Source organism: Cibotium barometz, chromosome 20 (assembly GCF_041138505.1).
Source record: "Cibotium barometz isolate CiBa-2024 chromosome 20, ASM4113850v1, whole genome shotgun sequence".
NCBI classification, from domain to species: domain Eukaryota; kingdom Viridiplantae; phylum Streptophyta; class Polypodiopsida; order Cyatheales; family Cibotiaceae; genus Cibotium; species Cibotium barometz.
This window is the reverse complement of record NC_141065.1, coordinates 28038743-28110831: the sequence shown is the minus strand read 5'-3', so window position 1 is coordinate 28110831 and position 72089 is coordinate 28038743. Positions and strand designations below refer to the sequence as shown.

General features: G+C 42.4%; 1 protein-coding gene across 1 annotated transcript; it reads left to right on the top strand.

The window, feature by feature from the left end:
• The first annotated feature begins 15678 nt into the window (after positions 1 to 15678).
• LOC147627744 (uncharacterized) lies at positions 15679 to 41343 on the top strand. Its single transcript, XM_086814689.1, has 6 exons — positions 15679 to 16341; positions 39445 to 39513; positions 39630 to 39698; positions 40553 to 40639; positions 40832 to 40899; positions 40992 to 41343. Exons 1-6 carry the CDS (start codon positions 15778 to 15780, stop codon positions 41116 to 41118), a joined length of 984 nt encoding a protein of 327 aa, XP_086670815.1. The 5' UTR covers positions 15679 to 15777; the 3' UTR covers positions 41119 to 41343.
• Positions 41344 to 72089: the final 30746 nt, after the last annotated feature.

Sequence of the window (72089 nt, the reverse complement as noted above, 5' to 3'; positions counted from 1 at the left end):
TGAATGTATAAATGATCTTTGTGTGTTTAATATTTGTGTGGGCACACTGCTTCGGTTTATTAGAGAGAGAGAGAGAGAGAGAGAGAGAGATAGATAGAGAGAGAGAGAGAGAGAGAGTGTAAGTGTGTTCTAATCTCTCTCTCTCTCTCTCTCTAGAATGTGTAAGTGTGTGTGAGAGATATAGAGATAGAATGTGTAAAAGTGTGTGTGTGTGTGTGTGTGTGAGAGAGAGAGAGAGAGAGAGAGAGAGAGAGAGAGAGAGAGAGTGTGAGAGAGTGATATAGAGATAGAATGTGGGAGAGAGAGAGAGGGAGAACACGTTGAGAGAGAGAGAGAGAGAGTGAGAGAGAGAGAACACATTGAGAGAGAGAGAGAGAGAAAGAGAGAGAGAGAGAGAACACATTGAGAGAGAGAGAGAGAGAACACATGTGGAACAAAGACTCTCTCTTTGTTCCACATGTGTTCTCTCTCTCTCTCTCTCTCTCTCTCTCAATGTGTTCTCTCTCTCTCTCTCTCTCTCCCTCTCTCTCTCTCTCTCTCTCTCATGTGTGTGTGTGTGTGTGTGTGTGTCTGTGTGAGGGAGAGGGAACAGAACACACTTACACATTCTCTCTCATATGAGAGAGAGAGAGAGAGAGAGAGAGAGAGAGAGAGAACATAACACACTTACACATTCTATCTCTCTCTCTCTCTCTCTCTCTCTCTGTGTGTGTCTCTCTCTTATTGAAATAATTGTGTAGTTTGGTATGATTGTTATATGTTACTTTAGTGTGCACACATAAACAGAGTTTATTATAGTGATATGTAAGGCTAGCTAAGAGAGAGAGAGATCTTAAAGAGAGAGTGAGATAGAGTATAGAACACACTCAAATCACTCTCTCTCTCTCTCTCTCTCTCATTGAAATAAATTATGTAAGTTGAGAACACACTCAAATAACTCTCTCTCTCTCTCTCTCTCTCTCTCTCTCTCTCTCTCTCATTGAAATAAATTATGTAAGTTGAGAACTGTCACAATAAATTTTTTAGCATATGTTCTACTTGATTCTCAATGGAATATCATGTACCTAATTTATACATGTATCCTTGAGATAGTAGTGAAATATGTTTAAAAAAGCAAGAAACTTTTTATTTATTAAACCAGTGTTTGACTACAAAGAGAGATTTTAGAGAGAGAATATCGTGGGCTTAAGAGAATCTACATACATTAAATTGTTTGAGTACTTTTACTTAGACTATATTAGCCTTAAAACAATAGAAAAATATGCTTAAAAAGTAATTATGGTTGCTAATACTAGACTTTTAGAGAGACGAATATATGGCACGTTAAGAGAATATTTTTTTCCTCTTTGCAACTAAGAAGATATCTACATGTAAATAGTGTTAGGATATAGTTGGGTTATTAGGGTTATGTTATATGTTGACTAAGATTTTAAGAGATTTTTGGAGAGCCTTAAGATATTCATTTTGGATTTCAGTAATGGAGATCCAGAATAATAACAATGGCTCAGTTTCCATATAGTAGCTACGTGTGGAGCTTCCAATTCTGATGTAGCTTTGTCTACCCCGCCTAAGCTGATCAATATTCGAGTTGCAAAACTCCTTGCTCAGTCAAGGTCTCCATCAGGACAATCAAGCTCTAAATGTCTACATATACTATTACATACTGAGAAAAAATCAAGTTGCTTGCAAAGAGTACTTAAATGCCCTTTGGGATGAAATCTGTGGAAGTGGCACCCAAAGAGGAGATATACTTAGAGAAGAGTTAATACATCACCTTCATTGCGTTCTTGATAGTAGTGGTCGCATGGAAGCCAACCAAGTAGACATGATTTCTACAATGAAAAATTTCCATGTTGAAATTGGGGAACTTCTAGGTGGATGTACTAGGGAATGTAAAGAACAAGTAGATTCTTTAAAATAGCAATTACATATTCTAGGTTCGGAGGTATTGAGTCTAGAGATATCTATTAATCGACTCAATGCTATTATGAAAAAGATGAGCCATATGTTGGAAACCAAGGTAGTCGCCTATAGATTTCATGAGAGTAATGACGTTTTGTTTGTAGCTTCAAAATTGATGTATTTATTCAAGGCAAAAATCTTATTACAAATTTTCAGCTTACCTTCATTGTGGTGATATTTTTGAATTCTCCATTGTCTCATTCTCCATTGTCTCATTATGTTTATCTCTCTTTCTATCTACATTCTCTTGCTCTCTCTTCGTTGTGGTGATATTTATGAATTCTCCATTGTCTCATTCTGTTTATCTCTCTTTCTATCTACATTCTCTTGCTCTCTCTTAGCATGTTTTATAGTTCTATGTTTTATTCTCTCTCTCTCTCTCTCTCTCTCTCTCTCTCTCTCTCTCTCTCTCTCTCTCTTTGGAGTAATGCCTTTGTTAGTAAAGAAAGGTGAGGAACGGAGAGCGGTCATCACTTATTAGTATCATACATAGAAATTAGAGATATAAATGGATATAAATTAGTTAGATCTACTAAACATCTTTTTTAGCAAGACATGGTTTTCTATTTAAAATTTCTTTAATAATTACATCATGTGAGCTACTGTGTGGATTCTATCCCTAAGATTAGGGTCACACGTTGAGATATAGTCCTATAGGATTATTCGCGAGGATAACGTGGACATAAAAGATTAGTTTTGAGTGGTTATGTCAATGGTGGGTCTAAAACATCTTCTCAGTTATTTGCAAAAACTTTGTTTTGCAAAATGATTTTTTAAAGATAGAATAAATGTAATAAGATAATATTTTATCATGAGTTTGAAGTTAAGAATGTTTATAAAAGCAAAGTAAGAAATTTAGTATATGTTTTTTTATTTTTCGAAGGAAGTTGAAGATGGTTAGGACCTATATATATCTAAGTTTGAACCGAGTTCGTCACCTTCAAATTTTGGATGCAACATGTGTATCTTGCCCTAATTGTTTGCAAACAAGGGCTTGCACTCAAAAATAAATTTATGCTAACTTAAAGGAGTACTTTAATGTACAAGAAGAATATACGCTCTTGTAACAATGCTTTAGGATTCATTTCATTGGGTGCTCATTTGGATAATCAGTTCACTAGGGGGTGTATTTAATTTTCGAATACATGGTACACATATCATCGTGTTGGCTCTATAATATCTGATGGAATACGAGATACGACTCCTCAATTTGCCCAATTATATATTTATGATACAGAGCATGAATTGGAGAATAGATTTAAGGGAATGTTTTCTTTAAATCACAATGAGCTTGAAAGGTTACAACAAATAATGATGTATGAACACAACCCGTATGCATGTGCATTTTGTACAATGAGAGGAATGTTATAGTCCATTCCACATGTAGGTTTGAGAATGGTCATCACACTGAAGCTTGATCAACCTCAAGGAAATACTTAGCTCCTACAGGTAGTGAGGTAGCTGCTATCATGCCGAGTCAAGGGAATGATTATTATGTAGGTCATAGAGATATCCAAATAATGTCTTGCATAGGCACTATTAAAAGAATATCTAACTTACATCGTTCATATATGCCTCTACTATACATTCTTTTGTTTCCTCAAGGAGAGGATGGTTAGCATGTTGGAATTCCTCTCTATGGTAGAAAAAGACAAGGATCAAATGAGGAGACAAAGACAATAACTCAATGGAAATATTATGGATATAGATTACAAATAAGGGAAGATACAAATGCGTGCCTTCTACGTGGTCGACTCGTGCAACAGTACATTGTTGATACGTATAGCAGCATGGAAGAATCAAGATTAGTATGGATTTGTAATAATCAAGATTAGTATGGATCCATAATAGTCAAAAAGCGTTGTATATGAAAGTATATCAAGGGCTTGTGGCTATAGTTAATATAAGCAATGGGGTTAATAGAGTCTCTAGTGGAATTGTTGGGCGTAGGATAGTTCTATACTATCTACATATACTAGGGAGCTTCGATATCATGATTCAATAGCAATCATTGGGAAGATGGGTAAACTTGACCTCTTTATTACCTTTACTTACAATCCTAAGTGGGATGAAATAAGCAATTCTTTACTACGTGGTTAAGTTACCCAAGATCGACATGACTTGACTGCAAGGGTCTTCTATGAGAAACATAAGGATATAAGGCACTTATTGGTGAAAAAGCATTATTTGGGAGGGTAGTGGGATTTGTTTCCGTTATTGAATTTCAAAAAAGGGGCTTGCCACATACATATATATTATTGATATTTGGAAATGGATGTAAACCGATTGATATTGCTCACTATGATAAGTTGGTATGTGCTGAACTAAGTGATAAGGTGATGAACATTTCCTGAGTTGCATAACATAATTAGTCATTGCAATGTCCATGGACCATGTGGGGAACCAAATATGTGCTCTCCTTTCATGGTTAATGGGAGTTGCAAACATCGTTATCCTCAAAAGTTTTCTCATACCACTATCGTTGATCCAATGGGTATCCAACTTACGTGCGGCGAGACGATGGTAATTTCATACAAGTAAAGGATCATAGGATGGATTGTTTCATATAAACCTTTTCTCTCTATGAGATATAAATCCCATATTAACATAGAAGTATGCTCTATCTTTATAGTTATGAAATATTTATATAAGTATGTATACAAAGGACATATGATAGAGCTACTATATAGTTACAAGTATATAGTTACAAGATACAAATGGGGTTATTGATTAGGTTAGTCAATATCTTGATGCATGGTACGCATTTGTGTCAGAGGCATATTGGCGCTTATACCAATATGATTTGCATGATGAAAAGTCAAATATACAAAGCTTGCATGTTCATCTTCTGATGTAAAAACATGTTATATTCAATGACCATAATGATTTGCGTGATGCAATTAGTTGATAGAAACCAAAGAACTACTCTCACTTGAATGGTGTAGAGTTAATCAATTGCACGTGGATGCAAATCACTTGCTAGATCCTGATTTTCCTTGTAAAAGTGGGTGTGGAATATAGCTTCTCAATCATGCTTCCGATGTGAAATCATGTTATATTCAATGACCATGATGATTTGCGTGATGTAACAAGCTGTGTGACAGAAACCAAAGAACTACTCTCACTGAATAGTTTAGAGCTAATCAATTGCAAGCAAATAGGTTGCTATATGTTGATTTCCCTTGCAAGTGGGTGTGGAATATAGCTTCTTGATCATGGACTAAAAGAAAAAGGGGGAATGTTATTGGACATATGTATAATGTTAGCCCGAGTGCATGTGAGCAATACTACTTACGCATGTTACAATGTGTAAAGGCTACAAATCTTTTGAAGATGGAATTTATCCGAACAACTAGGCCTAAAGAAAGATTTTAAGGATGCATGTGAAGCTAAAGGAATGTTAGAGAGTGATGAGGAATGGTATATGTGTCTTCAAGAAGTTGCATTGCAAAAAATAGGATTTCAACTGCGTCAACTTTTTGTCATTATTCTAGTTTTTTATGAGCCTATATCTTCCGGATAGCTCTAGAATAAATTCTATACCAAACTTTCAGATGATTTTTTTCATAGATTGCAGAGAAGGTATGTTGATGTTACTGTTTGTCATTCTATAGCTAAGAATCAAGCTTTGTTACACATGTAAGACCTCTTACAACAATATGAAAAACATCTACATGATTTTGAAGGGTTGTGTCTTTCTGATAGATCAAGTGTTGCTACAGTCAACAATCGTTTGTTGATGGAAGAGATAATGTTTGATTCTATTAAACAGGCTGATTTGGCTCTTTCAATGAAAAGGAGTCTTAATTATTGTCAATTAAGAGCATTTGATATACAGGCCGTTTATTTGAACAATGGTGGTGTTTTTTTCCCTTGATATACCAAGTGGATCAGGTAAAACTTATCTTTATAATGCCTTGCTATCTCAATTACGTGGAGAGAATCAAGTTGCTTTGGTATGTGCATTTTCTAGAATAGCTACATTGTTACTTTCAAATGGATATACTGCACACTTACGTTTCAAAATCCACCAAGTGGATCAAGTAAGACATATCTTTATAATGCCTTGCTATCTCGATTACATGGAGAGAATCAAGTTGCATTGGCATGTGCATTTTCTAGAATAGCTACATTGTTACTTTCAAATGAATGTACTGTTGCACGCACACTTACGTTTCAAAATCCCACTAGTTCTCAATGGTTCTAGCACATGTAGTATTAAAGTCAATAGCCCATTGACCGAGGCATTGAAACTTGCGAGATTGATCATTTGGGATGAGGCTCCAATGATGCATTGGTATGCATATGAAGCATTGGACAAGACATTAAAAAATTAATACAAAGTGATAGAGTGTTTGGAGGGAAAATTATGGCGGTGACTTTAGGCAAATCTTACATGTTGTGGCAAAGAGATGACGTGAGGATATTGTTGATGCAACGTGCCGGTCATATATTTAGAGATAAGTGAATGTAAAAACATATGAGTCATTCAGAGTGGTTATGATGGTACAAAATAGGAATTTAAAAAATTGGACATGGCCCTATAGAAAGTCCAAATAATCAAGGTAGAGTGGTAATTCCCGAGCGAATGTTGATCCATGGAAACTCCCTACAGAGTTTGGTAGAATGGGTGTACAAAGATCTTCAAAGAGTGGAGGAGAATGCATGCTTCTTCAGAGAGCGTGCTATTCTTGCACTACGAAATCAAGAGGTCTATGAGATCAATGAACTAGCCTTGAGTGCATTACCTGGTCTTGAAAAAGAATACCTCAGTGCGGATTTGGTTGTTTCTTCTGCACATGATATAATATTGTATGCAATTGAGTATTTTAATAGTTTGAATTTAGGTGGTTGGTTACCCTCCTCAATTGCTTGCTTCTAAAGATGAATACTCCTAGCATTTTGCTCTGCAATTTGGACCCTTGGCGGGGACTTTGTAATGGTACCAGATTGATATGCAAGTAATTTCATTCAAAAGTAATAGAAGCAAAAATTATTACAGGTACAAACATTGGAGATAGGGTCTTTATTCCTACGATTATGTTCATACCATCTATGTTTCAATTGCCTTTTGGCATGAGAAGGAGACAATTCCCTGGTTGGTAAGTCAATAATTGCCTTTTGACATGAAAAGGAGACAATTTCCTGTGAGGCTAGCTTTTGGTAAGTCAATAATGTTGAAATTGGTGGTGTCATTGAGGGCAAGGTATGAGTAGAGGAGTAGGATCATGGGAATGAAGCCACGTCACACTTGGACATTATCCCATATGATCATATTTGTAAGAGGTGTACCCTCTTCATATAAAAAGGGTCATTTCCAAGCAATGAAAACAAGCAGCTCTCAAGCCTCTCTACAAGTAAAAGTTTTTATCTTGTAACCTAAGTGTACTTGAGTCAAGCTTGATTAAGTCATTAGGATTTTCATTATGTTGTTAATTAGGCTACACCCACCATAGGATTAGGTTTCTTAATCACCATAACTAAGCACGTCATTAGGCAGCTGGTCTTTTATACCATTCTCTGCGTAGACTTAAAATTGGCCCAAGCCCTCTTCGGGCAAGCTTAGGCATAGCTTAAGCTACCCAAAACTCAAATCTGAGCTCAAACTTGTCAAAGTGGTTGAGCCATAGTCAGCGCGAATAACTAGTTGTTGCAAATCACTTTGTTGCGCCAATTTGAGCCATCATTGAAGTGGTTTGTGAGCTTGGGGACTATCAATATACCAAGGACAACAAGCTTATGCAAAAATGCCCAATTAATTTTCCCTCCACAATCTCAACTGAAGCCTCCAAAATCAAAGCTTTCTAATCACAATTTATAGCATTAATCTCTATAATTAAGGATATAATTAATAAAAATTAAGCTAATCGAAGGTCAAATTGAATTCATTGGGGTATATTAGCCTTAGTGGAGCATCAAATCATATCATTGGGCACTTAGGTTAACATTGAGAACTGTTTAAGTATCTTTAACCACCAAATTTATAAGTAATTAGACACTACAGAGTCAAACTCCGGTAAGACCTTTGCAATGGCATCGGGCGCTGAGAATTTCTCTCGGGAAAGATTTCACACTTGTGCCACACAAATGAAGTATCTTCTCATGCACAAGAGGCTATGGAAATTAATTTAGGAGAATGGACCTGCTAATACAACTGAGAATTGGACTGAAAAAGATGAAGAGGCACTATCATTAATTGGATTGCACTTGGGCACTAATCTTATTCATCACATTGATTCCAAAACCACGACCAAATAAGCATGGGATGAGTTGAATTTAATATTTGGTTCCAAGGCCAAAAATCAGGAAATTCATTTGAAAATAGAATTTTATGGCGTAAAGATGGAATTTCATGAGTCACTTGCACAATTCATAAGCAAAATGAAAAGCATCATGACCCAGTTGGATGGCATTGATGAAAAAATAGGTGAAAAAGATGCACCTACCATTCTTATAAAAAGCATGCCAGATAAATATTTGAGGGTTGTATTTCATCACAACTTGAAGAAGAGAAGCGGTTAAAGAATGGAATACAAAGTATATCAAGGGAACAAGCATTCTACACCAATAAGGGCATAAAAGAATACTACCACTACGAAAGGAAAGGGCATTTCAAAAGCAAATGAAAACTCAAATATACAAGCCTAAATGTGGACACTGCAATAAGCTCGGGCAATATAAGGAAGAAGAATGCAGACTGAAGAACTAGAAGGCCAACTACATGGAGGCCTCATCAAGCAAAGAGAAGACCAAAGCTACATCGACAAGCCTCACCACCTTAGCCCATGATTGTAAAAGGTCACAGATAAATAGACCTAGTTCTTTGTATTGTGTTTTTTATTATCACACATGACCACATGACCACATGAGAGTAGCAATTTACGCACCCAGGGGGGTGATGACATCTTGTATTACCACACTTGACCACCTTGAGTAGCATGTTGCACTAAGGGGAAGTGACGGATCTTTTATAATTCACGTCAAACCACCTTGCAGTAGCCTATATATCATGGCACCAAGGAGGGGTGTTGAAATTTATGGTGCCATTGAGGGCAAGGTATGAGTAGAGGACTAGGATCAAGAGAATACAACCACATCACACTTTGACATTATCCCACATGAGCATATTTGTAAGAGGTGTACCCTCCTTTTTAAAAAGGGTCATAGTATAAGTTTCCATCTTGTAACCTAATTATGCTTGAATCAAGCTTAATTAAGTCAATAGGATTTTCATTATGTTGTTAATTAGGCTATACCCACCATAGGATTAGGTTTCTTAATCACTATAATTAAGCACTTCATTAGGTAGCTTCCATAGCCATTGTCTTGGGCACCATGATTCTTAACAAATAAATAAGTCCCAAGGATAAACATTGAGTGTGTTGGGACTTTATTTGGCCACACAGGTATTCACACATGGATGATTATATGTTGCTATGTCACGTGTTAGATCATCAAAAACAATGAAAGTGTGTGTTAAAGATATTCTGGACCATGAAAGTAGCATTTAAAGTACAAACAAAGTCTACAACACAGCAAATGTTGTCTACAAAGAGGTATTGCAAATGGCATCCAGATGAATGTAAATATAATCTATGCCCAAAAGGTAGAGAACGAGCTATTGATACAACAACCTACAAATGCAAGAGACTACATTAAAAGATATCTTTGTATCAATCAAGCAAGCATTTGGAAGGAGAATGTTTGCAAAGATTTAACAGGTGCAATCTATTTGGTCTTTGAGTAAGTGTGTATGCTTTCAAGTTCATTGATTCTTCTTTTAGAATGACAATCATGTTATTGTGATATAAAGAGATGAAGTTAAACAGGGACTGGATAGCAAACTTCTTTCAATTTATCTCCCACACTGGCACTACCGTTTGCCTGGTAATATTGAATTAATACATATAAATGTACTTACATTGTGCGGGATAACATGGCTGACATGTTAGCGGTTATCTCCTGTCTGTACATTACACTAGGGCCTCTGTTGTGGGTGTGCTCGCCCGTTTTTGGTGTTTCCCCATTTTTCCTAACTCTCCATGTATTTTTTCCTTTTTTTTTGAGCTGTGGAGGGCTGTCGGCTAATTCTTGATGCTGGCCGACTGTTGATCTGCTACTCGACCTGATCTGGTGTCTTGGCCGACTATCAGGCACCTGGCCGACTGGCTCATTTGCAGTCGTGCACATGCTGTCGACCTGTTTTAGACTGGCCGACCAGTAGCTTGGGGCCATATAAAATGGCCCCATTTCCCTTCATACTCTCCAGTTGTAGATCCAGGATTTCTTATGTGTATATAGCAGAGTTACACATCCTCTCTCTCTCTCTCTCTCTCTCTCTCTCTCTCTCTCTCTCTCTCATCTGTGTTTTGCTCTCTCTATAGTAGTTGTCTTCATTTCCGTTGTGCATTCTGACTTGGTATTAGAGCCCCAGGTGGCTTGAAGCTTGGAGATAGTGGGACGTCGAGGGTTTGCTGATTTGAGGTGATGATTGGAGATTGCTTGGGCTGTTCGGGACTTGGAGATCGGGTAGAAGGCGGCCATCATCGTTGGATAGCCACCTTGCATATTATTTGCAGCCTTTTCTTCTTCTTTTTCCCACCCACCCTGCCTTCACAAGACCTTGTGAACCCTTGAGATGGCAGACTTACTTGAGATGGCTAAGAAACACATGAAGATCCCAACACTCCCCACGTTCTCGGTGGATCGATAGTTGGACGGGAACAACTACGGCATATGGAAGGTAATGATGGAGTCCGTTTTGGAGTCTTATGACTTGGCTGATTTCATTGTTATTGGTGTTCCATGGCCAGAGTTGGAAGATGGGGAGTTACTCTCTATACGGAAGGAACATGAGGCTCAAGCACAGTTATGGGATCGTGTCAATGCCCGCGTCCGTTCTTTCATCTTCCTAAATTGCACACCACAGGCGATCAACCATATAAAGCATATGACATTGGCCAGAGGAATTTGGTAGCATTTGGCTTCTCTGTACAACATGGTATCACCCATGAAGAGGATCTCTTTGGAAGTTCAGTTGTGGGTGATGAATCCTGCAAAGTTGTTGACGATGCAGGAGCACATCAACAAGTTATAGGCTCTTCAACAAGAGCTTCTCCAGGCAGGGATATCATCAGAGGATATGGCCATCATGTTGTCCCATTTGCCCTCTTAGTACACATCATTTTACTCCTCTTTGATCACCAGTGAGGCTCAGCACCATCACGTGGGAGGAGTTTATGCCAATGGTCTTGGACTAGGAAGAGCGATTTACGAACCCTCCACAGAGTGGAGGTTCTGAGGCCTTGACTAGCCAATGGTCGAAAGGCCGTAACAACAACAAGGGCAAAGGGAAGTCTTCGTCGGAGAGAAGAAGCCCAATTCAGACCGTGAGAAACTGAAGGCCGAGCGGACGTGTAAATGATTGTGGCAAGAAAGGCCACTATTGGAGGAAGTGTCCGGAATAATGGGAAGAGTGATGATTCTTCAGCTTCAGCTACTGCAAAGACTCCAGCTTTTGTGCACTTGGAGATTTTGGACACAAATGCTTCATCTTCTTCGAGCGCGAGGAGGCAGTTGGCTTCACGCCGCTAGGGATACTCGGGAGTGGATTCTTGATAGTGGTGCTTCCAGGCACATGATTCCTTCCCATGTGTTCTTACAAGATCTTAAATGGCAATCAAGTCGCATTTTCATTGTTGGCGAAAATTCCACCATACCGATTCATAGTGAGGGCAAGATGGAGATCATTCCCGATGGCAAAGGGGGGAAGCATTCCTCTCGTGTTCTATACGTCCCCACACTTGGTTTTCATCTGTTGTTGTCAATGCATGAGGTTTGCAAGACTGGCTTCTGGGGGTGGAGTTTGAGGAGCATTCTGTTGCTCTACAGGACAAAGAAACAAGCCAGGTGGTTTGGGAAGGCGGAGTGGAGAACGGTATCTACAAACTCTCAACACTCTCCTCTCTTACAGGCACTCAGATCGGTGACTTGTGGTACTTTCGGTTTGGCCACTTGAATGTGGATGCGCTGCGGCGGCGGCAAGCTTTCCAAGACTAGATGGTGGTTGGCTTGCCAGATGTTGGCAGAAGGCAGGGACGCTATAGTTCTTGCATTCGTGGTTGGCTTGCCAGATGTTGGCAGCAGGCAGGGATGTTGTGGTAAGTAGCACAGGGAATCTTTTTCAAAGCAAGCTTCCAGGCGAGCTTCGAAACCTTTGGAGCTGGTACACATTGACTTGTGTGGACCTATGCAGACCCCATCCTTGGGAGGTTCTTTGTATTTTATGCTGCTTGTTGATGATTATAGCAGATACGAAGGATCTTGGACTCTTCTACGACACTAGAGGTGAAACGAAGGACTGAGTCCGACTCCAAGGCTGCAGCAGTGACTCAGATTGGGGAGGAGATCTAGGCACGAGGAGATCTATATCAGGCTACAGTTTTACCCTCGGCTCATGAGCTGTTTCATGGAGTAGCAAGAGGCAGCCAACTATTGCCTTTTTGTCTAAAGAGGCAGAGTACCAAGCTGCTTGTGGTGTTGCTTTGTGAGGTTGTGTGGCTGCGGAGGTTGCTTGGAGAGATTGGGTTTCCATAGAAGGAGCCCACGGTCATCCAGTGCGATAACCAGAGTTGTATCGCTATTGCTCGGAACCCGGTCTTCCATGCAAGGACCAAGCACATAGGGATACAATATCACTTTGTTCGTTGAGAAGATCTTGGCTGGTGACATCTTGCTTCTTTATTGTTCAATGGAGGACAATGCAGCAGACCTCTTCACAAAGTCTCTACCTCAGGCTATGCTCCGGTGGCACTGCAGCTCATTGGGGTTGGTTCCACATCCAGGAGCTGAGAGAGGGTGTTAGCAGCCATCTCCTATTTGTACATTACACCAGGGCCTCTGTTGTGTGTGTGCCCGCCCGTTCTTGGTGTTTCCCCATTTTTCATCATTCTCCATGTATTTTTCCCATTTTTTCTGAGGTGTGGAGGGCGATCGGCTGATTCCTGATGCTAGCCGACTGTTGATTTGCTACCCGACCTAATCTGATGTCCTGGCCGACTGGCTCATTGCAGGTCGTGAGCATCTTTGATGCTGGTCATGAGCACATGTTGCTATTGGCCTGTTTTAGATTGGTCGACCAGTAGCCCCCCACACTCTCCAGTTGTAGATCTTGGATTTTCTTATGTGTATATAGCAGAGTTACCCAACTTCTCTCTCTCTCTCTCTCTCTCTCTCTCTCTCTCTCTCTCTCTCTCTCTTTCATTTACGTTCTGCTCTCTATAGCAGTTGTCTTCATTTTCGCTATGCATTCTGACATGACATTGAGATAAAGGCACCATGTAGATCCACAACTATGGAGTGCCCTAATTCCTGCTCAAGGGGTGGCTCAAATTCTTGAGATGGCTAGAGAGGCACGGTGAGTTCAACTTTGTCTTTATAATATTAGAATAATTTTTTAGTTTTGTCATGGAATATATTGAAGTTCGTTGTTTGCAGAAATATACCAAATATATCGATTTTTACTATGGCTCTCTTTGAGCCTAGAATCGATGACGATGAGCGGCTACTTAATTGCCTTGGGTATTACTTGATTAATGTTGTGAGGATTCATAGACAACAACATATATTTCGTTTCCACGTGACGTACTTCGTTCTCTTTCCTGTTCGTGGTTGGCATGTGGGAGGCTATGGAGTTTATGAGTATATTAGATTTACCTTCTTAACTACAAGGCCATCATTGTAAAGAAGTAATATCAAAAATCAAAATGGTACATTAGCTTTTTTGACATTACAAAATAGAAACTATTATGAGGCTTTATTGTTCCATTTACCTCATGATATCCTTATTTTGAATGGTGTAGTAAATCTCGAGTATCAACGCACTTTAATAAAAAGAGTTGGGAAGAAGATATCATGTGTTTACAGATATAACATATAACATTACTTAGGATGTCTGTGGACAAGATATCGAAGGTATTTGTCTCAATGTTTGCTATAATATGGTCATCATTGTTTACCATAATCTATTTCATCTTCATGGCTCAATTGTAGACCCTCTGTCTTGGGAAGGACAAGCAACCACATCCCTAATGATCGAATGTTAGAGTGCACATGTATATTATGGTATAAAAACTTGCTTTTTATATATTTATTGTGTTTAATTATAAATTTAAAATTTCATTGATATATGTTTTTTTTGAAACAAGGAATAATTTTATTTTGTTGAACCTAGATTATTGCTAGGTTTGTATGGTCTAGATACTTACAGTGAGAGCTTTGGGCTCCTTGGAATTTACAATCTAAGATTGCAAGTGATTGCGGATTAGCTTCATGTACATGGAATATTTGTAGACTATGAAAAGCCTCATAAGTTAGTTTTTTGGTGCATAGGTGCTGAACAATACATAATTTTTCGATTTGTTGTTACCATTCTTCTCAAGAATTGATCCACCAAATGAGTTTTGTAAGGTTTTATCTTTGTAGCATTTATTTTCTAAAAAAATTGTTTCTTTCTATAGCCAATGTTATTATCTTATAAATATTTTTTGGACAGATGGAGGTGAGGAGTATAGGTTTCCTTGGAGAGATAATCTGGTTGCCCGAAGATTGTTTTAGAGGTTTGTCACATCAATTCTGTTAGAGAGGTAAAGAGAAGTAAATTGTGTGGTTCCTATTAACTTATGAGCCAATTTATGTGCAGGTCAATGATGATGGTTTTGCATGGGGCATTGATTTACTTTTTTTTGTCACTCTTTTTGACATTTTTGTGTGTTGATGTGATAGAGGATTTTATTGGTTTTGTATTTGTTTGTGGACCAGACTCTACCTTTTGTGTTATCCTATCATGTACTCATAATGAGAGCGTGAAGGCAACTAATATGACACTATTTGTAACCTTCTTTATTTTATTCATGTTGTGGATTGGTCACCACTACGCATGTTTAGATTGTTCTTGCTAGATTTTTGAGAAGTTTTATCACCACTAGACTAGGTTGGAATGCTCTCATGGATATGTATGCTAGATGTATATGTATGCCAAGTTTGGTGCTTTCGTCAAAGAAAAGTAAGTACTTGAGGAGCTTCTTTCGTGGATATGTATGGCGGGCGTGGTGTGTTCATATATAGGTACCAAGTTTAGTGCTTTCTTAAAGTAGACCATGAGGCCCAAAATGGGCTACAAATATAAGGCCTATCTCTATGGTACCCTTGGGAGGACGTGTGTGGGGACTAGTTTATTCAAATTTGGTATACCTAGTGCCACATGGATAGCTCCAACATGGTTCTCCTCCTTTTTTGGCTGCCATAGGCAAAGGCCTTAGTGTTTGGTTTCATATTTTTCTCTAAGGGATCATTGCAAGGAAGGGAGATTTATTAAGGGTTATCAATTATTTATCCTCTAGGGGAACTCCCGAGGGAATTTTATAATTGCAAGGAAGGGGGATTTATTGAGGGTTATCAATTATTTATGTCCCATCTCTCTCTCTCTCTTTTCATTTAGTTATTTAATTACTTTCTTTTCATTTTTCTCTCTCATTAGTGATTCTTTTCCTTTCTTTTTCTCTCTTTTTTTCATAAACTAATATTAATACTTTCTTTCTTTTCATTTCTTTTGATGGCAGGCCATCTTAAAATTTTTAATTATTCCCCACAAGGTCTGGATTTTTTGATGGCAGGCCATCTTAAAATTTTTAATTATTCCCCACAAGGTCTGGATGTTTTGATATCAATATCTTACCAACAGTGAGAGGGAGACGGTGTTTTGAGTGGTGAGAGGGAGAGAAGACACAGGGTGCGGTGTGCGTTTTTGAGTGAGAAATGCCTTTCCTCAGCTCTTCCTCTCGTCTCTCTCACTATCCAGCACCATGTCCAGCACAGCCCTTCGCTACCAGGGCTGCAACTCTAGACGCTAGGCTTTCTCGGCTCAAGCTCAGACCCTCGTCGTCATCTTCATCTTCATCCGGCTACTGCAGCGTCCGCATAACAGACGGCAAACCCTATCTAGGGCTCCCGTTTTGTGCAGAGAGAAGGAACCTCACCCGCATCAGGGACTCCAGCGATGGCTCTTTCCTGAGCCAAACGTCTGAAGAAGATGCTTCTGTGACATCTCCATCTGCAGCAGAAGGCCAGAAGGTAGCCTTGCCCTCCCCTGAGGAGGAGAAAGCTTCAACTGACAGCTCTGGCGATGGGGATGCGGAGAAGGGGGGTTTTTTTAAACAGGTCTCGGATTGGCTTAACCTCACCCCGGAGGATTTTAAGACCATTGCAGCCACCATTGTATTTTCACTCCTTTTCAGATATTTCATTGCAGACTTTAGGTATATCCCTTCCCTCTCCATGTTCCCCACACTGGAGGTCGGAGACAGAATTTTTGCAGAAAAAGTAAGTCCTCTCTCCCTTTTCCTTCTCAATGCTGTTTTAGGCAGGGAGAGGTTTATGGCTGCTCATGGACAGAATTGGGGGTGGGTGGGAGAAAGTGTTGAATATGTGGATTGACTCAAAAATGGCTGCGGCTGTAATAGTGTTTTGCACGGTGATAGAGCTTATATATATATATATATATATATATATATATATATATATATATATATATATATATATATATATATATATATATAGATGGCAAAAACATTTGTTTCAATGCCTTCTACGTCATGAATTGAATATTCATGATAGTTGATGGAAATGCTATACTTTGATATTGCGCGCTTGCATATGGTGGCTTGTTATGGGTTGTCCATATGCCATGATTTTCAACGAGAGGAGTGATGCGGAGGCATACCAGATATTGAACCCTCTAAAGGGGTGGAGAGATGATACCAAGACCATTGTATCCATTGTATGACCCAGGTAGCTTATGGGTGGCCGATCGTATGGATGCCTAGACCCAAAAGGCTGAGGGGTGAGGATGGTTTATGGATTGCTAGCTAGTTCCGGAAGACAAGGTCGTGAGGGACCTTATACCTGGATAGTTTACCGGTGGCTAGATTATGGCCTGGACGGGAAACCAAGGTAGTATATGATGGTATCTTTCATATGCGGTCTTATATGGATCATATTGGCCTGGTGCTAGGTTGATTGGGAGGTTTGACCACGACATCTAGAGGGAGGTTTGGTTGCATCAAGGTCAAGTCTCCTATCCTGAACTGAGGATCAGATGACAGGGATGAAGCAATGCCTTGTCTTATATAAGCTCTTGGAAGCCATGTTGATTGGCCGATTGCTGGTCGGCCAGCTCCATTGAACATAAAAAGCATAAATGCCGTGGACTTGAGGTAAACCACATGCCGATGTGGTCTTTGTGTGAAAATGGTATTTTTCCCAGTCCTAAAAGGGGGTTTTATCTGATTTTGTTTGGTTTTTGGGTCTCTTGCTGCTGGCTGAAAGCTGTCCTTGGACCGACCACCAGCACAACAGCATATATATATATGCATCGTTTCCTATTCAGCATCCATCACATCATATTTGACATCACATCACTAGATCTTCTGCTGCTGCTGCTGGCTTACCTCTTTAGCAGCCTGGGTCTTCACCATATCAGCGTTTTTCTACTGAAGCATATCTTGGGACAGCACCCCACTCTCTGCTCCATCACATCAGCGTTTTTCTCTTACAGCTCACCTTGGGACAGCAGCCCACTCTCTACTCTTCATCCTCCATTGACATCGGGACAGCAACCCTCTCTGCTCATCTTCACTCACCTTTGGACAGCAGCCCTCTTTGCTCATCTTCACATCGTTCGGACAGCAGCCCTCTCTACTCATCATCTTCACATTGTTGGGACAGCAGCCCTCTTTGCTCATCATCGTTTGAGACCCCCCTTTTTTTTGGGAAAAAATGGCCGTTTACAATTGTTTTTGAATGTTATGGGGCTTGCTTGCTTTTGGTGTCGTTTTAGGCTCAACAGCCAAGGATCTTTGGATGTTGACTTGTGGTGTGGATGCAAAGGATCTGTTCTCTCTATCCTTGTGAGCTCTGCTCCGTATTTGGAGGGTTGAGGTGAGGCACCTTCCTTAGTTAGGGCAACAAGAAGCAAAAGCTTTCCCTCAACTACCCCCCTCTCTCTGTTTCTTTGTAGACTGTCTTCCAACAATTGGGCCTTGGACTCTTTGGTCTCCCTTTAAAAAGCTCTCCTCCAACCTCTCCACCACAAGTTTCAAGCTCTCAAGCTCAAGCTCTCATAGCTCTAGGCTCTCAAGCTCTCCTCTCTTGGGCCTCGGCACTTGCAAGGCAACCTCCTTAGCGATGGTGACTTTGGCGAGGGCTCAGAGGTGCCCACTTCTCCTATAGATGATCACAACGAGAGCGATAGTGATGCCTTCTCCATCTAGGTTCTAGGATTTAGATTCTAGCCTGCGCTCTCTTATCCCTTTTTTTGTACTTGTGCTGCATCGATCTTATGGTGTAGCTGCCCTTAGTACTTTGCTTTGTACTTTTGTTTGTAACTTGTTTTTAATGAAATTTTGGCTTGTAGCAACCTCTGAACTCTCTATCCTTTCAAATTGATAATCTATAAATTTATAAGTGTAAAAAAAAAACCGTACTTTATCGTATCGTATTCTAAAATTTCATACGGTACAGTAAATTCCCCTATGATATCGTACCGTACTGTATCGTACGACCGTACGCCATCAACTATGGCTGAACCATCAGGTAGGTTGAAGACAACATTGAAGCCTCTTCGGACAGCCTTATGCACACCTAGATTTGCTGAGGGAGATGCACTACTGAAAGCTGAATGCTGAAGCAAAGCTTTGGACTGCCTTGTGTCACAAAATTCCTTATAGCTTCTATTTTTCTACTGTTCATGTGTGGCATGTGGAGCCTGACATGACATACATGTATGGCTGGTGTAGCCTGACTGGTGTGTCTGTGGCATATGGAGCCTGACATGACAATACATGTATGGCTGGTGTAGCTTGACATGACAATACATGTGTGGCTTGTGGGGCCTGACATGGTGTACATGTATGGCCATGGAGCCTGACATGATGAAAGTCTCTGGGACTAGCTATCTTGGAGATCTTGTGTATTTATGTTCTGGGAAGGTTTCGGAAGGATCATGAGCCTTGGACATTTTATCGGATACAACTGAGCAGATGGGTGTTTCTTCCAATATAATTGCACTCGTGTGTGCATGACTTTTATTTTATCTTTGGATGACTTGTCTTGTTTGCTTGGACAATGCCTGAGATTTCTGCCTGTGTTGTCCATGGGGCCAGGGATGTCTGGGCACCCTGTGGACGTGTATATGCACACCTGTTTGGGATTGACAGGTGGTCTACATGTGTTTTGCAGGTGGTAAGTATTCCCAAAAGCTCAATTTATTGCTTTATGAGTTCACATGTTAATAATTATGGGTGCAGATTCACACTCACTTATAAGTGATCGGACAACTTATAAGCGAGTACACATTGAGCAGGACTTATTTAATACACGCGGCGGCCATGACCGGGTACTGGACATTATTTGGACTCCCTTCGTGTAGGTGCCCCTTTCTGGACCAGAAAAGCACACGTGTGGGCCATTTTCAGCGGGGAAGCCTCTATTATTGACAAAAACTCTAGATTGGAGGAGGGGTGTATGCTTTTTAGGGTGCATGAGGGCTGGTCGGCTGGTTTTCAGCTTGTTGGCAAGTTTCTACAGCCATCCATTGCAACTGTGTCAAAATACGCAGCGGAAATGATAACCAAACTTGAGACCGCAAGAGCAAGGAGAGTGCAGAAAATAGACAGCACAAGAGAAGGAGAGAGATAGGCGTATAACTCTTCTCTATACACAAGATCCCGAGAAATAACTGAATGAGTACAATGTGGGGCAATGGGGCCTATTTATATGGCCCCATCATGCAGTTGGCTAGCACTAGTGGCCCTCACGACTGGGCACATCCAGTCGGCCAGCAAAGAAAAATACCACGACCCCTCCTGATGAAGTCGGCCAGCTCCTGGTACACATGAGTGCAGTCGGCCAGCATCAGAGGCTCCTGCCAGCCTGTGGCAGCCACCCACATCATGGAAAAAATGAAAAAAATGGGAAAAAAATACGGGGAGTGAGGAAAAATGATAAAACACCTATACAGGGCGGGCACACCCACAACAGAGGCCCTGGTGTCTGATAAAGATAGGAGATGACTTCTAACACCCCCTCTCAGCTCTTGGCTGGGAAACCAACCACAGGGAGTTGGGGTGCCGCCTGAGCAAATCCTAAGATAGCGACTTCGTGAAGAGGTCCACCGTACTGTTCTCCATCGAACAGAACTCTAGCAAGATGTCATCAGCAACGATCTGTTCATGAACAAAGTGTCTTTGGATGACCATGGGTTCCTCCAGTGGAAGCCCAAACTTGCAATGCAACCTCTGCAACCTCACCACCTCACAAGCAGCATCACAAGCAGCTCGGTACTCTGCCTCTGTCGTCGACAAGGCAAAAGATGACTGCCTCTTACCGCTCCATAAAACTGCTCCTGGGCCTGAAGTAGATCTCCTCGTGTCCGGATCTCCTCCCCAAACTGAGTCACTCCCACCGTGGTGTCGGACTCCATCAATCAATCCCCCTCGTGTACAAGAGTCCATGATCCTTCACATGCCGCAGAAACCACAGGATACGCAATCGTGCCTCCCAAAGAGTCATCTGCAACCATGAGCTCAACAGCCTCATCAGGAAGCTCACGTCCAATCTGGTGTCTATCAACTAGATCAATGAACCATTCTGCTTCTGAGTCAAAGAGGCATCACACTGCTCACAAGGATCAACACCTGTTACGGTGAAAAGCCAAGTCCTGGAAACCTGCTGAAGACCATGCAAGGCCTTCTGAAACTTGTCAACCACCCCCTCTGAATCCGGAACCACAAAGCCTGGGGTATGCTCCTCCTTCTGCAAGTAATCAACTGCCACCTGCCTGGCTTTCCGAAAGGTCCCCATGGAAAGAACATCATCATCTACAGGAGGTTCTTTGTCCCGAATACTACGAGACATCAGAGCATAAGTGACCTGTTCAGTTTCCTCTGATTGACGAACACAAGAACTACCAACATCAGTACTCGAGAGGTCTTGCCAATTGCTGCCATCTATTGGCAAGCTATCCACTATCTGGTCTTGGAAAGCCTGTACCAGCAGCATATCCACACTTAAGTGGCCATTACCAGACTGCCACTCATCACAAACCTGAGGACCTGGGAGAGAGAGTGCTGAAAGCTTGTAAACTCCATTCTCCACTCCGCCTTCCCAAACCACCTGGCCTGTTGCTTTGTCCCGGAGAGCAACAAAATGCACCCGTACGCCAGTCTTGCGAACCTGATGCACTGACAACAGATGAAAACCAAGTGACGGAACATACAACACCTGGGAGGAATGCTTTCCCCCTCTGCCATCGGGAACTATCTCCAACCTGCACTCACTGTGAACTGGGATAGGGGATGTATTCCCAGTAAGAATGTGACCAGAATACTTGCAGAGATCCTGTAAATCTGAACGGGAAGGAGTCATGTGCTTGGAGGCACCACTGTCTAGAATCCACTCCCGAGTATCCGTTGCGGAGAATCCTCCAATCTCCTCCTTGCTTGAAGAAAATGAAACATCAGTGTCTATCACCTTCAGGTGCACAAAAGCCGGAGTTTTCATGATTGCTGTTGAGGAATCTTCACCCTTCTCGGTCTTCCGCTTGGGACATTGCCTCCAATAGTGGCCTTTCTCACCACAATCATTACAGGTCCTCTCTGCCTTTAGTTTCTCGCGGTCAGCGCCGGACTTCTTCTCAGAAGACTTCTCCGAGGAAGCCTTCCCTTTGCTCGTGTTACGGCCTTTCGACCGTTGGCTAGTTAAGGCCTCTGAACCTCCACCTTGAGGAGGGTTCGTGAATCGTTCCTCTTGGTCCAAGACCATGGGCACAAGCTCCTCCCACGTGATGGTGCTGAGCTTGCCACTGGTAATCAAAAGACGAGTAAAATGCTGAGTAGTGAGAGGGCAAGTGCGACAGCAACGTTATGGCCATGTCCTCTGCCGATATGTCCTTCCTAGCCTGAAGAACTTCCTGCTGAAGAGCTTGCAGCTTGTTAATATGCTTCCGCATCGTCAACGACTTTGCAGGGCTCATAACCAGCATTTGTACTTCCAAGGAAATCCTCTTCATGGGCGATACCCTGTTGTAAAGAGAGGCCAAATGCTGCCATATACCTCTGGCCAGCGTCATATGCTTTACATGATGGATTACTTGCGTGTGTAGTTGAGAAAGATAAACGAACGGACCCTGGCGTTGACACGATCCCACATTTGTGTCTGAGCCTCCCGGTCCTTTCGGATCGACGGTAACTCCCCTTCCTCTACTTCCGGCCGTGGAACCCCAACAATGACGAAATCAGCAAGGTCATAAGACTCCAGAACAGATTCCATCATAACCTTCCATATGCCGTAGTTGTTCCCGTCCAACTGACGGTCCACTGGGAACGTGGGGAGTGTCGGGATCTTCACATGCTTCTCAGCCATCTCTAACAAATCTGGCATCGCGGGGATGTAACTGAAAAAGGGTGGGTGGGTGGGAAAAAAAAACTCTAAACCTGCAAGTGGCTGTCCAGCACTTTAGCCTGCCTTCCTCTTGCAACTTCTCTTGCCGAACAGTCCAAACAGTCCACCAATCAGCAACGTAACTATCCCCCTCTTGCTCAGAAAACTCCCAAGATCTATCAAGAGCCTAGGGCTCTGATACCATGTCAAAATACGCAGCGGAAATGATAATCAAACTTGAGACCACAAGAGCAAGTAGAGTGCAGAAAATAGACAACACAAGAGAAGGAGAGAGATAGGCGTATAACTCTTCTCTATACACAAGATCCCGAGAAATAACTGAATGAGTACAATGTGGGGCAATGGGGCCTATTTATATGGCCCCATCATGCAGTTGGCTAGCACTAGTGGCCCTCACGACTGGGCACATCCAGTCGGCCAGCAAAGAAAAATACCACGACCCCTCCTGATGAAGTCGGCCAGCTCCTGGTACACATGAGTGCAGTCGGCCAGCATCAGAGGCTCCTGCCAGCCTGTGGCAGCCACCCACATCATGGAAAAAATGGGAAAAAAATACGGGGAGTGAGGAAAAATGATAAAACACCTATACAGGGCGAGCACACCCACAACAGAGGCCTTGGTGTCTGATAAAGACAGGAGATGACTTCTAACAGACTGAAGTTCACCGGATGCATGAGAGAAGCTGGCCGACTCCTTCTACATGTTCTCCATTGCTGGCCAGCGGATTTACAGCTTGAATAGAGGCAGGAAAGAGGTTAAAAACAAGGAAGAAGAGCTGGTCGTGGGCTTCTGAAAATACCAAGGCACTTGTTTTCATAAGGCAATTTGAAATAGTCTTTTGCACTGAGGAATTTATTGAGAAATCTATGCTCAGGCATGTGGGTATGCATCTTAAAGAGACTGCAAGTGATTGGTGGATGGCAAAGCTTTTGGATAGGACAGTTGCTCGTACATGGATTGCTTTCAAAGAACAATTTTATGATCAGTTTCTTCCTCCTCACTTTGAGAAGGATGTACGAAAGGAATGGGATTGGCTAACACGGGATGAAGGCGAATCCGTTTCTTCTTATGTTTCAAAGTTTTGGCGGATTCTTCTCAAGGTCACACCTTTCATGACGATTAGTGAGGATGAGAAGAAAATAAAGTTTGAGTCAGGGCTGCAACAAATCATTTATCAAAAGAGCCTTGCAGTGTACTCCCACAACACTTTACAGGAGTTCATATACTCAACAACTATTTTTGAGGAGTTGCATGGCAAGGGAGCATCAAAAAGACAAGAATTCAGCTCATACAAGGGAAAATTCAGAGCTAGAAATGAGCAGAAAAAGGGTGAACAGCCACCTAAGTTTATGTCTCATGAGTCCAAGGATGCAAAAGGGGGCTCAGAAAAGAAGCCGGGGGGTAAAAAGGATGATCCTAAGCTGTCCAGAGAGTATATCTTTGATTGCATGAGAGGGGAAGTGCTTCTTATGTGGGAGCAAAGATCACATGAAAGCTCAATGCCCCCAGAATCTCAAAAAGAATAATGTGCAGGATGCCAAACGAGTGTGAATGTTATACCCGATGTTCAGGGTAACACTGCACATGAAACAAAGAGCAAGATTTTATGCAAAGCTTGGGGCAAGTCAAAGGACCAAACAGCTTTATTCCTTTTTGATAATGCCTCAACAGATAACTTCATATCCATACAGATGGCTGCTGCTCTTGGGTTAAAGCTTGAGGAATTGGGCATGGACTTTCATGCAGATGCTGTCTTTGAGGGCAAGGAAGTTAAGGTCAATCCCATCATTGGGACGCTTTGCATACAAATACAGGGATATTTGGATCATGAAGACTTCCTCGTGGCACCACTTACAGGATGTGATGTGATACTTAGGATGCCTTGGCATTACTGTTTGGATTCCAAGATTTTGCACAAAGAAAAGAAAGTTATGTTTCCTCATAGGGGTAGGGAAGTTTGTATTGATGCGGGTACTACTGGGAGTACCATACCCGTTATAAGCCATATATCTATTTCAAAGGCAATAAAGAAATCAGCTTGTTCTTACTTGGTCTTCGTACGTGATAATGTTGAGCATGATGCTGTAGCTCCCGTAGATCAAGATAAGATTGATTTCTTAAGTGAAAATGTTGATTGTTTTACCGATTCACTTCCAGGACAGTTACCGCCAGAGAGGCCAGAGGATCATTGTATTGACATAATCCTTGGGAGTTCTCCTCCTAACCGACCTCCTTATAGGGTGATTGCGGCCCAACAGGAGGAAATCATGACTCAAGTAAATGATTTACTTGAGAAGGGGTTAATAAGGCCAAGTTCTTCGCCTTATTGTTCTTCAGTTTTACTTGTGCAGAAAAAGGATGGGACATACACAATGTGTGTTGATTACAGGGCCCTTAACAAGATCACTATCAAGAACAGGTTTCCGATTCTTCGAATCGATGATATTCTTGATAAACTTGAGGGAGCTGCTTGTTTCAGTTGCATTGATCTTAAGAGTGGTTACCATCAGATTCGAGTGGTACCTCAAGATGTGCACAAAACGGCTTTTCGAACATCATTTGGATTATATGAGTATTTGGTTGTGCTATTTGGACTTACGAATGCTCCCGCCACTTTCAATAGAATGATGGACATAATTTTTAGACCTCACCGCAAGTTCACAGGAGCTTTCTTTGATGATATTATCATTTTCTCAAAGAGTGAGGCTGAACATAAAGAGCATCTTGCCATTGTTTTTGAAGAGCTAAGGAAACATAAGCTTTTCATCAATGGAAAGAAGAGTGAATTCTTCTTGTCAGAAATTCACTATTTAGTGTTGGGGTAAAGGCATTATGCCCACCCTTATAGTGTGTACAAGCCCATAAGTTATAGTACATAGTACACTTAGTACTTTTAATGTACTAAGTGCACACTGTGTACTAGTGCAATATACATGTGTGATAGGGGAGTCACACACTCATCTTGATGAGTTGACTTATCCCCACAACTCTCTCTCTCTCTCTCTCTCTCTCTCTCTCTCTCCCTTGTTTCTCTGTGTATGTCTCCCACATGAACTCTAACCCTAATTCTTCTTCTCCCATTCAACTGGTATCAGAGCCTGCAGGTCGACTAGGGGTTGACGCTGAGTTTCTTCAGAAACGCGTAGCTGAAGCTGAAGCTGGAGCAGGCCCGTCCTCTCTGTTTGATCGAGCAAAGAAAGCCCAAGACTCCCTTTTCGTCTATGTATACTCTGGAAAGGCCAAGGTGTGTGAAGCGAAGGCTACAGAGGCGTGGTGCACATGGTAGAAGCGATGACCACAGCCGAATAGAGGCCTGACGGAAAGAGCAGGTGGCGGGTGTCCATACGCACGCGTGTAATCGTGAAGGCAAGGCGTAAGAGCTCCGTCGATCGGCAGCAATACGTGAGGTAGCGAGGAGGCCAGCGCATTCAACCTTGGCTACCTGCGCTAGGCGAAGCAGGCGGACAGGCGCATACCTGGTGCGGTGAACGTGGAGCGAAAACACGTGAGCGTTGGGCGAAGGCGTTGGCAACTGGGCGTGAGTGAACACGTAAGAGCCAAGCGGCTTGTTCATTACGAAATCGCTGTAAGTTTTCCTGCGTATAAAACCAGGAGCGCTCTGCGTTTCTCTTGCTTTGCGGATACGCATCAACCTATCATCTCGGGCCTGTGCCCAGAGCAGACACAGCTTTGCGACACATTTGAGCTATGGGATATCTGTGTGGGATGTGCCCATCTTGACGCCTTCCTATGATCTGGAAGGCCTCTTGCACAGGAAGTCATTATATCCAGCAAAACTGGGCCTCCCTCACCTTCTTCTCCTCTACGGCAAACATCACCAGCGGCAGCATCATCTATACAGCAGCACCAAATTCATCACCCCCTTTTTCTGCAACAGAAAATCAAAAATTACAAGGTATTCTGCTTCAATTTTTTTTTGGGATTTGCAATTGAGCAAGTACAATCATCAATTGAGCAGGTACAAGTGCCGAATTGCTCAGTTTTGAGCAAAATTGGCAAAATTGGGTGACATTGGTCACAATCAGGATCAATTTGCAGGAAATTGGATGTCAAAATTTGGGGCTTTTGATGTAATTGTGCAATTAAGCATTCATACATGCTGTATGATGTGAGAAATCGCACATTCGGGCAAAATTGCAGCAAATTGCAGTGCAAATCAAGGGGCTTTTGTGCCGATTGGATTGATTTGCATGCAGGCAATCGCATTTGATGCTGTGGATAATGTGTTGATGCCTTACAAGCACTCAATGTGCCTGTAAATCAAGGGGCTTTCATGTATTGGATGTATATGTGGCCTGGGGGAAGCATCGCGAAGACTCTGGATGCCTTCATGTGCGTCAATGTACCATGTATGATCAGCAATTGATCTTAAATCAAGGGGCTTTTCAAGATCGTATGCTTGTTGAGCTTGGCAAAGCAGCAGGCAAGACTTTTATGCTTTGAATCCTCAGAAATCAGCTTGCAGTCAAGGGGCTTTTGCCCAATTTCTGTTCAGGACTGTTGTATGAAGTGTTCGGGACTGTAAAAGTCTGATTTTCACTCATTTGGACAGCCAGGAGAGCATTTATTGCTATTGTACCTGCTGGTACACATTTGGCACAGCTTTGTGCAAGTTTTGGCATGGCTGTACACTGATTTGAGTGAGGAAAAGGCTCGATTTCAGCTGCTGTACTTGCCAGTACAGGTTTGGTACATCATTGGTGAGCACTTAGTACTGCTGTACAGTACTTTGGAAGGGGAACAGAGCACATTTAAGGTGCTGTCCTAAATCTGCAGCAACCAGATTTTGGTGTTTTCATCACATACAGTGGAGAAAAGTTGCATTCTTGCTTCCGCAGTGGGAGATAAAGCTTGGGAGAACAACTGTGAGCACTTTGTGTGCTTTTGGTGCAGTGTTTGCACATTTTGCAGGGAGTCAGGCATTGACAGTTGCATATTGCTATGGCAACCACAGGTGAGAGCTCTGCATTGCTTCACATCAAGAAGCTTGAAGGCTCACATAACTATGATATTTGGCAAACCCAGTGCTATAATGTGTTGCTCCAGAAGAAGCAGCACAAGCCTATCAAAGAAAGGGGTGTAAAGCCCGCTTCTCTTACTGCTGAAGAGTGGGAAGATATGGATGAGCTGGCAAGATCCACCATCATGTTGTCTGTGTCAGACACTTTACTTTTCAGCATTCGTGAAGAGAAGATAGCTTGGGGAATGTGGTAGAGATTGCAGGACTTGTATGCCCAGCAAAGTGCCTCAAGCAAAGTGTATTGGTTGAAGAAACTCATAGGTCTTCAGATGAAGGAAGGGGCGTCTATGACAGCCCATCTAAATGAGTTTAATGGTATTGTCAGCCAAGTTATAAATCAAAAGTTGGCAATGGACGATGAGTTCAAAGCCACTTTTCTGTTATGCACTTTGCCAGAGAGTTGGGACACATTCAGGACAGCCACTAGCAATTCAAATGCTATGCTGTCATATGCAGATGTTGAGGGTGCTCTTCTTCAAGAAGAGATGAACAGGAAAAACAACTCTGTTGGAAAGTCCAATGCAATGAATGCACGTGGGAGATCCCAACAAAGGGGAAAAAGCCAAGAACGGGGAAGGAGCAAGTCTCGCTCCAAAAAGGACTTGGAATGCCATTATTGTGGCAAATAGGGACACATTAAAAAGCAATGCTACCAATGGAAAAATGATCAAAAAGAAAAGGGAAAAGGCAAAGACAAAGAGAAAGATGAAGCCAAAGATGTAAAGCCAAAGGGCAAAAGTGGAGTCAAAATTGAAGAAATCAATGTGTCACATGCAGGTGACAGTGAGGATGAGTCCTATTTACGTCTTCACTTGATGCCCATTCACTTCTTACAGGTGGTCATGGTATGCACTCATGGATCATTGATTCAGGTGCCTCCTTTCATGTCACAGGTTACAGAGACTTGTTTGTCAGGTATACTGCTGGCAATGAAGGAGTGGTTTATTTGGGTGATAACCATGCATGCAAGATTCTTGGCAGAGGTGATGTGAGGCTTGTGTTTTCAGATGGCTCACAGCTTATGCTCCATGATGTCAGGCATGTGCCTGAGATCAAGAAGAATCTGCTTTCTACTGGACAGCTTGATGATGCTGATTATGTTACCACATTTGGTCGTGGAAAGTGGAAGATTAGTAAGGGCTCACTGGTTGTTGCCAGAGGCTCTAAGGTGGACACTCTTTATTTCATGCATGCAGGTGTTTGTCACCATGCTAATGTAAATGCAACCGAGCTGCCGGAAATCTCTATGTGGCATAGCCGGTTGGGACACATGAGTGTCAAAGGAATGGAGCAATTGTCTCGTTTGGGTTCCTTGCCTTCTCTAAAGTTTTCAAGTTTTCAGTTTTGTGAGCATTGTATATATGGTAGGCAACTCCAGTGCCCCCACAAGAAAGCTCTTGGACAGAAAGATGCTCAGTTAGAGCTTGTGCATACAGATGTATGTGAGATGCCTCAGCTTTCTTTGGGAGGGGCAAAATACTTTGTGTCTTTTATAGATGATGCCACACGCAAGGTGTGGGTTTATCCTCTTCGTTTGAAGAGTGATACATTCTCAGTGTTTCAGAAGTTTGTTGCTCATGTTGAGAATCAAACTGGTAAAACACTGAAGGCTTTGCGTTCCGACAATGGTGGAGAGTATATGTCCAAACAGTTTCAGGACTTTTGTGATGCTAAAGGCATCAAGAGGGAGCTCTCTACTCCTTATGATCCTCCACAAAACGGGACAGCAGAGAGGATGAACAGGACCATTCAGGAGAAGGTCCGTTCTATGTTGTCACATGCTGCATTACCTCATGGTTTTTGGGCTGAAGCTGTTATGACAGCCGTTCACCTTATAAACAGGTCACCTAACACGAGGCTTGGTGGGAAAGTGCCGGAAGAAGTATGGACAGGGAAGCCTCCGTCATACAAGCACTTGAGAGTGTTTGGTTGCGTTGCGTACGTGCACATACGCAGGGAAATGCGCACCAAACTTGATCCTAAGTCTCACAAATGCATATTCCTAGGATATGGTGACAGAGGTGAAATGGGGTATAGACTTTGGGATCCCGTGAATAGAAAGATTATACGCAGCAATGATGTCGTTTTTGATGCATGCATGTATAAGGAGCCTGCAAGGCAACAGGAGCCTGGCAGAGTCATCTTTGATGATGATGGACATCACGGACAACAACCAAGGGCTGTAAATCAGCCATTACAGCAGCAAAACCAGCCCTTAAATGGTGCTGAAAATGGTCCAAATGGACAGCTAGAGATGGCAGAAGATATCCCTATGGATATGCCACAGTTAGAGGAGATACCGGGCATGATTTTTCAGCCTTATGGCATGGAACAGGAGCCACCAATAGGTGATATGCAGGCTGGACAGCAACCTGCAAATGATGGTCATTGGGTACGGAGGTCCACAAGACCCTCCAGAGCCCCTGACAGGTTTGTTCCAGGGGTTGACTACTTGATGCTCACTGACTGTGGGGAGCCCTCATGTTATAAGGAGGCTTTACAGAGGGCAGACAAGGCTCTATGGGAGCGTGCCATGAAGTCAAAGATGGATTCTCTACATAAAAATGGAACTTGGAAGTTGGTGCATTTGCCTACAGGCAAGAAGGTTTTGCCATGCAAATGGGTTTACAGGCTCAAAGTTGCACCTGATGCAAAGCCAAGGTACAAAGCCAGGTTAGTGGCTAAGGGCTTCAAGCAGGAATATGGTGTGGACTTTGATGAGATCTTCTCTCCAGTGGTCAAAATGACCACACTTAGAGCTGTATTAGCTTTGGTTGCTCATGATGATCTGGACTTGATTCAGATGGATGTGAAGACTGCATTTCTTCACGGTGATCTCCATGAGGAGATATATATGCAATAGCCAGAGGGTTATGCAGTGAATGGAAAGGAGAAGCTTGTATGCAAGCTGAAAAAGAGTCTTTATGGGCTCAAACAGGCACCAAGGGAATGGTATCATAAATTTGATACATTCATGAAATCCCAGGATTTCAGGAGAAGTGACATAGATCACTGCTTGTACACCAAGAAAGCTTTGGATGGCAGTCTATTGATCCTCATCTTGTATGTTGATGATATGTTGATTGCCGGGAAATCTCGTAAAGAGATGGATGCCTTGAAGAAGAGGCTGCATGAAACCTTTGATATGAAGGATTTGGGTGATGCAAATCACATTTTGGGTATGCGGATACTTCGGGACAGAAATCAGCATGTGTTGTATTTGTCTCAGAAGGAATACATTGGCAAAGTTTTGCAGAGGTTCAATATGGACGGGGGGAAGAAGACTAGTACTCCTTTGCCTCCATATGTGAAACTCAGTGCTATGGACAGCCCACAGTCAGATAGTGGCAGGGCTGATATGGCCAAGATTCCGTATGCTTCAGCTTGTGGCAGTCTCATGTATGCCATGGTTGCTACTAGGCCGGACATTGCATTTGCAGTGGGAGTGGTTTCTAGATACATGGCCAAACCTGGTAAGAAGCATTGGGAAGCAGTGAAAGGTGTCATGAGATACCTGAAGGGCACACAGGACATGTGCATTTGTTTTAACAAACAGGATGCATTAGTGCATGGTTATACGGATTCGGATTATGCCGGTCATCCAGATAACCGGAAGTCTACTACCGGTTATGTGTTTACATTCACAGGAGGTGCTGTGTCATGGATATCCAGGATGCAGAAGTGCACTGCCTTATCTACTACAGAGGCCGAGTATATTGCAGCCACAGAGGTTTGCAAGGAGGCATTATGGCTATCTCGGTTAGTGGTTGATTTGGGTTATACAGGGGATATTCCATTGTTGCATTGTGACAGTCAGAGTGCCATCCAGTTGGCAAAGAACCCTGTCTTTCATGCAAAGACGAAGCATGTGGATGTGAAGTATCACTTCATCAGAGAGGTGATAGAGAACAAGCAAATTCAGCTTGTTAAGATTCATACGGATGACAACCCGGCTGATCTGTTGACAAAGAGTTTGCCTCCGGAGCGGTTTGCTCATTGCAGACACTTGATGGGCATTGGATGAGGCCAGTTTCAGCCTTGATATGGCCTTGTATATTATCATGTACATGCTGATTTTTTCTTTTCCTTTACTTAAGGGCACTTTGCCTTTAAGTGGGAGGTTGTTGGGGTAAAGGCATTATGCCCACCCTTATAGTGTGTACAAGCCCATAAGTTATAGTACATAGTACACTTAGTACTTTTAATGTACTAAGTGCACTATGTGTACTAGTGCAATATACATGTGTGATAGGGGAGTCACACACTCATCTTGATGAGTTGACTTATCCCCACAACTCTCTCTCTCTCTCCCCCTTGTTTCTCTGTGTATGTCTCCCACATGAACTCTAACCCTAATTCTGCATTATGCCCACCCTTATAGTGTGTACAAGCCCATAAGTTATAGTACATAGTACACTTAGTACTTTTAATGTACTAAGTGCACTATGTGTACTAGTGCAATATACATGTGTGATAGGGGAGTCACACACTCATCTTGATGAGTTGACTTATCCCCACAACTCTCTCTCTCTCTCTCCCTTGTTTCTCTGTGTATGTCTCCCACATGAACTCTAACCCTAATTCTTCTTCTCCCATTCATTTAGGGCATATTGTTTCCAAGGATGGAGTATGCATGGATCCCACAAAGATTCAAGCAATCAAGGATTGGCCAGAACTACAGAATGTGCATCAAGTTAGGAGCTTTATTGGTTTATGCTCGTACTATCGTCGATTCATTCGACTCTTTGCTTCACCGTTACATGATCTAACGAAGAAGAAAGTAGCATTCCGTTGGCCGGAACCCGAAAAGACAGCTTTTCAGAAGTTGAAGGATGCCATCATATCAGGGCAGTTCTTATTATTCCAGATTTGCATAGATCTTTTGTGGTCGAGTGTGATGCATGTGGAGATTATTTGGGGGCTGTTTTGAACCAAGAGGGACATGCAGTGGCTTTTGAAAGCCGCCACTTGCGACATGCGGAATTGTATTTGCAGGTTTATGAGAAAGAGTTGTTAGCCGTTATTCATGTCCTTCAAACATGGAAGCATTATCTTTTGGGGGCTGAATTTATGGTAAAAACAGACCACCAGAGTTTACGGCACTTTCTTACACAGCCTAAACTCTCGGAAAAGCATCTAAGGTGGGCAAACTTCTTGTCCATGTTCCATTTTCAGATTTTGCATACCTTGGGCAAGAAGAATTTGGTGGTGAATGCTTTGTCACGCAAGCCACAAGTGCATTCCATAACTACCGCCTACCACCAGGACTTATTAGGGATGCCATATATGTATGCTTTGGACATAGATTTTCAGCTTATTTGGGCTGATTTGAATCATGGTACTGCTGTCCCATCTTATTCGATTAGAGATGGGTTTCTGATGATGTAGAATCGTATTTGTGTAGTGCGTGAATTACGCCAAAAGGTTATGGAAGAGTGTCATGCTCCGCCATATGCTGGTCATCGTGGTATTCTGGCTACTACATAGGCTTTGGAAAGATATTTCTTTTGGCCAGCTCTACGCAGGGATATTGAAGCTTATGTGCGAGAGTGCATAATGTGTCAGAAAGTCAAGTTTGACAGACACAAGACACCTGGTTTACTTCAGCCCTTACCCATTCCACAGGAACCATGGGAAAGCATTGCTATGGATTTCATTATGGATCTTGCCGAAATTGGCACATGGAAATGATGCTATATGGACTATTATAGATCGTTTTAGCAAACAGGCACACTTTATTTCTGTGAGGAAAACAATGAAGCCAGAGTACATGGCAAAGTTGTTCTTAGCTCAGATTTTCAAACATCATGGCATGCCCAAGTCTATTGTGGGGGATAGAGATGCTCAGACTACTAGTCTTTTTTGGCAGGTATTGTTTGATAATATGGGCACAAAGTTGAGTTTTTCATCAGCCTATCATCCTGAGACGGATGGTCAGAGTGAAATAGCAAATTCAGCTGTGCTTGACTTGCTCAAATGTTATGTATCTGAGCAGAAGTTAGATTGGGAAAAGTATTTGCCATTGGTTGAATTTGCATACAATAACACAGTGCATTCAGGCTCCATTTGAGATAGTCTATGGCAAGGTGGTGCTTCCACCTATCTTACGAATAAAAGATGAAATCTTTGCAGCAGATGAGTATGTCCATGATTTGGATACTGTGTTTGCACAGGTTCTGACAGCCATAAAAAGATCTCAAGCTAAGCAGAAAAAGACAGCTGACAAACACAGGTGAGAGGTGGTTTTCAAGGAAGATGATTGGGTATTACTAAAGTTTGAGAAAGCACGTCGTCGGAAGCAGCTTGGTAAGGAAGGCTGGTTTCCTAAGCTTTCAAACAGGTACTACGGGTCATTCCAAATTTTGCAGAAAATAAATGAAGTGGCATATAGATTGGTATTGCCTGATCACTGGAAAATCCACAATTTGTTAAGGCCTTATGTGGGACCATGTCATGTGCATAAAGTGCCATGGACATTCTCAGATGCTGGTCCAGAAGAGGCAGCCAGAAAAAGAGTATAAGAACCAGATAGAGCTAGGACTTGGAGCACAAGGTGCAGAAGTGGACTAGGAGAAGGATATGAAGAGGACAAGGTGCAGAAGTGGACTAGGAGAAGGACTTGAAGAGGACAAGGTGTTGTCGGCTGCATGACAAGGTAGGCGGCTGTACCAGAAGTAGAGAATTCAGGCGCTTCAGTGTGTATGGTGGCCGACCAGCAAATATGGAGAAAAGAGCCCAGTCGGCTGCCGACCAGCTGTCGGCCAGCTCTTCTAGTATTCAAGAAGCCTATAAGTAGGCATAAGTACTCCTCATTGTAATCATTCATTTCTTTATGGAGTGGATCCTTAGGGTCCTTAGAGTAGGGCGAATTTGGTGATGTTCACCCTTTTTACAAGGCAGCCTAGGACTGTGGACTGAGTACCTTTTTGTACCATATGATATATAATGAATTTCCAGCCATCTCTCTCTCTCTCTCTCTCTCTTCTCTCTCTTCATGTTTGTGTTTTGCATCAGCATGTTTCTAGTAGTGTTTAGGGTTGAAAGAAGACTCCCAGAGCTTTCGCGTGTTACATTGGTATCAGAGCATCAGGCTCAGCAAAGCTAAACACTGATTCAGTCCTATATGATGGTGTACAGGTCCAAGGTACAGGAAAGTACACAGATACGAAGCCCAAGGCAAGGAGCACAGAATCGGGAAGAGCTCCCAGGAGGTTTGTTGGTGGTGTTCCACAAAGCCAGAGGGGATGGCAGTCTTGTGAGCGAGATAGGTTCTCGGGCAACAAGGGAGGATTATCCTCCAAGGGGTGATGTGAGTGCCAGACTCATTTCTCAGGAATGAAGACCAAGACAGTGTTCAGAGTCAAGGCAAGAATGGATTGGGGACTAGATGGAACAGATGCATAGATTTTATTCCGAGACAGAGTGGTTTGGAGACCGGGCCGGGATTTCAGAAAAAAGGGTTGCGAGAGATGGATGGATGATAGAGGGACTCCGGGAATAGAGTGGGATGATGACAGTCATCCAAGAACAGGTTGGAATCGTGTCATCAAGTTTAACAGAGGGGGATGTCATGTGCATAAAGTGCCATGGACATTCTCAGATGCTGGTCCAGAAGAGGCAGCCAGAAAAAGAGTATAAGAACCAGATAGAGCTAAGACTTGGAGCACAAGGTGCAGAAGTGGACTAGGAGAAGGACATGAAGAGGACAAGGTGCTGTCGGCTGCATGACAAGGTATACTAGAAGAAGAGAATTCAGGCGTTTCAGCGTGTATGGTGGCCGACCAGCAAATATGGAGAAAAGAGCACAATCGGCTGGCGGACCAGCAGTCAGCCAGCTCTTCTAGTATTAAAGAAGCCTATAAATAGGTATAAGTGCTCCTCATTGTAATTATTCATTCCTTTATGGAGTGGATCCTTAGGTTGCTTAGAGTAGGGCAGATTTTGGTGATGTTCACCCTTTTTACAAGGCTACCTAGGGTTGTGGACTGAGTATCTTTTTGTACCATATGATATATACTGAATTTACAGCTTTATCTCTCTCTCTCTCTCTACTCTCCTCAGGTCTGCGTTTTGCATCACCATGTTTCCAGTAGTGTTTAGGGCTGAAAGAAGACTCCCAGAGCTTCTGCATGTTACAGACCACCTTCTATGGAACCAGTTTTGGAAGATCCACTTGAAGTGGATGAACTTGAGGAGGTATTGCAACTTGAGCAGATAAATTTTATAAAGAGCCCAAGCATGCGGGTGGCAAGCTAGTGCGCAGGTATCTTGTGAAGTTTAAAAACCATTCGGCTATGGATGCAAAATGGATGGACGAGGATTATTTTGCGGATTATCCGGAACTTATGAAGGCCTACTTGGAAGCTTTTCAGTTGCGGTCAACCCCTTAGAAGCTAGGGGGAATGTCACAAAATTCCTTACAGCTTCTATTTTTCTACTGTTCATGTGTGGCATGTGGAGCCTGACATGACATACATGTATGGCTGGTGTAGCCTGACATGGTGTGTCTGTGTGGCATATGGAGCCTGACATGACATACATGTATGGCTGGTGTAGCTTGACATGGTGTGTCTGTGTGGCATATGGAGCCTGACATGACAGTTCATGTATGGCTGGTGTAGCCTGACATGATAGTACATGTGTGGCTTGTGGGGCTTGACATGGTGTACATGTATGGCCATGGAGCCTGACATGATGAAAGTCTCTGGGACTACCTCTTGGAGATCTTATGTATTTATGTTCTGGGAAGGTTCCGGAAGGATCATGAGCCTTGGACATTTTATCGGATACAACTGAGTAGATGGGTGTTTCTTCCAATATAATTGCACTCATGTGTGTGCATGACTTTTATTTTATCTTTGGACGACTTGTCTTGTTTGCCTGGACAATGCCTGAGATTCCTGCCTGTGTTGTCCATGGGGCCAGGGACGCCTGGGCACCCTGTGGATGTGTACGTGCACACTTGTTTGGGACTGACATGTGGTCTACATGTGTTTTGCGGGTGGTAAGTATTCCCAAAAACTCAATTTACAGTTGTATGAGCTCACATGTTAATAATTATGGGTGCAGGTTCACACTCACTTATAAGTGACCGGACAACTTATAAGTGAGTACACATTGAGCAGGACTTATTTAATACACGTGGCGGCCAAAGACCGGGTATTGGACATTATTTGGACTCCTTTCATGTAGGCGTCCCTTTCTGGACCAGAAAAGCACACGTGTGGGCTATTTTCAGCGGGGAAGCCTCTATTATTGACAAAAACTCCAGATTGGAGGGGTGGGCGCATGCTTTTCAGGGTGCATGAGGGCTGGTCGGCTGGTTTTCAGCCTGTTGGCAAGTTTCTACAGCCATCCGTCGTGACTGAATTCACCGGATGCATGGGAGAAGCTGCTCGACTCCTTCTGCATGTTCTCCACTGTTGGCCGGTGGATTTACAGCTTGAATAGAGGCTGGATAGAGGTTAAAAACAGGGAGGAAGAGCTGGTCGTGGGCTTCTAGACAGTTTACCTTCCGATCGGAGGTTTGCAAGCTTGTGCACAATTGCTCGTCGCTTTCTTTTGTGGCTACTGAGGGCTGGTTGACTGTTGAAAACAGCCTTTGAGGGCTAGTCAACTTGCCCTATGAGCCAGACAAGAAGAAGATGAAGATGATGTGTTGTCCTGGTCTGATGTGGGAGTGCTATGGGCTGTCCATAGTTGTCCTGCATGTGCTTGATGCCGGGAATGCTCACTTGGCTGTCCATAGTTGTCCTGCATGTGCTTGATGTCGGATATACTCACTTGTGCTGAGAATTGTCAGCAAATTCAGATTATGTGATGTTTTTTCTTGTTTTCATATTGTATTGGAAGAAACAGGTGCAGCCAGTGGTGAACCTTGGGCACCTGCAAAGTTGTATTGGAAGCAGGCTCCTTTTTGGTAATCTAACCATGAAGGGGGGGGGGGGGTGGTTAGCCCATTTTCTGGCCCCTAGTGTGGTGTACCGTGCAAATTTGTCATCTTGTTTTAACTGGCATGCACATGTGTATTTTCAGATTTCATGATTGATTAGATTTTCCGTGTTCAGTTGCCCCTTCTGTTTACACCTTGGGACTGAAGCACTCAGTGCTTTGGCTGAGAATGATGCATGCAAAAGATAGAGGTCTTAGGCAGTCATGTTCTGCATTTTTCTACTGCTGAATTGGGTGAAGAATGAGATGATTTGAACAAGGAAAGTGGGGGCTGCTTATATATGAGGCTAGGCTCTTGTTCCGTAGGAATAAACTGCTGTCGGCAAGGTAAAATACCCATGACTCTGTTTTTTTAGCATTAAATGGTATTTATGCTTGCCATCACTTCACATGTGTTAGGCGCTTGCTGAAAGTTGCTGGCGATTGCTGACCTAGGCTTCATAGAGCTGGCCGACTGGATGCTAGGCCTCCTATATGTCCCTTAGGTGTGACCCATGGTGCCCACAAGCCCAAGGTTCATAGGCTAGCCTAGAGCCTTAATACCTTTGGTAAATTCATTTAAATGCTCTCTGGCTAAATGCTAGGGCAACCTACATGAATGATTGTTCTCCAAGTGGGTTAAGTGACAGGCTCTGACACCTACGGCTTGGAATGACCTACGTAGCTCGTGCCTTACGTGTCCTTGGACTAGGGCGCATAATAGGGTGACGGCATACGACATGTTCCTAAAAGATACTATTTCTGTATATGTATAGCATTGATGATGAGCTAGTTTGTCACACTGTACCTTAGTGCATGGGTGCATGTGACAATAGGTCTATGCATGAGGCGGGAAAGTTGGTGTGACTTGCTACGATATATGGGTTGATATAGTTAACAAATGACCGTGTAAGCGTGTACTCTTAAAACTATACACGCAACGAAGTGCGAACGGGAGCCACCAACAACTTTGTTGCATAGAGTTAGCTAGTGACTAGTAGCAAGCACTTGCACATATAGTTTTGGGGTGTGTTAGGATAAAATAATTCGAGATTAAGCTTATAGTGGTTTATCTCCTACTTGGATTCACAAGGACCTGAATCGAAAAGAAAGGAGTGATAATGTTACATCTCTAATTGGGCCTTGGGCCAATGTTAGTTGGGGGTTAGGATAACATGGGGTTAAGGGGATATGCTATAAGTTATAACCCAAGGTTAGGGTTAGGGTTTAGCCAGGCGTAGGGGCTGAGAAGACCCACCCAAGGCTAAGGTCTAGTAATGAGGTCTAGATTGGCCTGGAGTCAATAAATAGCTAACTAGAGGCTAATTGCTTAATAATAAACAATGGGCGATAGTAGCTTGGTGATTACTGTATAAGTGAGTTTGGGCTCACTTATGATCATTATGGGGTACCCACGCGGTGGAGGGAGGCCTATCAAGGCGTGCAGGATCGCAAGGCCAAACTCCAGAGCAACTTGGTGAGTGTCCTTAACCCACCAAATCGGACACCCACCAAATGGTTTTATAATGACCTATTGTGAAGTGTTCTTAACTATAAGGTGACTTAAACTAGCTCATTAATCAATAATTACTAACACACATTTAGGTAAATGCCCCATAGATGAGCCACTGATTGGCATTATTCTAATCTCGTCCGTTTTATGAGTCTAGTTATGACTTTTGGGGACATAGCATCGAGTCTCCATAGGAGGATTATTTTCTCCTCTCTAGATCATAGTCTAGTCCCTTCACGGACCGTTGAAGTTTCTGGAAGAAATTTATCTTGGATGTAGATGAAGTGGAGAGGTTTCCAGCAAATATCCTGACCATCGGAATTTTGGGTGCACATGCACCTCATAGGGAGAAAGGGCCATTGTCAAATAGAATGTTAAGTGCTAAAGTGCTCGTCAATATTACAGTTTTTATAAGGAAGTGCTCCTTTCATGTCATGTTGTTTACCCAATATAATGAGTATTGGCTCCCACTTTGTTTTAGGTTTCATACTACTTCAGAAAGCCAGAAGTACATGATGTTGTGATCTTTACGGCCCCTTCAATTTTGCAGGCAAGTAAGTGTATAATGCTGCTCTTTTGTTCGTCTGGAAGAAGAAAATTCCATTCATGTAACTTGTATTTCAATTAACGGCGTTTGGCGTGTTTTATTTTGCCGTTGTTTCTCAGGATAGAGGTTATAATTCTGGGGAGGTGTTTATAAAACGAGTTGTTGCAAAAGCTGGTGATGTAGTTGAGGTATGCTTTGTATGGTTTGCTTTTTATCACCAATTGCAGCTGCGTGCGTGCGTGCGTGCGTGCGCGAGAGAGAGAGAGAGAGAGAGAGAGAGAGAGAGAGAGAGAGAGAGAGAGAAATGAAATGAAATGAAATGTTATATTAACATCTTCAAAAGGCCATAATGACCTATGAGACCAAAAGTTACATCATGGTGGATCTGATACAATGTCTGGATAAAAAAACCCAGAAAATGAAAAATAAAGATGATACTACTGGCACCTAGAAAATGAAACTAGAACTGGAATATAGTGAGGGGGGGGTACGCTATGGAGGTGAGTGGAATATAGTGAGGGGATACAATATCATGTGGGACGGAGGGGTACACTATGGAGGTGAGAGAGAGAGAGAGAGAGAATTACACAAGCGCATATATGCGTGAGCATATACACATGCTCACATGTACACGCACACATATACATATACATATACATGTGCGCGTGTGTACACATACATAATACATAAATATTGATATTGATACATATTTTCCCTAGGTTGTGCAGCCCAGTTGGTAGGGGTTTTGAATCTCCAGGTGGGATGCGGAGCTGAAATCTAGCTGGCTCAGCTGATGGATGTAGCATTTTCTATCACTAAATAAATATGTTACCTTGTCAAAAGAAAAAAGAAAAAAGAAAGAAAGAAAAATTATATATATGTCTATATATGTATACATATATATGTATATATATATATGTGAGAGAGAGAGAGAGAGAGAGAGAGAGATCTGACGAGTATAGCTTGTTTTCTATGAATATTTGTATTGTTGTTGCTTTTATGTTCTGCACGAGTTTGTATCTAATGACCAATTTATTGGCAGGTTCACGATGGGAAACTTATTGTGAATGGTGTTGCTCAGCAGGAGGATTATATTGCTGAGCCACCAACATATGATATGCAATCTATTGTGAGTTTCTAAACTTTGCTATTTCAAGAGTCTTCTTTGTGAAATCTGTGTTGTGCAAATTTTAATTGGTTTGATGCATATTGAAGTTATGTACAGAGCTAATTAAAAGCCTAATGAAGCCCTAATGAAGTGTTTTAGTTTCTTCTCCGAGGTTTCTTCATACAGAACTTTTTTCTGTTTGAATTTGGGCAGTATGTACCAGAAGGATGTGTATTTGTTATGGGCGATAACCGTAACAACAGCTTTGATTCACATGCCTGGTAAGTGCATCAGCATTTTGGCTTGAAGAGAAGCCTTCTGCTGTACAAGTTTTTGAACGGTGTCTCAATTGATGCTGTTGAAATAAATGCAGGGGACCGCTGCCTGCACAAAACATACTGGGAAGGTCGGTGTTTCGATATTGGCCTCCAACGCGCCTTGGGAGCATGGTGTATGAAAAGGATGCTTCGAAGCCACTGGAGCTTCAAAAAGCATCATGACCTGGAGAGGAGATTATTTCCTCAAGGCAAGCACTCACTGTACTAACAATCTCTCAAAAAGGTGTACCATTTGAAGTTTCTTTGTCGAGAAACTTTCTTCTACTTGATTCTAGGACCACCTAGGTGTATTTACAAATGGAAAGACAATGGAACATGGGTTGATCAGTTTTTCTCATAATTTTCTATGAAATTGAGTTAGGCAATTCTTATGCTTTCATTGACAAATGACCTTGTTTTCCAAGGCACTTCTTAGCACCTGCTGTTTGTTATCGTGATAGTCTGTCTGCTCATGCTACTGTGGCCAACATAGAGGCAAACCTTCTTGTTGGCTATGATTACCGCATTGAGCAATCAACGGGCTCTGGGGTCTTTAGCTAGCCTGCCTGTAGCCAAAAGGTATTGTTTCCTCCAAGGCATGGGAAATGGCAGCGTAGATGTATCCTCTTTTGGGTGCTATATATTTTTTCAAGGTATGAGTAATCTGAGGCTACAATCCCATAGCACTCTGAGGGAATGGAAGGTTGGAGACATTCTGATTAGACAAAAGGCCTGAGGACGTCCTTCATCCCCAGTTCCTGAAGGGAGCCTGGTATCGACCACATCTCAAGTGTTTGGTCTGGAGGTTGAGGCAGGGCAGCTTTGCCGTCGTATGGAGCAGAGGCCCTCAGCTACAAGTTTGGAGACAATTATTGCCCTGGCATGTAGAGTAGGTACCTTTGAGTGTGGGTCTGCCCAATACTGGATACTCTGTGTGAAGGAGCTAGCTCAGTTGATCAAAGGCAGAGAAGGGTTCTATGTGAAGGGGCTCCCACGGATGTGCACAGGTAAAAATAGGTCCCAAGTTTTGGCACTGCTTTCTCATGAACCTCAGAAATTTACTACACAATAGTAATACCATTTGCGACAAACCTTGAAAGGCTTCTTTTTAGATGAAAGACATTCAGAGGACATTTACCATAGGGTAACAAAGTAATGGTGCATGCTTTCACCAGAAGCAACTGCACTCTCGATGATCGTCTGATATATTTTGCATCCTGTGTAGGCTTTCACTCTGCCTTATGTTGACTAGAACGTTCGTGTGAGTCAATAAACTGATGCGCAGATCATTGCCACAATGTAAGAGGATTTAATTATTAGAGAGTTTTTGTATCCTTAGCTTCCAAAGTTTTATGAACAAGACATTGTTGTTAATCCACATGTACACCATATCACGCATGTTGAATTGCAGTCAAGTACTAATGTATCAGGCCCTAATAGCCAGTCAGTTATGCTATTGCTTATCTATGATTTTGAACACAATTGGCTCCATGCAGCATTGGAAATTATTTACTATCACATAACCCCTATGCAAGAACCCACCAAGATCAAGTTCAAATGGACGTAGTAGAGAGATTCACATCAACCACCAAGATTGAATTTATAAAGTCAAGGTCATTGCAGTCTATTTTAAGCATCTTGATTGGCTAATGTACCCCTCTGGAAATGGGAAGGGAAAAGATCCTTCTCACATAATTTTTTCTCCGAATTCTCCCAGGTCTGTAGATTGGCTGTAGTAGCGATGGTTTACAAATGTTGATGTTTAAGCTTTGGTAAATTTCTGGCCTTCGAACCAATTGGTGTAGATACCCAAGTTCTTTGCTTCAGGATTTAGGTTCCCCTTAGCCTGGAACTTGTAATATCCTCCTCAAAATCATGGGAGCAGGAAAGATGCCTCCAAATATACTTAGATTAAAGCAAAAAATGGTTTGTTTGAAATTACTATTTTCTCTTCAATCCTTGGTGAAAAGGACTGTTTCAAGGCTTAGTGAAAAAATGTTTCTCGAACACTGATTTGACCACTTGTCAAAGTCCACGTTGAGTAGATTCAGGAGTCACCCAATGACATTGCCCAAATGTCAGAATGGCTATTGTAGCACCATGTGTGCAAGGGAGTGGAGTCAGACTAAATTTATGTATATACACATATGCCTTTTCTTTTGAAATGTCAGGATGCACTGTTATGGCCCACCTTTGTAGCAGGAAGGCCCAAGTGATGTAATGTGATCTCTTTCTTTACCCAAAGTGATGTAATGTAATCTCAATTAACATATTCTTGTTGATTGCCCTGTTTTCTCACTCTCCCACTGTACGTTTCCCTCTTTCCTAACCCTTTGTTGAATCTAATGTTCGACAAAAAATGTTAAAACTGTAAGGTAAACAACCCCCCCCCCCCCCCCCCCCCCCCCCCACACACAAAAAAAAAAAAAAAATCACTTCTCATGCAGAATGTAAGGAAAAAGGTTTTAGTCATATTGATGATGGAGGATAAGGTGTTTGACATGTCATATATGACCAAGATATAGGATTAGCATGGAAGGGCCTATTCCGGGATTTAAATTTTCTAAGAGAAGAAGCAGGGCCTTGCAAGAAATACTCCTACAAAATGAAAGCACGTGCCACCGCACATGCAAATACGAGTATTTGTACGAGTCTTCACCTTTCACACGTGCGGACAACACACTCACCGTTGTGGCCGAGGTGCTTCGGCACGGGCGGGACAGTTAACCTAGGGCAAGGCCCCATTGTGGCTCTCATCTCAGCTCAAGCTAAGACAGTTCTCCTCCTGCTTCCACAGAACTGCCAACTCGCCGCCTGCTGATCCCATCAGCCCACCACGTCCCACAGCCAAGATGGCCATATGCCCACTCCATACCCATCATCTCCAACCCATTCAACCCCACCTCATACTACCTTACCCTCAACGCCATTGGATGAATTTCTCCATATTATCTTCCTGAATAGATTTAAGGGAGTGCCTTTTGACCATGGCTTCTTGATTATCCGAGAAGATGATGTCCTTCTGAAAACCCATAGTGAGTTTTGCCTCACTCCATGGCTGCCTTCACAATCTTGGTGGTGTTTATCGCCTTCGTTTTGAAATAAGAAGGTATCCGCCGCGTTTCTATCTATGCAGAAACCAAAGGATCTAGAAATTGAAAAAAATCACGTTTCATGATCGGTTGGTAATGCGTTTACGGGTTCGCATTCTAATCATAACGTTTATAAACACGTTTTAACCGCATTTAGAATCACCAAAAAAAAAAAACATAAACAATTGTGATCTCTCCCATTCTATCCCAAAATTTTAATTAAATTCAACTACATATCATTAAGAGTACATTAAGAAGATAAAGATCTCATAAACATTTAAGAGCATATAGAGACATTACACTTAATATCCAAAGTACACCAAACTATGGAAATAAGTATGAACATTCAACTTGAGGAGTTGGTTGGGATTGGCTTTTATTGTGATTCATGCATCTATCCAGCAAGCAAGATTTAATGACATGCAAGTAAGCAAGAAGAGGGAAGAAGGAGAACTCACAACTATTACAAGGGAATAATTGTGTATTGTTTATTATAAAAAAATTACTTATATACAAATGACTAATTTTCACACTAGGCCTGCCAAATTTAAAAATGGACCAATCTTTACTAGTCCTAAGTAACTATGTACACTAAGTTCATAAACTTCCCTATTTGATACTAAGCACATGGTAAGGTTGTTTATATATTTCAACGTTGTCTTATAAAAGTTTAGTGCATGTTTGGGAGGGTAAGATATCAAAGTGCCTTACGGTATGTTAGGCGGGTGAAACCATGTAAACCTACGGAGTGGTTAAACATAGCCCTTCTTAATGGTGACCGTGTTCTCATGTCATCCAAGTCAATGTTGAAGTTGTTGCAAGTGTGGATCGTCCAGGATATGCCATGAGTTTAGCGGCCAAGATTAAGTGGTATAGTTTGGGACCGATCCACAATGAGATGTAGGGCAAAGTGATAAAAAGATGTGGGTAGCCATGACGGGAGGCAACTTCGCAAGGCAGCATGGAAACTGATAGGTTGGAAGTGGTGTGGACTCTTCAACATGTGGTAGTTAGTAAAGCGATTTGCATCCTGTGATTGGTGAAATGAGCACTAAGACCACCAATAATTTTCATGGGTAGATGGTACTCTGGATCTTCATGGCATGACATGAGAGTATGTTCTAAGTGGAGTCATGGCAGATGTTATATGCATTAAAGCTACCCATAGAGTTATTTTTAGATGGCACACCGAGTAGCTCTAAGTTTATAGTCGATGGAATTATTATAGGAGGAAGAAGGTCATAAAGCACCTTGAGTTGTATGAAATGCCTTCCTTGTGCAACTTTAACATTTGAATCTCAATTTGATATATATTTTGAAAGTTCTACTAATCATGCTTAATAATATGTGAAATCGCTACTAATATAAATAGTAATTTTTTCTAAAAGAGAACATTATTAAGTATAAAAAGACCAAGGTCACTTATAATCTCCCATTACACTCACCTACTGAGTGAGCCCTTTCATAGCTTCATAGCCCTCACAGCTTCACATCCTTCACTCACCTACTCTGTGAGCCCTCTTTGTAGCTTCATAGCCCGTACAACTTCATATCCTTCACTCACCTACTCAGTGAGCCCTCTTCCTCGCTTCATAGCTTCATAACCCTTACAACTTCATATCCTTTACTCACCTACTTAGTGAGCCCTCGTCCTAGCTTCATAGCCCTCACACCTTCACACCTTCAGATCCACCACCACTATAGAAGCATGCCATGCATTTTGCGATTCATCTCGCTAGAACCAAGTGCAACAACAACATATATGATGAGCTATTTGAGATCTCCGTGCAAAATATTGATGTGCTTTGGATGGCTATGAGATATAGCGATGTGCTATACTTGACCTAATTGAAAACATGAACACACATGTCAGCCCACAAGTTGTACATCTTGATGCTTATGGGAAGCGATGGGTTCAATTTGACTTACTAGTTCATCTTTATGGAAATGATGCCACCTCCTTTGGAAAGCGCTTGAGGTATTTTGTTAAGCATTTTGTCTGAGATAGCTACGGTGAGATGCATTTTGTCTCAGATAGCTACTATAGATGGAGAACCATGTCTTAGGGGCCAAAGGGATTAAGGATGTGGGGGTTAAGTTTCTCTTATAGGAAGCAGCCTTCATCCCATTTCTATAAGAGGTAGAAGTTGAGGACGACATTGAAAGCACAACAACATTGATGCGTCAGGGGAGTCTGCCTCTATAGCTCGTCCCAACACACCACCGTAGAGAGGACACTGTATGCTAGCACCACAACACCAGCAAAACACATATCTTCGACACACTCTATCCCAAAACATGTGATGGTCTTGGGTGATGGCCTCTATATCACTACCAGCAACAACACAAGAAGAATTTATTCTGGAATTAGATGCGAGGAACACCAAAATCACAATTCCAAGGCACATTATAACTCAACTGATATCCTCCGACCTTCATCTGACTCCTTCGATTATCCTCCCAGGTCAGACGTGACCTCCCACAACTCTGATCTTCACTCCTAACTCTTCACCTAACCTCCTATGACAACTAGTTGATCAAAAAAGCTCTCAGCTGCTACTGCTGACACCCAGCTGATCAGTTGTTTTGCTGACTGTAACTTGAGTTGTTAATGACCCCAATTAGATACATGTTCTCCAGGTTCCCAAAATGTCCTCCAACGTTAGCAACCTTCAAATACCTTGCCTCAGAACCTCTTTGAACCTGTCAGCACTCCCCTGCTGACTTCTTGTTGCTGACTCAAAACCAAATCGTTTATTTCTAATGCCCATTGGGCATGCAAGGGGCCTCTTCTTGGTGCGTGGAAGGCCCCGGCCCAATGAAGGCCGGAGCCCCCCTAAGCAACATGTCATGCAAACAAGGGGCATTTCAGCTGTGTCAAAATGCCCTTGCTCTCACCCTATCAAGCCAGGGGCTTTTGGCCATCTTTTTAATGCTTGCATGGTTTGGCTCATGGCCCTTGGGGCCTCCCAGGCAGCAAGGGGAGGGCCCCTACATTATGTAGAGAAAAAAATTAAAAAACCCTCATCCCCTTCTGGACCCAAGGTTCAATGCGGTGTGGGGGTAGCTTTATTTTACGTCTGATGCCCACCATGCATGTAGGGTTCCTCCCCTTACTACGTGCTTGGGAGGCCCCATGTAGGCATTGTATCACTTGCTCCCCCTCAATAAAGGATGTAGTCTTTAGCACAAAATCACCATTGACAAAAGAAAATTTGTTTCATGCAGAATTTTATATAGGCTTCTTACCTATAGCATCAAAGTATTCAAGGACTTTGTTGGGGTTGTCGTTCCCTAGAGAGAGGTTGTTTCTATGGTCTAAAACACTTTCCTAGGGGTAGAACCTTGGGCTAGTCTAGTCCCATCTCCACTTTAGCAAAAAAAAATTCCCTTATAGAGGAACCAAACACTATGATGGCAATCCAGTGACCTTCTCTCTACGATCTTTGTAATTTGCTGCATCACTAAAGTGTGAGATAAAGCCTTTCTGCACTTCACGAGCTCCTCTGTTCTATTTGGCATCATCTTTGCATGGAATATGATGACCACCAAGGGAGAAAGAAGCCCTATGTAGTGCATGAAGGAAGCATATCTTCCAAATATATTCATGCTTCCTTCTCCTCCTCCACTAAATTTATCGATCTCAATTTCTCCTCCCTACATACATACAGTACGCAAGGAAGAAGCCCTATGTAGTACGTGAGAAAAGCATCTCTTCCAAATGTATTCATGCTTCCTTCTCCTTGTCCTAAATTTATCAATTTCAATTTCTCCACATATATATATACTAAATTTATCGACCTCAATTTCTCCTCCCTACATACAAACACCATAGAAATAAAAATGACATATAATAAGAAAATTTAGCATTAATAATATGAAGAAGTATTATGTATGACTTAAATTTATTACAATCTCTCATCATCTTCTTTGACAAGGCTTTCAAGGAGGAGGTTGATTAATCCTTGGCTTTCCTTGTGCTTTAAAGGTTTTTGGACCTTTCGCATGGCTGGGGCTCCATGCTAGATGGCTCTACCTCGTGCTTTAAAGGTGTTTGGGCCTTTGGCACGACTGGGGCTCCATGCTAAGATGGCTCTCCCTCTTTTATGTTTTTCACCAAAGCCCTCAACATATGGTAGCAAGGCATTTGTTCCTTTAATAGTCTCGAAGTCCATTAGTGGGCGATGCTTCAAGGACATCGGCCACTGCACCTAGAGCTTCATCCTCCCTCAAGCCAAACAATTCTTTTATGTCGAGGAGCATGATCATGTTCATCAACAGCCATTGAGTGGAGGTACTTTCTCTCAAGTTTCCTGCTCCTCCTCCTCTTCCAATTCCATTTCATGTGCCTCTACGTTTGCCTTGCGAGATCAACCATGAGACCTCCATGAAACTTGCTAGAAGAGAATAGGACAACCTTCATGAGACCTCTACCTTTGCCTTGCGAGATCAACCATGAGAAAACAACAACCATAGATGTCAATCTTAACAGAAACAGGGCATGGTTGGAAAAAGTGGGCCTATTATACAGTTTGTGTCCATGCCATGGAATCAGATACCACCTTGCTCTGAAGTTCTCAAACAGTTGCTGGAAGTGCAAAAGAATGGAGTCATCAAAAGTGTAGATGGTAACTTTGCCTTCACTCTCGAATATGTTTCTCAAGTTTTCAATCTTCCCTTAGAAGGCACAGTCAAATGCATCAAAACTGCAGATGGAAACTTTTCCACTTTCGAATATGTTTCTCAAGCTTTCAATCTTCCCTTACAAGGCGCAGTTGACGTACCCACTGCTACAAAGGAGGACACGGAGTCCTATTTCGGCTCCAAAAGATTAGCTAAATAATACAAGCTCAGCAACCATAAAGACGACGCCCACAACAGATTGCACTTTTGATTCATCATCGAAATGATCATCTTAACACATAAGGTAACTTACATGTCAAAAAAGGCCATGGGGTTATATCAGTATTCCTCTGCAGGGAAGCCAATTGCATGGGCTTGAATTCTGTACCATCCAGCTGAAGGTAGAATTAAGGAATATTGGGCCTAATTTCAAAACCAAGATTGGTATGTTTATTTAGTTCATGCACCAAGAATTTTTGCAAAGTGCACCGAGTTCGCAAATGGCTGCTAGAGGTGCATTTGGTTTCATGAACAAGGATAAGCGCAGTAAGAAGAATCAAGTGCAAGGAAGTGCTACCAGAAGGAACATAGGAGGAGCAGTAGCATACAACTTCCAATGAAGGCACTCTTCTGGATCCAGCTGGTCAACAACAGTGCTCTACAAAATTCTCCTTTTTGTATACAATAGATATATCAATCCGGAAAAGATACATGCTACTTCCAAATATTTCTCCCTATGTGTAGACAAAGCTGTTTCTCTTCAGTAGGGACTAGACGATATCAGAGAAGAGCTCCATAAAACAAAGGAATAGCTGCAAACACTTTCAACAAATCAAACAAAGAGTACAACTCCTTGAAGGGGAACAAACACATTTTAGGAGTATTATTGATATGCAGGCTAGGAAACTCTCTCAAATTAAACAAGAAAAAGTGCAGATGCAGAAGGAGATCAGGACCCTACTCTACAGAAGAAGTGTACAGATGCTAAGCTCCAAAGTAAACATCTATTAATCCATCATATGTTTACCATGGATAGCATGAAGCTTACGCAAAGGCAGACAGAGAAACTCTACATGTGCTGCAAAGCAAAATCAGTGCTTTGGATGCATCGGACGATGCAGAAGTATACAAGCTATCCACGAGTGAAGTTGACACATATATGCTTTGGATGAACCAAATGATGTAGAAGTATACGAGCTGTTTTGCGAAGTGAAGTTAACACATATGAAGCTCACATTCGTGAGCTTATGTCTTCTTCAGCTTTGTCTCATGATGATGCTAGTGGTGGTGATTGTAATTCCAGTTTGAGTATTAAGTCTCTCAATTCTGTCATATGTGAACAACATGTTAGTGCTATGTATAATAATGAACAAACTAAAATTTTCCTAAGCTCACTTAACAAGTTTCTAATTCTTTGCAAAGTCTTTTGCTTTAATTTCATGATGTGTTTCCAAGCGACTTGCCGTTTGGTGTAGCCCCTAGGCACAATGTCTAGCATGCCATTGAAGTGCTCAAGGATGCTAAACCAGTATGCAAGCCTCCGTCGGCTTAACGCTAGTGAAGGTAGTGAGGTAGAGTGTTAGCTTTCTGACTACCTCGCAAGGGGCTTCATTAGGCCTAGCAATTCGCCATGGGCATCACCAATTTTATTAGTGAAGAAGAAAGATGGGTCTATGAATTTATGCGTGGACTATCGTGGTTTGAATGCAATCACGATAAAGAATAAGTATCTGTTACAGCAAGTTGATGAGCTTTTTTATCAAGGTGCGCAATACATTAGCAATATTCACTTAAGATCGGGTTATCATCAAGTTCGCATCCGCATGGAGGATCTTCTCCCTTTTGGAAGAGTTTTTTCCCTCAAAAACAAAGGTAGGATATCGGGTCTTGAGAGTACTAACGTCCTGCCAGAACCTTCTTTCGGTCTATCCTTTCACTTAACTAGACATTGTTGTCTAATTTTGTGAGGACGAGCTCGCTTCTCTTGAAAATCCAAGATGTGCTCTGGCTTGTGTGGTAACACCGGAGGCTCAATTAAATTTACAAGAACACCTGTATCCAACACATTGACATCTTCACCTAGTCATATCCACAGATGACTACTAACATGAAAAACTGGGTGAACCTTGGAATGTTTTGACAGAGCTAACTTGTAGGCAACTTCACTTACACGCTTAAGTATTGTGAAAGGTCCCACAATACCTACACGACAACTTTGGCACTTTGTCCATATTCAAAGTTTCCAAACTCGGAGGAACCTTGAGAAATACTTGGTCACCTTTCTCAAATGTGACCACTCTGCAGTCTTCATCCACATAATTCTTGTAACAATCTTGGGCCCATTTAACATTTCCTTAGCAATTTTTAGTATATCATGATAATCTTGTAGAAAATGTGTAACTCTTTGAATCGTTTTAGTAGCTAACCCCACAGCTACTACTGGAGATTGGGGTTGAAAGCCATACATAAGCATGAAAGGTCTAAGGCCTATAGCGACATGCTTCGCACTATTATAGGCAAATTCTAAAATTGATAAATAATCTTCCCAATTTGTTTGTCGTTTACTCACATATGCCTTAGCATATCCTTGAGTACTTGGTTGACCCTTTCTATCTGACCATCACTCTGGGGATATCTCCAACCAAAATGAGCAAACATGGTACAAGGAGAAGAATCGATGTTTCTTCTGCCACACCATGGGGCATGGTAAGATTGTACCAATAAGTGGCAGGTTGCACAAGCCTCCAAGACCTCCACCTCCACACTAGACACTATCACAGCTGCATCCACACCTCTAATATCGGCCATTAATGCCGTCTAACTCTTACCTTAAAATCAGTACCCATAGTGGTATTTGACGATAAGTAGGAAAATGATGTTGAGGGAAAAAAGAAATCCATCATTTGTGCTCATGGCACAATGAAGGGACAACAGTTCATTTCCCTCTTCGATATGGGCAGTGCTCGTATATTGAGCATTTTGTCCAACCTTTTGAACACTACTCGTCGCCAGAATGGACTATTAAACTTTTGATCTCTATCACTGACTATATTGGCTCTAGCAACCCATAAAGTTGATAGATATTCTCAATGAAAAGCCGAGCTAACTCTAGTGTTTTCATCGTGGTTTTAGTTGGAATAAACCGAGACATCTTAGTCAACTTGTCCACTACAACCCCAATGGCACCATGGCCTTTGCTAGTTGTAGGTAGACCTACAATAAAATCCATAGAGATGCTGTCCCACTTACCATCAGGGATCTCTAAGGGTTGTAATAGCCCGCCTATTTTAAGAAGCTCAGCCTTATTGACCTGGCATTTTTGAAAATGCAAAATATATTCTTGGATGTCCCTTCTGTGAAGTCCAAGCCAATAGAATTGCCTTCTCACTACGGCATAGGTCTTCCTAATTCCAGGATGACTTGCACTTGGACTATCATGACACTCATAAAGTATTTGGCGCTTAGTGTTGGAGTCCAAGGGTACACACACTCTTCCTTTGTGTAACAAGTACCCATTATTGATGGAAAAATGCTTCCAATGATTAAGCTCGTACCTAGAAAGAGAAGAGCTGGGTGTGGAACTATTATCTGCACTCACTACTATGGAATGGGAGGGATCCCTGTATGTAACAACTTTCCACACATGTACATATGACTAATCATGTTCACACTTGCCTTTGAGTTAATCTAAAAATTCACTTTTCAACTCTGTGAAACTCAACAAGTTGACTTGTGGCATGCAACTTAAGGCATCAACCACAACATTGTATTGGCCCTTGCGATACCTTAATTGAAAGTTGAATTCTTGGAGGATTTCTTCTCACCGAGCTTTACGACCTTTCAAATTAGTTTGAGTTGTCAATCATTTGATGCTTTCATGAGATAAAAAACAATCTCAATCTTAGAACCATAGAGATAATGTCTCCACTTTCCTAGAGCATAAATGATGGCATAAAGCTCATGCTTATATGTAGAATAATTTCGCTGAGCTCTATCCAACTTCTTGCTCTCAAAAGCTACCGGTCTTCCTCCTTGAAGAAACACATCGCCAACTGCATGGTCACTAGCATCCATTTCAACCACAAATGGTTGATTAGGATCTAGTATTTTCAACACATCACTACAAGACAATGCTGCCATACACGCGTTTCATACACGCGATAAATTACGGGCGCGTGTATGGTCGCGCATGTATTTGAATAGAATCGGGCGCGTGTATTTTGGCATCTAAATTCGCGTGTATATTGGCATCTATCAGCGCGTGTATAACCGCGTGTATATACAGGCAATAATACACGCATCAATACATGCATTAATACACGCATCAATACATGCTTGGTAAAGAAAAACTGAATTCCTTTACAAAATTAAAAACTATTTTCTTTAAACCATCTCATAGTACATTACAGTATATATCATTACACAATCCCACTACATGCATTTACAACAATGAAATATATTCAAAAATAAATCATGAGATGATAATTAAAAGACAACACATACAATAGAAATGTCATCAATTTAGAACGATATAGTGACGGATTGGTTAGGGTTCGATCTCATCTTCAATAAGATCCATCCTTGCCAAACGATCAACATCAATATCCATTTGATCAATTTGTAAGGCTACGATTAAATTTATTCCACTATCGATATTTTGTCCATTGATAATGGTATCGATGTCCTGATCATCCTCATCAACATCACCATCATCCTCAATGGTAGGGTCATTCTCATGATCATGAGAAATGGCACGCTCATCCTCATTATCATGATCATCTCTTATTTCTTGATCATCGATCACAACATCTTCATTGACATGTTCGACATCATCTTCATTGCGGCTTGTTACATCCTCCATATGCTCCATATCAGTGAATGTATTATACATCACTTTGGAACGTGGTGCAATAGGGATGACGTACCACCATTTAATGTCATGCACCATTGGTAGATAGATAACCTACTCAAATACACATACTGCAGTAATTAATTAGCATATCAAAAGTTAAGGGGTACGCGAGCTTAGATATATATGTACATGAAACACATTAGTAAAAAAATGCATACCTGCTCACATTGTTGTGGCAATACGAGCCCATCTTTCTTTTTTGCCAAAACTTTGTAGAGTCAATAGTTACATAGCCACTTGTATGGCGTTTTATCGTTGCATTAGGCCCTTTTTCCACCATGTTCATTTGCCATTTGACATCCAAAACATACACAAAGAAGCGACGAAAGTCAAGCCTAAATATGTCTTGGATTGTGCCACAATAATCATCCATTTTTCCATTAGCTCCCTCAAAGCTACTAATGACACCGTAATCTTGTGTATTCCTCTTTTCATCAATTCTTTGTGTTCGAAAACGCTTGCCTTCACACCATATAGCATTGAACATAGTGCACTGGACCAAAATAGAAGCAATATTTGTGTAAGCAATGTGAATAAATATTAAAAGCAAATCACTTATAACTAATGCAAAACATTAGTTCTATGTACCTTCAACATGCATCCTCGTGCATACTCCCATTCTTCCGCCGTGATATGCAGCCCCTCGTCGCTCTCTGCTCTCTCCATTTCCTCATGCAACCAATCAACATGGATATCATTCGGAAGTGTTGCTAGATGCTTAGGGTACGCCTTACGAGAGCCATGTTGCCTCTGAAAGAGAGCTCTTTCTGCTTGCCTTTTTGTCTTTGCATCCTCATATCTTGTAACCCATCTGCTCATCACATCACTATTAAGGATGCAAGTGAAATTGAGATCATCAATCAATGTTCTGTCAATTACTTTACTCTGTCCTTTTCCTTGAGGCACAATAGAGGTCATTCTCAAGTCCTCTTCATTGCTCCATAGTCGTGGCAAAGAGTTGTCCACCTGACCAAGAAATTCTGAAATATATACAAGAGACTCTTGTATCAACCAACCCTCGGCCATGCTTCCTTCAGGCCTTGCACTTTGCCTCACAAAGTCTTTTAAGGTCTTCATGAAGCGCTCTAGGAAGAACATCCAACGTGCATGCACAGTGCCACATAAAGCGATTTTGTCCACTAAATGCACAATGAGATGTAGTTGACTTGTGAGAATGGTTCGCGGAAAAGTCTCCTCTACCAAACAAACCACCTCCACTGCCATAACACGCGCATCATCCAACATGGCTGGATCAATTGCTTTGGAACTAACGTATCTCAAAAATAAATAAATAGTACGTTATACCTCATGCACGTTCATTTTGCAAGGTATAATGAAGGGTGATCTGACATGGGTTTTACATACCTCACAAGCTCGCCCATCTTATAAATACATTTTTTCAAACTCTTATTTGCACAATGGTCGATGCTAGTAGGTAGTATGAACTGCGCACATAAGAGCACATGTATGTATGGTTTATGGCATTACAAAATTTAATTTCAACGTACAAGACTTGGAAAACACTTACTTGGAGCATCTTGTGCCAATCGTGGGACTTCAACCCATATAGTTGCTCAACGCCTCTTTTCTTAGTGGTTGTAAAGGCTCCCTTCAATGATCTCATACATCCAATGGGAGTACGCAAAGTGGTGATGGCCTGCTTTACCTGCTTCTCCTCTTTTTTTGATATAATCCATGGTGCAGGCGGAAGATGAACGTGCCCACCCTCCTCTCGTGGCCAAGCTTGACGCATACGTCCTGCGACCCGCAAGTCCTCACGTACGTCTTGCGACCCGCAAGTCCTCACGTACGCTAACATTGTCTCGTTTACCAATAACATGTTCCCAAATACCAGATCCCACATTCTTGAAGATGTGCATGGGATCAAGAAGATGGTTGATCTTAGGGTCCAATATGGTAGCCGAAAAAAATGGAGTACCTACACAAGGGATTGCTCTATGTGACCTTTAATCCAATTAGAGACTACACAAAACAAGATTGAAAAACATTACTATACCTGTTCATGCCATCTGGAGGAAGAATATTTGTAGACTCCCAAATACGCTTCCAATCTTTTGCACGAAGTGTTTGTGGAGGAATGTTACTCTTACTAGCAACATATTTAGGATGATCTGAGGGGAGAAATCGATGATGATTATCGAATATGGTCTTACACAAACCGTCAGCATACTCATGTACTAACGAAGGGCCACAAACAGGACATGCATGTTTACCCGATGTTTTCAAACCTGTTAAAATATAAATAAAAGCTAGAATAATAAAGTCAATATTTATAATTAATATAGCCAATAGTATTAGAGTAGGGAGGTAATTAGAATTCTTACCAGAACAATCGCTGTATCCTGGAAAGTCATGCATTGTCCACATCAACACTGCTTTTAAGTCGAAGTGTCGAGAGGAGGGAGGCCTACTAATGTTCACCACCGCAACACCTCTCCATAGTTCCTCCAACTCATCAATCAACGGTTCGAGATAAACATCCATATGCTTGACTTTATGTTTCCTTGGAATTAGAAGGGATAACATAAGATGTCCCTTCTTGATCGCCATTGTGATGGTGGAAGGTTGTAATTCACCAACACAACTGGCCACACGCTGTATGCGGTGCTTTTGAAACCAAATGGATTCACTGCATCCATACCTAGGCCAAGTCTCAAGTTTCTGGGCTCTGTTTTAAAGCTGGGCCACTCATCTTCAATATGCTTCCAAGCAAGAGTGTCTGCGGGAATTCTCCACATGCCATCATCCGATCGATGTGAGGAATGCCATGACATAAGCTCTGCTATGGATTTGCACTTGAACATGTGTTTGATGCGAGGAATTATAGGAAAGTGTCGCAAGACTTTACGAGGTACATCAAAACTCTTCACATCTGTTCTATACCTTGCTTCACCGCAAGTGGGACAATGTCGAGTCTCCTTATGTGTCCCACGAAAGAGAATGCAATCATTGACGCATGCATGTATGCGATCATAATCCAATCCTCCAAGAGATGTCACATAGCGCCTCGCTATGTCTCTTGAGGTGGGTAGTCTATTTCCCTTTGGAAGCATGTTTGATAATAGCCTGCATCCAATATCATCAATTAGTTCAAAATCCTAAACCTTAAATCACTAATTCAATATTGCAAGTTAGAATGCTCACTTCAATAATGTGTCAAGACTTGCATTGCTCCATCCATAAACTATTTGTATATTGAGTAGTTCAAGTGAAGCACGTAAAATAGAGAATGTGCACCCTTCAAAAACCGGTGTCGATGAAGCCTTGTAAAGATGCTCTTGTTCCATATCATCTTCGTCCATACCTTTGGGATCATTCTTAAAAAGATTCCGCACCATATCATCAAACACTTCCTCTTCCACAACTTCGTGGGGTGCAGGGCTATTGTCATCCCTTTCCCACTCATCTCTGACAATAGATCCCGAAGCTCCAGCATCATCTCATCGTCGACGCTTTGCGTGCTCTCGCCGCGCGTAGGGCACCATGTTAGGGTGTGGTACTGCATCCTGCTTCAATTAGAGTTTATATATTACAACTCCATTAATTTAATTTGGATACCATGAGTCATTTGAATACCATCAATTTACATCTACTCACCTCTAAACCTGTTTGATTCCATTCTCCATACATGGAGATGTGATTCAAGGTAATTCGACGTGCTCGTACAATGCATCCTTAACATCGATTACACATACATTTGATCCGTTGTCCCAACCACACATCGCGATGACGATGACGCATTGTCTCATCTTCCCCAGAACTGCTTGAGGAGGTTGATGACATCCTATGTACAAACCAGAAAACACAAAATCATAATATGTTTTTAATGAAAGAATAAAAATCGCGTGTATTAACGCGGCTATTTCCTAAAAATTGCGTGTATTAACGCGGCTATTTCCTAAAAATCGCGTGTATTAACGCAGGTACTTCTGAAAATCGCGTGTATAAATGCGGCTAGATCCTTAAAATCGCGTGTATAAATGCGGCTAGATCCTTAAAATCGCGTGTATAAACGCGGCTAATTTATCATACACGTGTTTCTACACGTGACGACCTGTTTAAACTAAAAATAACCCGTCTTTCCCAAATAAACATTTTGAACTAACATATCTGCTCTCTTTCGTTTTCGCCTCTTCCAACAGACACTAAACCTAAGTGCAAGGAGCAGAGAAGGAGCACACACGAGTGAAGGAAACCGACCAAGAAAGAAGACTCACTTTTTCAGAGGTGAGTCAGTTTGTCCTTTGCCTTGTCTCCTTCCTCAGATTTGTCCTCAGATTTGTTTATGCTATTTTCTCTTTGCTTTTTGGGTTTGTCTCCGTCCTTTTGCTTCTCTGGTTACGATTTTGGGTGAACGATTCGGACAGGGGCGACAGTGGGCCTTTTATAAGGATACATTGTCGGAGGTTGGTCGCTTTCAAAAAAAAATTTACGCTGGTCGTGTGTAAAAACGCGTGTATATCTGTGTGTATCCTGTCTGCACAGATTGTTCACGCGGATATACACGCGTTTCTGGACGGGTGTATACACGAGACTGTGTTTCCTGTTTCTATGGTTGATAGGTGACTTGGATGATGATATTTGTGTGAGTCAAGAGACAGCCCATGATGTACATGAGGATTATTTTTGCAGATTCTTTATGAATATTCCAGGTTTTTCATCCAATCCACAATTGGCTGATGGAGATGCTAAATCATTTTGGGCGCCATCCTGGTCCAGTTGAGCTTACAGAGTACATGTATGCCCATCCCCCTCCTTCCATGCCTGGTGTCTATACCCCTACCGCGAGTATCCACCAGGGCACTCCACTGCCGTCTATGCCTATGAGTCCGACGAGACGGCATGCAGCTTCTCCTCTTCCACGTCCACCGAGGAGACATACCTCGTCCCAGACACACTCACGCACACCCTCCCAAGCACCGTCACGTCAGGGCTCACAACCACCATCACGTACTCCCTCAGAGCCACCGTCACGTCAGGGCTCATAGCCACTGTCACGTAGATAATCTCCCAGTCGTGACTCCACCTGCAGAGCAGTAGGAAGAGTGGGAGTGGAGGATGCGGCGGGTGCTTTGGTGGGGGAGGTAGTAGGGCACGCGGTGAGAGAGGAGATAGAGGGAGAAGAGTTAGAGGAGACGGTTCGGAAGAGGAGGAGATGAGAGAGGTGGAGGGAGTGATCTGCTATGATGTGACGGATAGGGGCGGGATAGTGATGGATGCGAGGGGGAAAGAGGTAATGGAGTACATGCGTGGGTGTTGAACTACAGATAGAATAACTAATAGTTACCTGATAGTTGCTTAGTCGGATATATGTATCTTTGCTCAGTCGGAATTCTTTTCAGTCGGATTATTGCTCAGTCGGAGTTTGTTATGATCTGGTTTGTCGGATATTATCTGTTAGTGTCTTGTGACATTCTAGTTACAACAGTTTAAACTGTCTGAAGTCGCCTATTTATAGGGGCTTTGTAGTCGTCTTTTACAACAACAAGAAGAAGGGTAGAAGGAGAAAGCAATGTATGATTCATCTTGATCAATCAATCATGGTACTTCAGTTCTGTTCTGTTATTCTCTATTTTCTTTAGCAAAATCTTTGTCCAATCTGTGTTCTCTATGCTCTGTTGTGTTTAGTCTGATGTGGGAATTGAAGTTAGTGTTGCTTAATGGGGTTGTCTTTGCTGTGTCAGTAGTAGTTAGTTGTGTTGTGTTTGAGGACCCCAACCACATTGGCGATCCTGCTGGTCCCGTTCTGTTACTAGAGGGGAAATGAATGTCAGAGGGGGACAAAAGAGTAGGAAGGGTTTACTATACCACGGCTCAGGCCCGAATTGGTAACCCTGACCCGTTTCATTATGCTGACGAGGGTGAAGATGATCAGGAACACCAAATCCCTGAAGAAATTGTTGTAGGCCAAGGGGGGGAAAGTTCAGTTGCACCAGAGAGGAGGCTCGTGGGGGGACTTCTAGGCGCCCTAATCCTGACAGGAAGGTCTGCAGGAGTTAGAAGGAGTCTTCAGTTCAACCCATTAAGGGGGGCTACCAGGCAAAGACCTAGGAAACCACCTCAGCCACATCCGATGGCTCAACAACTACCCAACCCTAGGGTGAAAGCAGCTAAATTCAGTGGAGGATCTAAGGAGGATGCTGATTGTCATGTAGCTCAGTTTGAGACAAAATGGGAAGCAAATGGGTATACTGTGTTGTACAATGATGCAGTTAAATTGCAGCAATTTGCAGCAACTCTAGAAGGGAAGGCCATGAGTTGGTTTAGCCAATATGGGATACCACACTTCCCAACATATGATGATCTTAGAACAGCCTTTTTACAGAGATTCAGGAAGGAAAAGACTCCAACAGACATTTTAAGAAAACTCCGAGACATCAGACAAAAGAAGATGCTTGTAGAGGACTATGCTCAGAAATTCAGAATTCTGGTTGAAAGGTTACAGGGAAATGAGAGACCCACCAATGAGATGCTGGCCGGTTATTTTCTGAAAGGCTTGAGAAGTGGGCTGAAAAATGCAGTGGCTAGCATTGATATTGCAGGTGGAATTAATGATTTGGTAATTGCAGCAGCTCGAGTAGAGAAAAGACTTGGCAGCTGCAAGGGCAAACACACCAGAAAGAATGATTCGGATTCCGATGACCAGCCAGAGTCAGCATCAGATTCTGAGCAGGAGGATTCAGAAGTAGGATCCGACAGTGAGGAAGAAGAGGTGAAGACAAAGAAAAAGCACAAGACCAAAGCAAAGCAATCCAAAGAGGAGGATTTGGTAAGTAAATTGAGAAAGATAGGTTATTCTGTTGCAGCACCAAAAGAAAAGAAGTTCTGTGAAATTTGTGACAAGGATGGGCATACGACAGCTTTCTGTTGGTATAATCCCAAGAACAGGGGTCAGCCTACACCTTATGCAGGTAGAGGCAGAGGTGAGGTTGCAGCAAACCAGGCCGCTCCAACTAGGGGCCGAGGAGTATTTCAGAGAGCAAGATCTGATAGACCACCATGGAGGGAACAGGAAAACAATGAAGGAAAACAATATCCGACTAAGCAACTATCAGGTAACTATTAGTAGCAGAGGTGGGCTAAATGTAGCTGCGGGTGGCTATCCTGCCGAGAAACCTGCCACCACTGCGCACAAACGCGAGTGGAAGGAGGCAAAGAAACGAGCAGAGGGTGGCGTGAAGAGCAGGCAGCATGTGGAGGCACGACGGATCTAGATGGAGACCATTGGATATCGCATTTCGGATCTGGCGGCGTCGAGTCATGGGAGATAGAGTTCGTATCTTGCCACTTTATTTGATTGTTTACTTAATTCATTGATTCTATGATTGTTTTAATCTTACAAATTGTGTTGATTATGATACAGCGACGGGTTACGAGGAGGAAGCCCACAACCCACGATACTGCGTATGCTCGCCGGCATAGCAGACGTGACACGTGGGCCATCTTCAGAGCTGAGGGACGTATTATGGACGCGCAGTTTGAGATGGCCATGAGACCATACGGTCGACAGGTACTTGAAAACTCTAAACGAATGATTTTGGTTTATTGAATTACATATATATATACTTATATACTATATATTACTTGAACAGGCACAAGCTGTTGATGATCCACCCGCCGCCACTGCAGAGGGTGGACGTGAGCACTACTCATCGGACATTCCGACCGATGTGAGCTCATCTGAGCATGGAGGGAGCACCGAGTCAATATCTGGGTCTGAGTAGTCATCATCTGGGTTTGAGTACTACTCAGACCCAGATGATGACTCGGTGTTCCCTCCATGCTCAGATGAGCTCACATCGGTCGGAATGTCCGATGAGTAGTGCTCACGTCCACCCCAGATGATGACTTTTCAGACCCAGATGATGACTCGGTGCTCCCTCCATGCTGAGATGAGCTCACATCGGTCGGAATGTCCGATGAGTAGTGCTCACGTTCACCCTCTGCAGTGGCGGCGGGTGGATCATCAGCAGCTTAGTACTCAGACCCAGATGATGACTCGGTGCTCCCTCCATGCTCAGATGAGCTCACATCGGTCGGAATGTCCGATGAGTAGTGCTTACGTCCACCCTCTGTAGTGGCGGCGGGTGGATCATCAGCAGCTTGTGCCTGTTCAAGTAATATATAGTATATAAGTATATATATATGTAATTCAATAAACCAAAATCATTCGTTTAGAGTTTTCAAGTACTTGTCGACCATATGGTCTCATGGCCATCTCAAACTGCGCATCCGTAATACGTCCCTCGGCTCTGAAGATGGCCCACGTGTCACGTCTGCTATGCCGACGAGCATACGCAGTATCGTGGGTTGTGGGTTTCCTCCCGGTAACCCGTCGCTGTATCATAATCAACACAATTTGTAAGATTAAAACAATCATAGAATCAATGAATTAAGTAAACAATCAAATAAAGTAGCAAGATACTTACGAACTCTGCCTCCCATGACTCGACGTCGCCAGATCCGAAATGCGATATCCAATGGTCTCCATCTAGATCCGTCGTGCCTCCACATGCTGCCTGCTCTTCACGCCACCCTCTGCTCGTTTCTTTGCCTCCTTCCACTCGCGTTTGTGCGCAGTGGTGGCAGGTTTCTCGGTAGGATAGCCACCCGCAGCTACATTTAGCCCATCATCGTACGCGAGTTTTTTAAGGTGAGATCTTTTATTACTTAAGATCTCCCTTATTCGCGTCCTTCCCCATACATCCGCGAATGTAGCATGTGGGGGATTGGGGTACCGACTATATACAGCCTCTATCAACTCCCCAACTAATCGGCTATTTTGATCTTTAAATTTAATAAAATAATTTCTATACAAGTTTGATACTACCCCACGCATGTACTCCATTACCTCTTTCCCCCTCGCATCCATCACTATCCCGCCCCTATCCGTCACATCATAGCAGATCACTCCCTCCACCTCTCTCATCTCCTCCTCTTCCGAACTGTCTCCTCTAACTCTTCTCCCTCTATCTCCTCTCTCACCGCGTGCCCTACTACCTCCCCCACCAAAGCACCCGCCGCATCCTCCACTCCCCCACTCTTCCTACTGCTGCTGCGGGTGGAGTCACGGCGACTGGGAGATTGTCTATGTGACGGTGGCTATGAGCCCTGACGTGATGGTGGCTTTGAGGGAGTACGTGATGGTGGCTGTGAGCCCTAACGTGACGGTGCTTGGGAGGGTGTGCGTGAGTGTGTCTGGGACGAGGTATGTCTCCTCAGTGGGCGTGGAAGAGGAGAAGCAGCATGCCGTCTCGTCGGACTCGTAGGCATAGACGGCAGTGGAGTGTCCTGGATACTCGCGGTAGGGGTATAGACACCAGGCATGGAAGGAGGGGGATGGGCATACATGTACTCTATAAGCTCAACTGGACCAGGATGGCACCCAAAATGATTTAGCATCTCCATCAGCCAATTACTGTACGCAAATGGATCGGATGAAGAACCTGGATATCCATAAAGAATCTGCAAAAATAATCCTCATGTACATCATGGGCTGTCTCTTGACTCACACAAATATCATCATCCAAGTCACCTATCAGCTTGCAAACCATAGAAACAGGAAACACAGTCTCGTGTATACACCCGTTCAGAAACGCGTGTATATCCGCGTGAACAATCTGTGCAGACAGGATACACGCAGATATACACGCATTTTTACACTCGATCAGCGTAAAAATTTTTTTGAAAGCGACCGACCTCCGACAATGTGTCCTTATAAAAGGCCCACTGTTGTCCCTGTCAGAATCGTTCACCCAAAATCGCAACCAGAGAAGCAAAAGAACGGAGATAAACCCAAAAAGCAAAGAGAAAATAGCATAAACAAATCTGAGGACAAATCTGAGGAAGGAGACAAGGCAAAGGACAAACTGACTCACCTTTGAAAAAGTGAGTCTTCTTTCTTGGTCGGTTTCCTTCACCCGTGTGTGCTCCTTCTCTGCTCCTTGCACTTAGGTTTAGTGTCTGTTGGAAGAGGCGAAAACGAAAGAGAGCAGATATGTTAGTTCAAAATGTTTATTTGGGGAAGGCGAGTTATTTTTAGTTTAAACAGGTCGTCGTGTGTAGAAACGCGTGTATTTTCGCGTGTATGATAAATTAGCCGCGTTTATACACGCGATTTTCAGAAGTACCCGCGTTAATACACGGGATTTTTAGGAAATAGCCGCGTTAATACACGCAATTTTTAGAAAATAGCCGCGTTAATACACGCGATTTTTATACTTTCATTAAAAACATATTATGATTTTGTGTTTTCTGGTTTGTACATAGGATGTCATCAATCTCCTCAAGCAGTTCTGGGGAAGATGAGACAATGCGTCATCGTAATCGCGATGTGTGGTTGGGACAACGGATCAAATGTATGTGTAATCGATGTCAAGGATGCATTGTACGAGCACGTCGAATTACCTTGAATCACATCTCCATGTATGGAGAATGGAATCAAACAGGTTTAGAGGTGAGTAGATGTAAATTGATGGTATTCAAATGACTCATGGTATCCAAATTAAATTAATGGAGTTGTAATATATAAACTCTAATTGAAGCAGGATGCAGTACCACACCCTAACATGGTGCCCTACGCGCGGCGAGAGCACGCAAAGTGTTGACGAGATAATGCTGGAGCTTCGGGATCTATTGTCAGAGATGAGTGGGAAAGGGATGACAATAGCCCTGCACCCCACGAAGTTGAGTGGAAGAGGAAGTGTTTGATGATATGGTGCGGAATCTTTTTAAGGATGATCCCAAAGGTATGGACGACGATGATATGGAACAAGAGCATCTTTACAAGGCTTCATCGACACCGATTTTTAAAGGGTGCACATTCTCTATTTTACGTGCTTCACTTGAACTACTCAATATACAAACAGTTTATGGATGGAGCAATGCAAGTCTTGACACATTATTGAAGTAAGCATTCTAACTTGTAAATTTGAATTAGTAGTTTAAGGTTTAGGATTTAGAACTAATTGATGATATTGGATGCAGGCTATTATCAAACATGCTTCCAAAGGGAAATAGACTACCCACCTCAAGAGACATAGCGAGGCGCTATGTGACATCTCTTGGAGGATTGGATTATGATCGCATACATGCATGCATCAATGATTGCATTCTCTTTCGGGGAACGCATAAGGAGGCTCGACATTGTCCCACTTGTGGTGAAGCAAGGTATAGAACAGATGTGAAGAGTTTTGATGTACCTCGTAAAGTCTTGCGACACTTTCCTATAATTCCTCGCATCAAACACATGTTCAAGTGCAAATCCATAGCAGAGCTTATGTCATGGCATTCCTCACATCGATCGGATGATGGCATGTGGAGAATTCCCGCAGACACTCCTGCTTGGAAGCATATTGAAGATAAGTGGCCCAGCTTTAAAACAGAGCCCAGAAACTTGAGACTTGGCCTAGGTATGGATAGAGTGAATCCATTTGGTTTCAAAAGCACCGCATACAGCGTGTGGCCAGTTGTGTTGGTGAATTACAACCTTCCACCATCAATGGCGATCAAGAAGGGACATCTTATGTTATCCCTTCTAATTCCAAGGAAACATAAAGTCAAGCATATGGATGTTTATCTCGAACCGTTGATTGATGAGTTGGAGGAACTATAGAGAGGTGTTGCGGTGGTGGACATTAGTAATACTTCGACTTAAAAGCAGTGTTGATGTGGACAATGCATGACTTTCCAGGATACAGCGATTGTTCTGGTAAGAATTCTAATTACCTCCCTACTCTAATACTATTGGCTATATTAATTATAAATATTGACTTTATTATTCTAGCTTTTATTTATATTTTAACAGGTTTGAAAACATCGGGTAAACATGCATGTCCTGTTTGTGGCCCTTCGTTAGTACATGAGTATGCTGACGGTTTGTGTAAGACCATATTCGATAATCATCATCGATTTCTCCCCTCAGATCATCCTAAATATGTTGCTAGTAAGAGTAACATTCCTCCACAAACACTTCGTGCAAAAGATTGGAAGCGTATTTGGGAGTCTACAAATATTCTTCCTCCAGATGGCATGAACAGGTATAGTAATGTTTTTCAATCTTGTTTTGTGTAGTCTCTAATTGGATTAAAGGTCACATAGAGCAATCCCTTGTGTAGGTACTCCATTTTTTTTCGGCTACCATATTGGACCCATCTTAAGATCAACCATCTTCTTGATCCCATGCACATCTTCAAGAATGTGGGATCTAGTATTTGGGAACATGTTATTGGTAAATGAGACAATGTTAGCGTACGTGAGGACTTGCGGGTCACAGGACGTATGCGTCAAGCTGGGCCACGAGAGGAGAGTGGGCACGTTCGTCTTCCGCCTGCACCATGGATTATATCAAAGAAAGAGGAGAAGCAAGTAAAGCAGGCCATCACCACTTTACGTACTCCCACTGGATGCATGAGATCATTGAAGGGAGCCTTTACAACCACTAAGAAAAGAGGCGTTGAGCAACTATATGGGTTGAAGTCCCACGATTGGCACAAGATGCTCCAAGTAAGTGTTTTCCAAGTCTTGTACGTTGAAATTAAATTTTGTAATGCCATAAACCATACATACATGTGCTCTTATGTGCGCAGTTCATACTACCTACTAGCATCGACCATTGTGCAAATAAGAGTTTGAAAAAATGTATTTATAAGATGGGCGAGCTTGTGAGGTATGTAAAACCCGTCAGATCACCCTTCATTATACCTTGTAAAATGAACGTGCATGAGGTATAACGTACTATTTATTTATTTTTCAGATATGCTAGTTCCAAAGCAATTGATCCAGCCACGTTGGATGATGCGCGTGTTATGGCAGTGGAGGTGGTTTATTTGGTAGAGGAGACTTTTCCGCGAACCATTCTCACAAGTCAACTACATCTCATTGTGTATTTAGTGGATGAAATTGCTTTATGTGGCACTGTGCATGCACGTTGGATGTTCTTCCTAGAGCGCTTCATGAAGACCTTAAAAGACTTTGTGAGGCAAAGTGCAAGGCCTGAAGGAAGCATGGCCGAGGGTTGGTTGATACAAGAGTCTCTTGTATATATTTCAGAATTTCTTGGTCAGGTGGACAGCTCTTTGCCACGACTATGGAGCAATGAAGAGGACTTGAGGATGACCTCTATTGTGCCTCAAGGAAAAGGACAGAGTAAAGTAATTGACAGAACATTGATTGATGATCTCAATTTCACTTGCATCCTATGGGTTACAAGATATGAGGATGCAAAGACAAAAAGGCAAGCAGAAAGAGCTCTCTTTCGGAGGCAACATGGCTCTTGTAAGGCGTACCCTAAGAATCTAGCAACACTTCCAAATGATATCCATGTTGATTGGTTGCATGAGAAAATGGAGAGAGCAGAGAGCGACGAGGGACTGCATATCACGGCGGAAGAATGGGAGTATGCACGAGGATGCATGTTAAAGGTACATAGAACTAATGTTTTGCATTAGTTGTAAGTGATTTGCTTTGAGCGTGCCATTTCTCATGATCATGAGAATGACCCTACCATTGAGGATGATGGTGATGTTGATGAGGATGATCAGGACATCGATACCGTTATCAATGGACAGAATATCGATAGTGGAATAAATTTAATCGTAGCCTTACAAATTGATCAAATGGATATTGATGTTGATCGTTTGGCAAGGATGGATCTTATTGAAGATGAGATCGAACCCTAACCAATCCGTCACTGTATCGTTATAAATTGATAACATTTCTATTATATGTGTTGTCTTTTAATTATCATCTCATGATTTATTTTTGAATATATTTCATTGTTGTAAATGCATGTAGTGGGATTGTGTAATGATATATACTGTAATGTACTATGAGATGGTTTAAAGAAAATAGTTTTTAATTTTGTAAAGGAATTCAGTTTTTCTTTACCAAGCGTGTATTGATGCGTGTATTAATGCGTGTATTGATGCGTGTATATACACGCGGTTATACACGCGCTGATAGATGTCAATATACACGCGAATTTAAATGCCAAAATACACGCGTCCGATTCTATTCAAATACATGCGCGACCATACACGCGCCCGTAATTTATCGCGTGTATGAAACACGTGTATGGCAGCATTGTCTTGTAGTGTATGGCAACCTTAAGGCGATCGAAACTTTGTTGTTGGTCAGCACCCCAAATAAAGTTGTGATTCTTAGCCTTTAATTGATCCATCACACGAACCTCTAACTTAGCATAATATCGAATGAATTTATGATAGAACCCTGCCAACCCAATGAATATTTGTAATTCCTCTAAAGTGGTTGGATGAGGCCACTAAGGATTGCCTCTACTTTTACAGGATCCATCTGAATTCTTTCTTCCAAGATTATGTGACCTAAATAATGGATGTCTGAGGCAAAGAACTCACACTTTCTCTCTTTAGCATAAAGTTTGTTTTTCCTTAGCAAGTTGAACATTAATCTTAAGTTGCAAATGCTCTTCCTTGGTGCAACTAAAGATCAAAATGCCATCAAGAAATACTACAACGAATCGACTAAGATACAGGCGTAAGATGCTATCCAAAAGCATCATAAACATAGCTGGAGCATTACTTAGACCAAACAGCATAACTAAAAACTCATAATGCCCAAATCTGGTACAAAAAGTTATCTTAGGTACTTTTCATGAGTATGTACAAGGCGGTCCACTTTAGCAAAACAAATGAGTAGAGATGGGAGCACATCACGTTCATCTTACAAAAGAACTTGTTTACCATTGACCTCAAAATCAAAAGTATTATCTAGATAACTACGAGAAAGAGATGGTCCTAAATGAAACAACCATTCAATGACTCAAAATAATATCAGCTCTCGTAATATGCATAACCTGAAAATCTAAGTGCATTTCATGTCTCTCAATAATGAGTTGTACTTGCTTAACCACCATGTCCCAACCATGCTTATCATGCCCATTAGCAAGAGGTACCATGTATTTATGATCACTAGGGCTTTGTGGTAATTTTAATTTTTTAACCAAGTGATAATTCAAAAAGTTATGGAAGAGACAAGGGACCCCTTGGCCTTCTTAACCACATCATTACTTTATTTGGCCCCCCTTTATTTGTTCCCCTTAGAACTATGGAAGTCGAATGCTCCAACCCAAGGTGTCTTGGCCGTGCGTTTCTTCTCAATATTATCATCGAAGATCTGTGCACTTTTTATGGCCTCTTCTAAAGTTTTAGGATATTGAGTTTTAACCTTAGTCTTATATTCATTATCTAGACCACGCAAAAAACCTCGTACTTTTTGAAAATCATCCAAACCTTCGAGCTTGAGAATGATCTCGCGATACTTAGAAATATATTGGTTCAACGTAAGACCTTCCATCTTACAATTGTTCCAAGCATTCTAATTGCAATCTTTCTCGTTCTCAGGTAAGAATTCTTTCCAAAAGAGTGCCTCAAAAGCATCTGTAGGTTGATCGCTCGTGCCGAGACTCACCAGTTGTAGGCCTTGCCCTCAAGCGTGAGACTTGCCTCGAGTGCACGAACAACATCAGGAGAACGCTTCAAAAGGTGCAAGTCCATCCACTTTTGTAAAAAAGTGTTCATTGTCTCTTTAGTACGCTCCTTCTCTTCCCCGTGGAACACATGAGGCTTCATGCTCTTGAGCATAGCTGCTGCTTCTTGATTCCCAGGCGTTTGGGTGTCTTGAGTTGACCCCCCCAGGAGTTGATACCCTTGGAGCATCAACCAGGATACTCCGAAACCCTGAACTAGCGAGGACCAATTGCTTAAGAGCTCGGGGGGGTCACTCACAAAAAAATGTGAATATCACGTGCGTTCAACAGAAGCATATTTTTAATTTATGAAACTTACAGAAATATATTTACATAAGGGTATGATTTAAAATTTTTTAAAATTTTTTTTACATATTCATAAAGAAAAGGGGATATTATATAGATAAAAAATTCACAGATAAGGGATTTAAAATATAGGCCTTGAACGCACGCGATAGGGGTATTCTACATATAGTGACCTCCCCCCCCGCCCCCCCCGAGCTTAAGAGTCTCTTGCATGGTCTGTAAACTTTAAGAAAGAACAAGTAAAGTTTGCTCAATACGTTGTGTGTGTGATTCTAATAAAATATGTGCATGTAAATCCACAAATCTGTGATCACTCACATCCAGATTAGCCATATTGGTATCCATAGATGGATGACCTCCATGCTGCTCACCCTCGAGGTGCTTGGAATCTTCTGAGGTCATGGTAACAAAACAAATTCAAGTACAAGATAAAGATAAGTACCTGACCAAAACCGGCTCGTCTTCCTCTCGTCCCCCCTTGTTGTGTGTGGGCTGTAGAGAAATATTGAGAAAAAGCCTCCCGACTCGGAAAGCCTCTTCGAGAAAAAGCCTCCTCAAAAGCGAGAGAGAAAGACTCTTCTCTAACGGCTCTTCAAAAAGCCTCCTTCTTCAACTGTTGCTGTGCGGTGCAGGCACAAGAGAAAGAGAGAGAGATTGCCGATCGCCCTTGCCCCGTCCCGTGTAGACAAGTAACGGAAGAGAGAGAGAAAAAGCTAGCAGCTGTATGTTATCTCCATGGGGGGTGTGACGGGCTACAGCTTTTAAGCTCTTTTGCTAAATCCTGGCCGTCGTTTGGTTGCTATGGCCGGCTACGTCGTTGTTGCAAAAAACCGGCGGTGGCTGCTGTTGTGTGAGACTTGTGTTGGCGAGCTGTGCAACCCGTTGGCCGGCTGCGGCGGCTGAGAATGACTGTAGTTGCTACAGATAAAAGAGAGATGAAAAAGCTTGCCCTTCTCACACGCAGCTGTACGCTCTTGTTGTGTGTTGTCTTCGCTCGGTTGTAGGTGTTGACCTCCTCCCGGTTGTATACGACACACAACGTGGGGGTAGTCATTGCCGCCCGCGTGCTGCTGTTGGGCTAGGTGTTGCCATCCGTCCGATGTTGGGCTAGTCGTTGCCGCCCGCGTGCTGCTGTTGGACTGCCGTCCACGGTTGCTATGGGACTGCTGTATACGGTAGCTTTTGCGCTAATTCTTGGCCGAGTGGGCTGTAGTGTTTGCGCTTAAGGCCGACTATGGGCTGTCGTGGTTGCGCTTGCAGCCGTGTAACTAGAGAGAGATGGAAAGCAATGAAAAGCTTGCCCTCCGCACGCGGCTATCAAACTATGGCGATGGTGATGCAGCCTGTTGTGAAATTACGCAGAGAAAGTAAAGGATGATGATAGAACCATGTGCGACATCATCCACCGTGAAACCTGCCAGAAGAGAATAGCCGGATATAGGATAGCGGCTAAAATAGCCCTGGCCGTCCACATATGTTCGGACTCCCCTAAACCGCCCAACTTCATCTAGTCCTACTCGTGTCTTGATATGCCTCTTCCTCTTGATCTCGTTTTCTCAAGGCTTTCTTGAATGTTCATTAGTGCTAAAACTCCTTGTCTCACCTTGTCTTCTATATCCTCTGGTTCAAACACACTGGTAATGCTTTAGAACTTGACATTGATGGTTTTTTTAGTGTCCAGACCCTAGTGCCCAAGACACGTGCCTACCCAAACCTCAAAAATGAGAATAAGCCCATTGGGAATGATTAGAACTATATAAATAAGAGGCTTTTGCATGGCCACCTAAAAATAGAAGTAGTTGCCAGTTTTAGCCAAGAAAAGGAGAGGCTAGGAGCTGAGCTAATGATCATACTTTTTTAAAGAAAAGGAGGAGATTTTGTATGCATGGGATAGGGATATCCGAGAGAGAGGGGTGAAGAGCCAAGATTTGGAAAAAGCTTTTAAAAAAAAAGCTTGTTAGGAGAGTGTTTTGTGTGTTTTGTTTTTTGTGGGTAGTCGAAGGTCGTTGAGACGATAACAATTGTTTGGAAGAAGATGTGGGAGGAGTGTGAGGAGGCTTGGGTTTGTCCAGAGCAGAGGGTGCAAAAGGAAGTAGAGGATCTTTTAGGAGGTTGAGGTGCCCTAGGATCTATGGGAGTGTAGCTCTGTTAGAACTTTGGATCAATCTAGTGCTTTGCTCAATTATTCCTTTCTGTGATTGAAGATAGAGACCTGTAGAAAGTGGCTTGAGATTCTATTGATGTTTGTACATGTGAAGATGAAGACATAGGTCTGAAGAGTTATTCCTAGGATATACTTGTGGAGGATTCCTCAGGTTTTTGGTGCTTCTTCTCTCTTGTTTGAACCCCATGTCTCAGGGTTGTTGAGATTGGCTCAATTTTCATCTATATGCAGAAGGCTTGAGTGTGAGCTTTAACCCTATGAGTTGGATTGATGAGTTTTTATGCTTTAGTGTTATATTTGTGTTGTTTTGATGGAATTTGTTGAGAGGAATCAATTGTGAGTGAAAGTCTCTATTAGTACAGAATCGGAACTGAGTCAGATAGCTTTAAGTCAGCAGTGTCCAGGGATTTAATATTCACGTGATCACAAGTTTTTTCTTGTTAATAACACATGTGAACATGTTAATAACATGTTTACATGATTACACGTTCACAAAATAGCAGGTTGCTGGTTACGTGGTAACCGGCCAAA

Coding starts and splice junctions, on each gene's coding strand:
- LOC147627744 (XM_086814689.1), top strand. CDS start 15,778: ATGCCTTTCCTCAGCTCTTCCTCTCGTCTCTCTCACTATCCAGCACCA. Junction 40,640..40,831: donor CATATGATATGCAATCTATT/GTGAGTTTCTAA, acceptor GAATTTGGGCAG/TATGTACCAGAAGGATGTGT. Junction 40,900..40,991: donor AGCTTTGATTCACATGCCTG/GTAAGTGCATCA, acceptor AAATAAATGCAG/GGGACCGCTGCCTGCACAAA.